General features: G+C 34.9%; 2 protein-coding genes across 2 annotated transcripts in view; both read right to left on the bottom strand.

The window, feature by feature from the left end:
* Positions 1 to 31,013: 31,013 nt before the first annotated feature.
* Positions 31,014 to 32,599, bottom strand: LOC133696921 (S-adenosylmethionine decarboxylase proenzyme 4-like). Its single transcript, XM_062119219.1, has one exon. The coding sequence runs from the start codon at positions 32,452 to 32,454 to the stop codon at positions 31,417 to 31,419; it is 1,038 nt and encodes a 345-aa protein (XP_061975203.1). The 5' UTR covers positions 32,455 to 32,599; the 3' UTR covers positions 31,014 to 31,416.
* Positions 32,600 to 71,414: 38,815 nt separating this feature from the next.
* The window catches only part of LOC133697851 (AP-5 complex subunit mu), a 6,134-nt gene continuing 5,459 nt past the window's right edge, over positions 71,415 to 72,089 (bottom strand). The window contains exons 8-9 of the mRNA XM_062120662.1: positions 71,715 to 71,851; positions 71,415 to 71,624 (exon numbers count right to left, since the gene is read on the bottom strand). Of these exons, the coding sequence (XP_061976646.1) occupies positions 71,780 to 71,851 (72 nt within the window). The 3' untranslated portion in view covers positions 71,415 to 71,624; positions 71,715 to 71,779. The remainder of the gene's footprint in view (positions 71,625 to 71,714; positions 71,852 to 72,089) is intronic.

Below are 72,089 nucleotides of genomic sequence, written 5' to 3'. Positions count from 1 at the left end.
TCTTCCAAGTCAAGGTGGTTGGTGGCTAGTGCTTGGCATTTAGTAAACCAAGGTGGATGATGGCTGATAACTGTAAAAGGTCATCTTTGATAAATTTATAGACTCTCTAATACTTAAGTAAGTATATTTTTTAGAGAAAAGACTGATATTTTAGAGAGAGACTCTGAAAATAAATATGTAGTAGAGAATGAAGATTGAGAACCCTCTTCTTTTAAGAATAGAGTTGGTCTTTATAGCCCATGATTCTTACCTTTTAGTGGAGATGAGGGCTAAAAAGTTATATTTTCCTGATAGCATTAAGTATCTTTTATGTGTCAAAGAGGAAAAATATCTATGATTCATCAAAGGAAAAATATCTCTGACTCATTAAAATCTCGTGATCCAACATAGAGTCTAATAAGATTACCAGAGCCACATGTACTTGAGCTCAGCCCCTGGGTAAGCCCGAGGATGTTGGGTCTACCAACTTGCTAGACCTGTATATTTGCTTGAGCTTAGTGCTTGGCTGAGCCCAAGGATGCTGGGTCTAACAACTTGCCAGACTCATATATTTTTGGGCTCAACGTTTGGCTAAACCCAATGATGCTGAGTCTGACAGCTCGCTAAACCCATATATGTTTGGGTCAACGCTTGGCTAAGCCTAAAATTGCTGGGTTTGACAACTTGCCTGACCCATATATTTTTAGGCTCAGCGAATGCTTGGTCTAGCAACTCACCAAACCCATATATACTTGGCTGAGCCTAAAGTTGATGGGTTTGGCAGCTCGCCCACCCATATACATTTAGGCTTAGTGTTGAATAAGCCCAAGGATGTTGGGTTATCACCTTACCTTTGGTTCTCTTTGAAAAGCCTCAATAAAAAATCAAATTTTAGAAATTAATTATAAGAAAAATGTTTCTAATATTAATTATTTAAATTGGATATCAATGAAAGGATTAAATAATGAGGGAATTGGGTGTGAAATCAAACTTTTAAAGGTAACAAAGGACAAGATAAAGAATGTTAAAAAAATATTATGAGTCAAGTAATAGACAAAATAAAAGGGATCAATTTACAATTAAGCAAAATAAGAGGGTCAAATTATAAATAAACAAAAATGAGGAGTATTAATACCCTTTCCATCTCCTCTTGGCGGATGGTTTGGGGGGAAAGAGAGAGGGTTAAGGTTTTCTTTGAATCTCTTCACCAAAGTTTTTACTAAATCTCTTGTAAAATAGTAGTTTATTAAAAGTAATCAAAGGCTTAGTTAGTGATTAAAGGAAGAAATGGAGTGATTCTAAGTGGTTTAAAAGCTTGGAAGAGGAGTTTTTTAGTGATTAAAGGAAGAAATGGAGTGATTCTAAGTGGTTTAAAAGCTTGGAAGAGGAGTTTTGGCACTAGAGAGAGAAGAAAGCAAAAGTGGAGAGACACTTAAATTTCTTCCAAAATCTTCTTTGATTTCTTGTTGTTTAAAGGTAAGAATAACCCTTATAGCTTTGAAAACTTGACATTTGATGTTTTGGGTATTATGAAAGAAATGGATATCTATGATTAAGATAGCTGAAAGGGTAAATTATTGTTAGAGCTAAGTTTAGAAACATATGTAAAGTGGGGAAAGTGGAAAAGTTGAACAAATGAAAAAGAAAATTCAATCCCTTTCCTTGTAAACCCATTCGGTTAGAGAGAGAAAGTAGGGAGGGAGGATTTTGTTTGAAATATTGACATGATTGGTAAATTTTATGAATATAGTGGAATTAAATAAATAAGAAAGTACATAAATTGAAGAAAAATATATTTTATTACATGCAGGGTTTCGGCCAAGTGAGATTGGGAGAGTGTTTACACCAATGATAATTGCATATAGATTGAGTATATTTATAAATAAATAAACAAACATAGTATAAGAAAGCTTTAGAAGGATGATGCCACCTAGAAATGCAATGCTAATATGAACGAGATTCTTATTGTAAAATATTAAAGATTCATCGGTAAAGAGGAAGGGGTCATATAAGGTCCTTTATTGTATCTATGAAAATGTTGATAATATGATTATGGTGTTTTCAGCGGAATTTATTGTGAGGACACAACTAGAGGGTGTCAGGCGTTCATGTACATCATGTAGGTACTTCAGTGCCTACTAAAATAATAATTTAGCCATGCGTTTTATCTTAATATTTATTGTCTTATTTTAGATTAATGTCAAAGGATTAGATCACATGTAAATTATAGTAAATGAAAAGATTGTAAAAGAAAAAGAAGGAAAATGATTTATGGGAAATAAGGTAGAGACTAAGTTAGTAATTCAAAGTAAGAATGACAAAACAAATAGTAGTATTATGCAAATTGATAGATTGATTAGTCACGAGCAAAAGAAAATGACTAATAATAGTGATAAATATCACTGTCAACATATATTAATTACCAAGTAAGGGTAATTAATCATATCAAAAGTATTGATATCGATACTAATTGACTAGTCACTTGAGAAAAATAGTGACTAGTGATAACTTGAATATCGTTATTAACATTAATTAATTACCAAGTAAGGATAATTAATGATATCAAAGGTATTGATATCGGTATTAATTGATTAGTTACTCAAGAAAGAAAGTGACTAATAATAATTTGAATATCATTATTGGCATTGATTAATTAACAAGTAAGGGTAATTAATAATATTAAAGGAATTGATATCATCACTAATTAATTAGTCCCTCGTAAAAGAAAGTGACTAATGATAACGTTGAATATTGTTATTGGCATTGATTAATTACCAAGCACGAGTAATTAATTATATCGAATGTATTAATATCAGCACTAAATTATTACATGGAATCATCAAGAATATTACGAAGAATGTTATTGATGATTAAAGGATAACAAAATAGTCCTTGTTGTGTTGCAATGATAAATGAGACTTTGATAGATTCTAATTCCTGGGATTACTTATAGAACAAAAAGAAAATACAATCATGATATTAAATATTTTCTAAGGTGAACATTGTACCTTATTAATTATATATGTATGTTTATGTTTTTGTGTTACAAGTTCTTTCCAATCCCGTTCAGAATAGTATGAGTTACGCTTGTAGTTTTCTTTTGTTATAGTTTAGGGAGTAATATAACTTCCTTTTGGATTAATGTATTAGGATTGGAAACTTAGTTTTTAATGCTAATGTAAAATGTTGAATTTATAAATAACTTTCTAGTTTATTTGTTATGATAGGTAAATTAATTAGTTTAATTTGATGGAATGTAATGTTTTTATATTTCCTTTAATTATATAGTTATAATTTCCTTCACTTTATAATGTAATTGGTAATATGCTATAAATATTTGTGTTAATAGGTACAAAGAGTATTTATAAATTAATAGTTAAATGAGTATGAGATGATTATTGACAAGATATCCATGTTGATTTGGATTATGTAATAAAAGAATGTTTGAAGTAGGTATTGATGATGTCGATAACTTGATAGCGTTATCGAATCGGAGAAGTGCTGTTGAAATTTACAAAAAAAAAATTAAAACTAAAAATGTTACACTTTTATATAAGAATTCAGGTAAAATTAAATCATGTTGATTCATCATAAACTTCATAATACCAAGAAAACTACTCATTGGTCAACAACATATCATAGCCAAAGAAGAATGGTATGTTTTGAGAGTGTTTCCACAACTGCCTTTTCAGAAAGGTTTGGATTGGCAACCAAATTTTAGATGTCCGTACTAATAAGTTATTGCAAGGAAATGCCCCTAATGATCATTTCTTGCATTTCTTGATCAACCTATATCGGATAGTGCCATAATATTTGCTTTTGTGTTTATTGCAAGGAAAACAACCTAAGGAAAAGGGGAAAAAAATGAAATCTTACCAATCAAAATGTTGGCGTGATTAAGCAACACCAGCTTCAAATTACAAATAAAATCCCCCCCCCCCTCCCCGCTAAAACATGTGAAATTCACTACTCAAACGTGCAACTAATGTCTTTGCACTCAATCATATAATTAGCACCAAAACTATCGGTTGCATATTTAATCAAAAGTGTGAGTATACCATTTATTAATAACAATAATAATAATAATAATAATAATAATAATAATAAAACACTAAATGGTGCAAGGAAAACATTGTTTTCACACTTTATAAATTGTAACAATAATTTTTTTTTCTCTTTTTTTATTTTATTTTGGTCGTTAAATATTTTTTTTATCATTTTATATTCTATTAAATAGAATTTTGATGTGATAATTTGTTTCAATTTATAATTTATATTGTTATTAAGGTTTTTAAAAAATAATCTCGATATCGGGTTGGTGCTCGATTCATGAAAAATAATTCAATTTTATTGTTTTCAAGTGATTGAAAATGAGGGGATTAAAATTGAAATAGAGAAAATATGACAACTCTTTTGTTTTTGAGAAAGGTGTGGTGTTTAGTCCTATCTTTTTTATATATATTTTTACCTTCAATTAACGAGTTTTTTCTTTTCAATTTCATCCTTTAATGTTGTGTTAAATAGAATTTGAGGTTGATAATTTGTTATTGAATTTACTTTTCATTTGATTATCTCAATCTCAGGAAAATATCTTGGCATTGGATTGGTGCTTGATTTCACAAAAAAAAATCATATTTTATTTTTTGAAAACAATTGAAAATTACAGGACTAAAATTAAAACAAAGAAGAAATGGGAGCCCTTTGTTTTAAAAGAAGAAGAAGAAGAAGAAGAAAATGGTGCAAACCCTTTTGCTTAAATTTGCTTTAGGATTTTTCTAAATATTCTTTTTTGTCCTTTTAGTTTGATAATTAAAGTTCAAAACTTTACTTTATTCACATTTTAGTTCTTTAGTTTGAGAAAGGAAAGAGATTCACTAAAAAACAGTAAAAAAGGATAAGAAAGAGGTGGTTTGGTCCAATTTTGTTGATACAAATAATCAAACTTGGTGTTAAAGTGTTCTTCTTGACGAGATGAGTGTCATTGAAGTGTTTTTGAAATTCTATATTACCTAAAAAAATTGATTAGAGTTGAGAAATGTTATTTTTTCAATTTGATTTTGTGTTTTTTAACCAATTTGGTGGTTTTTAACCAATTTGGTGGTTTTTAACCAATTTGGTGGTTTTTAAGTTGGAGAATTAATTTATTGACATTATAAGAGTGTTTTTAGATGAAAATAAATTAGAATTTGGGTTATTGAGACAAATAAACACATCCTAATTTTTTAGCCACCTTTATAGTAGTAATAAACTTGGTTTGCAAATGAGGTGTCATATGTTTTTTTAAAAAAAAAAACAAAAACAAATAGGTGTCATCCACCCATTTATATATTACAATAAAAAAAAGCTCAAGTACATGGGCCTGTGCAGTCATGCCGTATACTAGGCCTAAACATCTGTAGGGTATGCATGTTGGGGCCTTGGACCTAACTTTTATTTGCATTTTTTTTATTTTATATTTATTTGTTTGAATTTAAATAACTAAACATATATTATATATTTTACTTTATTAATTTATTAAATTAACTAAAAATGTATTTGAGTTATTTTTTTTAAATGCAATTAAAATTTTACTTTCTTTTTAGTAAGATTATTTTTAATTTTAGCAAGAGTTTTTTTTTAGCTTGTTGTATTTTGTTAAAAGAATTCAGTGATAGTGATTTTTTTTTGTGAGCGTCTATCTTAATTATCATATAATTAAATAAAAAGATAATTACAAAAACTCTTCTATAGTTTGATTTAAATTTTACTTTTACTTCATACTTTCATAAATTACATTTTACATAATAGATCAAATAAAAATTTTCAAACAAAATGCATTGTTAAGAATATAAATTATTATTAAATATATGAACTACAAGAAAAATTTAGATCAACCTATAAAAGTATGGAAGTAAAGTGAAATTCAAATCAACCTATTGAAGGTTTTTTGTAATTACCCCTTAAATAAAAGATATATAGTCTTAGAAAAATAAAGTAATTGAACCATTTTAAATTCATGACCAGAGTATATATTTGATGAGTAATCTCGGATTAATTTAATATGTTTTTATTTTAATACATAAAAAACAAAAACGAAAGAGTTTTGGATTTGTTTTCAAATTTTTTATACTACTTGAAAACATATTAACATCACCTATATATTATATATTTATTTTTAATATAAAGAAAACTTATCTTACCCGTTAAAATATAGCTCATGCAAGTAACCTATGTAGTATATTCTAATTTTCAACGCATCGATTAAATTCTTTACTTGAGATGTGATATTTGCCTAATTATACATGATCCTCTATTCACACCATTTGCCCCTGAAGTTTCCTAACCCACTTCAGTAAAACAAAAATTTATCTTTTAGTGAGAAAGACAGAAATCATATTTACTTAAATTGGTTAACTATGAAATTATTTCTTCAATCATATTTAGCATTTTTAAAGCCAATTGTTGAACTACGAGAGGGTTTGGATGTTGGATGCCAAGTAATTAAAACCCACTCGAAGACAAGCATCCTTCTCCATGAGGTTTCCATCGATGAGTCAAGGGGAGATCAAATTAAGTTCAGTTTACTTGGTAAGCTAGCTTGTCCATGATTTAGCCTAGTATTTAACTTACATTAATTTCTCATCGGCTTCATATGAATTGATAAATGAGTTTTGCCATAAAAGATCACATGCTTTTCATGAATACAAGTGGTGGCATTGACAATAAATTAATGGAGTTTTTAAAGCAATTTCAATGGTTACTTGAAGGCATTATAATTATAATGCCCTTCACTTTACAAACTATATATTTAGTATTTTTATTTATTATATCATAATTATTTATTTTATCATTCAGTAATTTAATTAATTTCCTGTAATTATGCTAGTTACAAATATATTGTACAATTACAACTTAAATAGTATATTGTTACCTTTACAAAGGAAAATAAACATTATTCACTATACTATATATAACTGGTAATTACTTAACAAATCCGCTTAATATATCATAAAAAAGTATTTTATCTTTGTATAATTTAGATAATTATTCTATAATTATGATAGTTATGAACAATTAAGTATAATTTTAATAAAAAAAATTTCTTGTTACATTAGATCAGAAAAAAATTATAAGTTATAAAGAAATCATTATTAAATGATTATCAACTAATAAGTATTTATAGTTATTGAATCTTAAATACCATCTTAAAAACATTATAATTGTAATGCCTTTTGAGTAATTATAACGAGCCACAAGTTTTCTAGTTATTCGTTGTTTTTTTTTTTTCCTAGTTGAAGAGAAATATAAGACTTAACTTCTAGTTAGTCAGCCTTTCCTATATATATATATATATATATATATATATATATATATATATATATATATATATATATATATATATATATATATGACAATATACAATACTTAATATAGATATTACAACAGTAGATTGATCCTATAATATTTCTTAGATATATACATTCTATAATATGCTCTCTCAAGCTGAGGATGGCGGATAGACCCGAAACTTGAATCAAAACATAGTAAAAGAAGTTGTAAGAAGTGGCTTGGTAAATACATCTACAAGGGTTCACAGACAAATAAGTATCACCAAGATTATCACGCCAAATAGTAGGAGCAGAACTAGTTGTAATCTGTAGATCTGACAATAAATATTGAAGCCAGATAACCTTAGCAGTGCCGTCTAGTAAGGCTTTATACTCAGCCTCGTAGAAGAGTGAGTAACCGTGCATTGCTTGCTTGATTTCCACGAAATCAGTGTATGATCAAAGAAGACAAGGTAATCACCCGTAGACTTGTGATCATCAGACTTGTGATCATCAATACTACCTGTCTAATCTGCATATGTAAAGCCATATAAAGCAAATGAGGAGTTACGAGTGATATGTGTAAGCCATAAGAGATCGTACCCCGAAGATAATGCATAATGTGTTTAACAGCAGCACAATATGAATCTGTAGAAGCATGCATAAATTGACAGGCTTTGTTAATAACAAAGCAAATGTCTGGTCTTGTATAGGAGAGATATTGATGAGCACCAATGATTTGATGAAAACGTGTAGGATCAAAAAACAAACAATCAGGTAGCACTATAACTTTGAAGGTAGAAATAGGGGTATCAACAGGTTTGTAAGAGGTCATACCAGCTCGAGTAAGGATGTCAAGAATATACTTATTCTATCATAGAATCAGACCCATACTAGTGGATTGAACCTCAATTTTAAAAAATAATGAACGGCTCCTAAGTCTCGAAGCTTAAACTTTGAATTTAGTAACTGTATTAGTTTTTGAAGTATAGTAGAGTCGCTACCTGTAAGTAGGATATCATAAACATAAATTAGAAGGTAAAAGATATCAGCACTTACAGACAAGATATATAAGGAGGTGTCAACCTTCAAAGTGTGAAAGCTAAGAGAAAGCAAGAAATCATTTAGACAAGTGTACCATGCCTACGAAGTCTACTTTAAACCATATAAAGACTTATATAATCAGCACATATAAGAAGAAAGGGTAGAGTCAATAAAACCTGAAGGTTTTTGTATATAGACCTCTTCGACAAGTACTCCATTAAGAAAGGCATTAAGTATATCAGACAGTCGCTTGCTTAATAACAGGACTAAAGGTCTCAGAATAATCAATACCTTCTTGTTGTGTACAACCTCTAGCAAATAAGTGCGCCTTACAACGCTCAATGCTACAACCCACACGATGCTTTATCTTGTACACGCAACAACTACCAATAATATTCATTGAAGGATGAAAAGGAACCAAAGATCAAGTATCGTTAGAGCGCAATGCTTGAATTTCATCTTTTATAGCACCATGACAAACCTCATACCTGTTAGCATCAAAGAATATAATGGGTTCATAAGTGGGAGGAAAGAGTGCCCAAGAGATAAAGCTAGTAGACATGGCTATAGACGCCGTCAAATGTGTTGTTTTTTTGCAGTCATGGGCAAAGGACCATAAGATGTTGATGAACTACGGGACGATATGGAGGAGAACCTAAATATCTAAACTATTGGAGAAGATAAGAGGAGAGATCAACAACAACATTCAGGTTAGCTGGAGAACCAAACCGAGATAGTAAAAGACTTGAAAAAATACAACTCTGAAGGAAGAGAACCTGTACCTAGAGAATGATCATTAGATAAAAAAGTAGATAGTGACATAAGAGCAGGGCTGAGATTCTGTTGGATGGTGGCAGATATGGTTGGGAAATTGGCTATTTTGTTATGTGGTTTGTTGGTATTATGGTCCAGAAGTATAGTGGGGGAGAAAATTGGTGAAACAAGCAAGTTAGGCAAGTAAGTATGAGGTATAGGATAGGAGGAGGTGTGGTGGTGTTGTACTATCTGTTTAGATTTTGCAAAAGGAAATAGATCTTCATGAAAACAGACATGATTGGAGATATAAACACGTTGAGATACTAAATCAAGACAGTGATAACCAAGATGAGAGGAGCTATAACTTAAGCATACACATAGATATGAACGAAAATCCAACTTAGCAAAAAATTGACCACTCCAATCAGTTTGAACAGATTTAATTATTCATGAAAATTGATGCTCAACAAGAACTTGAAAATGAAGAAAAGTAAGAAACACATCATATTTCGCAACAAGACGATAATACCATATATGTTTTATATGCATATTAGCAAAAAATAACAAAGCAACGAAAACCATCAGAAGAAAACATAAGATAAGGGCTCCAAACAAGTCTCAACGATAGACGCGATGACTTGCCTAGTGGATAAACTTGATATTGAACAAGAGAACATCTAGAAGTACAAGCTATTTTTTTTAAGATAAAATATTGAAAACACGGGAAGTAGGATGACGCAATCGACTATGTCAGATATCAACAGTTGTGAAGATGTAAGGAGACCAGTAAGCCTGAGGGATTGACGTGGCAAAAGACTTAGACAAAATATAGAGACCATAGTTACTCTGAATAGAAAGAAGCATTGCTTTGGTGGTGAGATCTTTTACATAAAACACAGATGCATAAAATTCAAAATAGACATTATTATCACAATAAAATTTATGAACAGAAAGTAGTGGCTTGGTAATATGAGGAACATGAAGAAAATTATATAAGGTACAAATGTGTTTTGAGGTATGTAACACGGTATGTCCAATATTTGATATAGAAAGGCCCTTACTGTCACTACAAGATTTCACAGTTTTACCGAAGGACAAATTCCGTCGGTGTGTGATTAGAAGTTCGTCGGTGATTTTTTTACCGACGTACTCACCGACGGATTATGTCCGTCGGCTTTCCCTTCGTCGGTGATTCCCCATTCCGTCGCTATATCGGTAGGAAAAACAAAAAAATCATTTGCCGATGGTTTTACAGACGGAATTTGCGCGCCAAAAAAAAAGATTCCCGCTTGAAATATACCGACGGATGTTTAGTCCGTCGGTATATTGTAATTGACCGACAGAAACTAGCCGTCGGTAAATCTGTCGGTGAATGTATGAAATACCGACATAATATTTCCATCTGTAAATGCGTCGGTGATTGTGGAAGCTACTGTTAAATGCCGACGGATTATATCCGTCGGTAAGTCTGTCGGTGAGTAGTTAAAATACCGACCGAATTCATCCGTCGGTAAAATCCTTAGTAATAGTTTTTTTCTTAATTTGTTTTTAAAAAATTATTTAGGATATATAATATAAAACTATATAAATTAATTGTAATACAAACCAATTATGCAAATAAAATTTATATTAAACATAAAAAAAAACAAAGTTAAATAATATTCATTACAAACTGAATATGTTTCAAGAAAAATAATAAATGAAGTTTTAAAGGTAAATAATGTTGATTACAAATTAATATAAAGATGATGGAGCTTGAGGAGGAGGAGGAGATCCTGGCGGAGGCTGGTGGTTATACGGCCAAAAAGGATTAGGCGCACATGTTCCGCTATTTGACAATTTCATAATCATTTCGTAAAGCTGGTCATAAGCCGCTTTTTGCTGTTCATGAGCCGCTTCATACTCCGCTTTTTATTGTGCTTGAGACGCTTTGAATTGCTCAGACTCCGCTCTTTGTTCCGCTCTTTGTTGTGCATGAGACGCTTTGAGTTGTGCGTACTCCGCTTTTAGGTTATCGTATTTCTCGGTGAGTTGCTGCAAAGCCACGAACTCCTTAGATTGGGAGCTTGATATTGATTAGGAGCTCCCAACGGTTGAAACACTACGGGTCGACCGCAAGTTGTCGGCCGTAGTGTTGGAGAGCCCGTAAACCCCATTTTTATCGGGTCCACCTGACGAGCCAACCTCCATCCACAAATCCGGATCGAATTCCGGATGGGTCAAAGTATCGTTCCCGTATCTCTCCCTCAACCGATTATTATAGGTCTCCTAAAAATAAAATAAAAAAGGTAATCATCATATTCAATACAATAAACATAATAGCTTACATAATAACTTACAAAATAAAATGGTTGAACAAACATACCACGAAATGCTAAGCACGGTTATCAACGAACTGTTGCGCCCCCTTCTGGCGGTCTTGACTCCGCATGTGCGTCTCCACAAACAGCTCCATCGGGATCAGCTCACGTCCAAGAGACGCAGCCTATAATGAAAAAAGATATATTAACAACAACTGAATTTAACGATATATTTCATTTAAATTAATCTTACCATCCGTTTCGCATGTGCAGCAAACGAAACGGAGCCGCTAGTGTGAGTTGTCACCCCGCCATGAATTGGCCGATTCCGGTTGGCAGCACCGGATTGTGAGCGTCGTGTGAACCGCTCAGACGTCACGTGCTCAAGATAGTGCGGCAATATATCTTCCGGGATGTATATCGGTTTGAAATCCCTCCAAACCGCAACATCGTTCCAGCCTTGGAAACCCCTATCCCTCGCGTTTTTTTTTGCCTTTTTCTGTGCTTCGTACCAAAAATCACGCAACCTGTTTCACGCAACCAAAAATTACATTTCGAAACATAAATTTTTGTCTAAAAAAAATCCTGTATTGTTTTCGATCTTACCTAGTTGCCGCGTGATTTTCCCACACCCTCCTCACAACAGTGTTATGCTCAATGTCCCAGCAGAATTTGTGCTTTGTATAAATAAACAAGTTTAAATAAAAATAATAATTTATTTATAATTATATTAATAAGCTGAAAATTATAAATTAATACCAACCTCAAACCTGTTAAACCATGCATTGATTTGAGGCATCCATTCAGGATGCTTGGATATCTGACTCCATTGAAACAATGGAATCTCCATCGACGATTTAAACGCCGATGATATTACTCGGGCGGCTTCAATGTTTGTGAACCTGAAAATAAATGAAATAAATTCAATAGTGATTACTTCATAAATTATGTTGTAATTTAAAAAAAAAAACTAAAACCTTAACAAACTTACATTGAAAGGTCGTCCTTTCACTGTGCCTCATACTTGCGGGTAAATTGATTCCGCTGCGAAGGCACGCCGCCTCTGCGCTGTGAAGTACCGCTGGAAGAGGCAGCATCGGTTGACGGCGCAGGTGGTGTAGGTGCCTCTTATTGAGAGGCACCTAAGGAAATATCATCATCGCTGCTAGACGAACTAACTACGACCGCACCTGAGCGACCAACTCTGGTTTTCGTTCTACGCATCTACACAATTTGATACAAATAATTATATAATTAAATTCAAATGTAAAAAAAAAATTCGACAGCACCTCCCCTATACCGGATACTACCCAAATCCACAAACCTGCACATATTAACAATAGCCATAACCAATTTACCCAATCTATACTAATTATTCCAACATATTCAATTACTAATCCTAAGGTAAATTCAACATTAAGAATTACAATTCAAGTAATTATTCAATAATTATGCCAATACAACAAAACAATAAATAAAAAAAAAACTCTAGAATAACAATCAAAATAAATGGAAAAAATTAAACACAAAGCATGCAATAATAGAGTAAAACTAATAATTATTCCAACATATTCAATTACTATTTCTACGGTAAATTCAACATTAACAATTACAATTCAAGTAATTATTCAATAATTATGCCAATACAACAAAATAATAAATTAAAAAAAAAACTCTAGAATAACAATCAAAATAAATGGAAAAAATTAAACACAAATCATGCAATAATAAAGTAAAATTAATAATTATTTCAACATATTCAATTACTAATTCTATGGTAAATTCAACATTAACAATAAAAATTCAACAAATTAACTAATAATAATTATGCCAATACAACAATAAAAAAATTCAATAAATTCAAAAAAAAAACTATATACTTTAGCAATGAATTATGCAAAAAAACTATAGACTTTATCTACATTACAAAAAATACACCAAAACAAACAAAATACCCAAAAAAATAGCAAAAAATAACTATTAAAGTAAAATGAAATAGAGGAAACACTAACCTTTTAAACTGATGAAGATGATGAAGAAAACTTGCTAGAGATTGGAGGTGAAAGCTTTGAAGAATGGAGAGGATTCACCGAAGGAGAGAAATGAAGGAGAAGAAAAAATGAACTGAACGGGCGGTCACTTGAACTTATATGGCAGTTTTACCGACGGATTCACCGACGGATATAAAATTAATTATTATTTTAATTTATTCCGTCGGTGATGTGTTAAAAATCCGTCAGTAAATTTTGAATTTCGCACCAAAATTTTTAATGACCCTCCATATTTTTTGTGGTCCGTCGGTAATTCCGTCGGCAAGATTACGCGATCAGAGGCGCATTTAATGCGCAATCCTTTGAAATTCGCGCGGTCCGTCAGTAATTTTATCGGTAAAATTGACCCGCCGACAACTTACCGACGGATTTAAATTCTTCGGTGTGGCCGTCGGTGATTGGGTGGCATTTCAAGTAATTATTTTCGAACTCTCTGTGAAATGCTGACGGACTTAAGGCCGTCGGTGTGGCCGTCGGTGATTGGGTGGCATTTCAAGTAATTATTTTCGAACTCTCTCTGAAATGCCGACGAACTTAAGGCCGTCGGTGATTAGGTGGCATTTCAAGTAATTATTTTCGAACTCTCTGTGAAATGCCGACGGACTTAAATTCGTCGGTGTGGCCGTCGGTGATTGGATGGCATTTCAAGTAATTATTTTCGAACTCTCTGTGAAATGCCGATGGAATTAAGGCCGTCGGTGTTGCCGTCGGTGATTGGGTGACATTTCAAGTAATTATTTTCGAACTCTCTGTGAAATGCCGACGGAATTAAGGCCGTCGGTGTTGCCGTCGGTGATTTGGTGGCATTTCAAGTAATTATTTTCAAACTCTCTGTGAAATGCCGACGGACTAAGTCCGTCGGTTTGGTCGTCGGTGATTGGGTGGCATTTCAAGTAATTATTTCATGTCACAAAATATATCATCCATTATCAATAATTATTTCAAGTAATTATCTCATAATTGTGGCATTTCAACTAATTATTTCAAGTAATAAATATTTTGTGTTTCAAAATATATATATCATTCATAATCTAAATTACATGAAAAAAAGGGTATTACATAGGGCTTCATTTTGGTAGTTAGTCAGAATTTTCTTCTCCTTCGTCATCAATTGAATTGTCATCACCTTCATCGCAATCTTCAATATGAATCTCATCTTCTTCATCGATATTTAGTTGTCCGCTAGAGCTCAAAACAAAATTTAACTCCTCTGCATCAACATCAACAAGACTATCATCGAAAACACAAAAATTTGAATTTTCTTCCAATTCAATCGAAGGAGCAACTCGATATGGTTCAATCAACTCACTAACTTGAAAGACTTCATCTCGCACACTTGTGTCTTCGTTCTCATCCTGAACAACCTCGACACGACCCCGGGGTTTCGTTTTTAAAACGAACAACCAATCCACTCTTGATCGATCCTTTCTAAATGAAGGGGTGTATGTGTAATAAACTTGTTGACATTGCTTTGCGAAAACAAAGACATCGTTTATGTTGCGGAGTCTAGCTTTTGAGTTGATTTCGACCAGACCATAGTGCGGATCAACTCTGATTCCTCTGTCAGTCGTGTCATACCAATAGCATTTGAATAAAAACACTATATTCTGCTCGTTATGATATTGCAGTTCGACGACCTCTTCTAATCTACCATAGTAGTCAACTTCTAATTCACTACTAGTGGATCCCTTAACACAAACACCGCTGTTGTATGTCTTTCTTCCTTGCCCGTATTCTTCAGTATGGAAAACATATCCATTGACAAAATACCCGTTGTAGCACTTACATTTTCTTTCAGGCCCCAGGCTTAGTGAAGACAATGACATAGGTGCACTCCTTCCCATTTGATAAACCTTGCATGTAATGTACATCAATAAACAGTAAATGAACGAGAATCTCGTAATGACATGCATACGTACAGTAATTTTGCAAGTTAGAATGAGTTTGTGATAGTGCTTACATGTGTTCTGAACCACGTGGCAAACTGCTCATCTTGTAATTGAAAGATCTGGGATTCGGTCAGCTATGAGTTATTGGAGAGCAAATATTGACGATGTTGCCTGCAAGTGATAATGAGTGTATGATATTACAATATATAATTAACAGTATATTACTAACAAAGTTTAATTAGTATAAACTTACTGAATAAAAGGTCTCAGCTCATCACAGTTAAATAGAATATAGTTGTGTGCTTGTTTGAACTCTATTTCCGACAAATATCTTCCTCTTACGACATTTTTAGGTGTGGGTCGTCCAGTATTTGAGAATATTGACAAGTTCCCACCGGAAGGCACTTCACCGCCATCATCATGCCGTGGAATGCGATTGATTCTCGTTCTCAGATGAGGTTCGAAATAGTACAAGATAAATGTTGAGATCTCCTCGACAATATAAGCCTCACATATCGAAGCCTCAACATGCGCCTTGTTCTTAACCTTTTTCTTGAGATTAAACAAGTACCTGTATTGAATTAATTAAGTATTTTCAATTAAGAAAAACATAGAAAATACTTTTATTTATGAATTACATTACAACTGTAATATCTAACCGTTCGAATGGGTACATCCATTTATATTGGACTGGTCCTCCAGCTTTTGCCTCGAACGATAGATGTATAGAGAGATGCTCCATTGAGTCAAAAAATAATGGAGGGAATATCATCTTGAGTTTGCATAGTGTCTCGATGATATTCGTTTGAAGCCTCTCAATGTGATCAACATTCAACTTGCTGGAGCATATATCTCTGAAGAAATGACTTATCTCCGTGAGTGCATCCCATATTCCTTTTAGCAACAAATCACGAAAAGCTAATGGGATGAGTGTTTCCATAAACACGTGGCAGTCATGATTCTTCATTCCATACAATCTGCAGTCCTCTATATTAACCAGCCTTGATATGTTCGATGCATGTCCATCCGGAAAACGCAGACTCTTAAGCCATTTGTAGACTAGCAGTTGTGCATTTTTCTCTAACATGAAGCTTGCTCTTAGTTTTGCGACCCGTGACTCATCATAAACCAACTCCATATTTTTACGGTTACAGTATAAAGCTATATCCAATCTAGCCTTGATGTTGTCCTTTGTCTTCCCCTTCACATCCATGACGGTGTTAAAAATATTCTCAAACATGTTCTTTTCAATGTGCATGACGTCAAGGTTATGGCGGAGCAGATTGGTCTTTCAATAAGGAAGCTCAAAAAAGATACTTCGCTTTACCCAATTATGGGTCAAACCAAAACCAGGAAACTTTTGCTTACCTGATTGAAGGCCAAACACAATGTCACCGTACTCTGAGACAACATCATGCAATTCTTCACCAGAAAGACGCGGGGATGCAACATCTTTTTCAACTCTGCCAACAAAGAAATCTTTTCTGTTCTTTCTGTACCTGTGATGAAGTGGCAAGAAGCGACGGTGACAGTCAAAAAAAGAAGCTTTACCTCCATTTGCTAGCGTGAATGCCTTGTTGTTTTCCATGCAGTATAGACATGCGAGTTTCCCATGCGTGCTCCAACCAGAAAGCATTCCATAAGCTAGAAAATCATTGATAGTCCACATCAATGCCGCCCTCATAAGGAAATTTTGTTTCCTCGATATATCATAAGTCAGAGCTCTGGAGGACCACAACTGCGCCAACTCATCAATCAACGGTCGAAGACAAACATCTATATTCCGCCCCAGGCTTCTTGGACCGGGTATGACAGTAGATAAAAACATGAACTTCGGCCTCATACACATTCCCGGTGGCAAGTTATAAACTGTGAGTATGACCGGCCAACAAGAACAAGGAGCAGCAAATGACCCAAATGGGTTGAATCCGTCTGTACACAACCCAAGATGCACATTCCTTGATTCAGCTGAAAAGTGAGGATGAACACTGTTAAAGCGTTTCCACGCTTCGCCGTCAGAAGGATGAACCATCACTCCATCAACCGCATGGTGTGCTTGGTGCCATGTCATGTGCGCAGCAGTCCTTGGTGACATGAATAACCTCTGCAATCTAGGTATGATCGGGAAGTATCTAAGTTTTTTATATGCCACTAGAGTCTTTCCCCTGCCAGTTCTAGGTTTGTAACAGGAATGCCCGCATGTCATGCACTCGGTCATCTCAGCATTTAAGGTAGTATAACATGCAGAAGTTAGGGCACATGTCAATTTTCTAGTATCCTAAACCGAGGGGTTTCATCATGGACTTCGCAGCATAGAAGTTCTCTTTCAGCCTGTTCCCTTCAGGTAAAATGCTTCTTGCCCATTCAATAATCTTGTCATACCCGACCTCACTCAACCCGTGATCTGACTTGATGGTGAACACCTGTGCTACGGCCGATAATTTACTGTGGTTCGTGCAGCCATCCCATAATGGTTCGTCAGAATCTTTCAACAAATCAAAAAACCTAGCTGCATCTACATTAGGTTCTTCTTCTATGATTGGACATTTTCCGTCGGTAGTTACCGACTGAATTACGGACGGAAAAGTTTCCGTCCGTAATTACAGACAGAATTACAGACGGAAAGTGGCCGTCGGTAATTTCGACCTCAAAATACCGACAGAAATATTCCGTCGGTAAATCCGTTGGTATTTAGCGAATTTCTGGTAGTGTGTCACCAACATGTAAATGATCATTACTATGATAGGGTATAGACTCGGTCATAGTCCCAAGATCAGGTGTAACGTGTTGATTTGCACCAGTGTCGAGGAACCAATCTACAGGATTAGGAGCAGAAACATTACCAAGAGCAAGATTGGCAGTCGACTATTGTTCATGGCTGTGAAGTTAAGAGCATTGAGGGGCTGTGTGGCCGAAGGAGACACAGAGCTGACACTTGACATTCTGCTCAAAGGATCGGTGAGGAGAACACTATGAAAAGCCATAATTCCTTCTATTTTGTATCCAGTTGCCCTGCTTCCAATCAATGTTAGCAGATCCCTGGAAACTATAAAAATTAAACTTGTGTTGGTGGCTGTTATGATTGTTGTTGGGACACTAGTTGTCACGAAACCGTCCTTTGTTACGACTGAAATTGGGGCTATTGTTATAAGTGGCAGAGAAATGATATTAGGCAATATTTGCTAAGGGAAACAGAGGTGTTGTGGGCAGTAGAGAAGGATTGACAGTCATGGATTGACATGAGGTCTTGTGAAGAAACTCATGGGTAAAGAGATGGTTATGAAGATCTACAAATGAAAGAGGTTCTGCCTTGGTCGCGAGGCTGATTACCAAGTCTTTGAACTCACCAGAAGGCAATGAAACGCATAAAGATTAAAATCTTCAAGAGAGATTGGCCAGCCGGCAACGACCAATTCATCATATAAGGATTTTGCTTTCTGCATATGCATATCAACCGAAGCATTACCTTACCAAAGATTTTGAAAGAACCCATGAAGTTGTATAATGTGAGAATTAGATGGAGAGACGAGAGCTTACTCAAGAGTATGCCAAACACAATAAGAAGTCTAACAATTACAACAAGATGCAGTACATCCATTAAAAGAGAAGAGATAATGCACTTGCACTCAAAATAAGTTGATCATGTTGCTTCTAACAAAGAAATAAAGGATTAATGTGTAAAGATGAATTGACAGAACCATCAGCTTTAGCTATATGAAAAGAAGAACATGGCAAGAAACCATCAACAAAGTGGAAGATACCCTGACCAATAAGATGTGGCTTCATCTGTATTCACCAACAGAAATAATTGTTGTTTGTAAGCTTAAACAAAATAACTTGCTAAGTATTGGATAAGAAAACTATGATGGGAGTTAAAGCCCCCATACTATAAAGAGGAATGGTAGAAACATGAGAAGAGGAACCATTGTTTTGCTCTGCAAGAGAGGCAGTTTGCTATTGTAGGAAAGGAAGCAACAACAGCAGATTATGTGTGGTCGGCCGGTAGAGCTGGAACGAGCTGCAACATAGGTCTGGTAGTGGGGGGAGTCTATAGCTATAGAGTCCATTAATAAGTGGGAGAAAGGAGTTTTAATATGTTAAGGCTCTGATATCAAATTGAAGAGAAATACGAGGCTTAACCTATTAGTTAGCTAATCTTTCCTATTTACACATGTAGGGCAATATATAATAGTTAATGTAGAGATTACAACAATAGATTAATCCTATAATATTTCCTAGATATATACATTCTATAATATTTTCTGTTAAAATTGATTCATGTCATGAAATTTATCATTGATAAATTGCTACCTCCTCTTACCAAAATAGAAGAATGTTGTTTATTCCTTTTATTTTATAACAAAAAATAAAAGGAGATAAAGGAAGGAGAGGTAGTTATTTTGATTATAACATTGTATGGACACTACAACATTATCCAGTGTTACCGACGGACTCATTCCGTCGGTGACAGCAATGAAATCCGTCGGTGAAAATAATACTGACGGACTCACCGACGGAACACGTCCATCAGTAAAACATTCGTCGGTAAATCCCATTTCCGTCGCTAATTCTGTCGCAAATAAAAAAAACCACCCACCGACGGAAACACCGATGGTTTACAGACGGATACGCGCGCGCCAAAAAAAAAGTTTCTCGCGGTAACATTACCGACGGAATAAATCCGTCGGTAATTTCAAGGGTAATTACCGACGGCATTACCGACAGATTTTTCGTCGGTAAGTATGGCATGGCTGGTAATTTTGTTGCAACTCTCTGTGTAATACCGATGGATATTATCCGTCGGTAATGCCGTCGGAATTTAATGCCCGACGGATTATATCCGTCGGTGATGCCGTCGGTAATGATGGCATGGATGGTAATTGTTCGGCAACTCTCTGTTAAATACCGACGGATACTATCTGTCGGTATATCCGTCGGTAGGTATTTAAAATATATATAAAAAAATAATTTATTAATTGTAAAAAACCTTAATAAACAAATAGAAATGCATTAAACATTAATAATGTAAAAGTAATGTTAAATAATATTCATTACAAATTTAATGTGTTTAAAAAGCAAAATTAAATAGAATAGCGGCGGAGCTGGAGGAGGAGGCGGAGGAGGAGGAGGAGGCTGGTTGTTCCCGGGACCATACGGCTAAAAAGAAGCTGCACAAGTATCATCACCCATCTTTGATCTCATCTCCATGACTATTTGACGGAGCTCATCATAATTCGTCGAGAGTTGTTGATATTGTTGTTTCAATGCAATGAACTCCTCAGACTGGGTGTTCGATACTGATGGAGAGCTTCCAACAGTTGAGACACTACGAGTCGAACGCAAGTTGTCAGCCGTAGTGTTAGAGAGCCCGTAGACCCTATTTTTATCGGGTCCACCAGACGATCCCGCCTCCATCCACAAATCTGGATTGAAATCTGGATGGGTCGACGGATTGTCCCCATATCTCTCCCTCAACCGGCTATTATAGGTCTCCTGAAAATTCCATCGGTAAAAAAATCATCAAATGCAATTCAAGATGCAATTCAAGAAAATAATAACTTACAAAATAAAATGAATGAACGAACATACCACGAAGTGCTGAGCACGGTTGTCCACGAACTACTATACCCCCTTTTGGCGGTCTTGATTTCGCACATGCATCTCTACAAACAGCTCCATTGGACTCGGTTCACGTCCAAAAGACGCAGCCTGTAAGGAAAAAATAGGTTGAAAGTTAAATATATTATAATGAACGAAAAATTAATTAACGATATATTTCATCAAAATTAATCTTACCATCCGCTTTGCATGTGCGCTGAATGGGACGGATCCGCCAGTGTGCGTGGTCACCGAACCATAAATTTGCCGGTTCCGGTTGTCGGCGCCAGACTGTGAGCGCCGTGAGAACCGCTCTGAGGTCACGTGCTCAATATATGCCGTCCATATTTCCCCCGAGATGAATGGCGGTTTGAATTCCTGCCAAACCGCCACCTCATTCCATCCTTCAAGACCGTTATCCCTCGCATGTCTTTTTGATTTTTTTTGGGTGTCATACCAAAAATCACGCAACCTACTTCTATAGTAACAAATTAGAATTTAAAACATAAAATTATAAAACAAAAATAAATATTATTTTCGATGTTACCTAGTTGCCGCGTGATTCTCCCATACCCTCCTCACAACATTGTTGTTCACCCTATCCCACTCAAATTTGTTCTGTGTATATAAATAATTCATATAAAATAAAAATAGTACAAGATATAAAATTATAAAAATCATTTATTAAAAATTAACACCGACTTGAAATCGCTTAAACCATGCATCGATATTAGGTTTCCACTCAGGATGTTTGGAAACCTGGCTCCATTGAAACAATGGAATCTCCATCGACGATTTAAACGCCAATGTTATAGTCCTTGCAGCCTCAATGTTTGTGAACCTGAAATTAAATAAAAGTAGTAATTAATATTAATTGTGATTTCTTGTCTGATTTCTTGTCACAAAATAAGTATATAAAAAAAAAAACTAAAACCTAAACAAACTTACATTGAGAGGTCATCCTTCCATTATGCCTGGTACTTGCAGGTGAATTGACCCCGCTGTGAAGGCACACCGCTTCTGCGCTGTGAAACCGCGCTAGAAGAGGCAGCATCACAAGTTGGCATAGATTCCTCGTCGTGATCAGCACCTAAGGATACGTCCTCCTCGCTGCTAGAAGAACTAGCTGCAACCGTCTTCTGACGACGTGCTGTATATTTCATTCTACGCATCTACACAAATGTATACGAATAATTACATAATTAACTTTGATTATTTAAAAAAAAATTCGACAGAGTCTCCCCTGTACTGGGGGGTCCCAAGTTGTCGACAAAATCATATTACACTTTCAATTTTATTTCACATCCCGATCCAATCATCCTGGATCTCAACTCAACTCATCATCATCAACACAACATTTTATTCAATAACATCATATAGAATTACAACTATGAACATTCATTGTTAAATTGGTACTAACATTAGATTTAAGTCATACAAATATCCTAAATTAAGATAAACTAATTAAATGCAATTCTATATATATAAATTAACATTTTTAAAACAAATCAACAATAACAATTATATTTATAAATTAACATTTTTAACATAAATTCAACAATAACAATTATAGCAATACAAACAATAATATCCTAAATTAAGATAAACTAATTAAATGCAATTCTATATATATAAATTAACATTTTTAAAACAAATCAACAATAACAATTATATTTATAAATTAACATTTTTAACATAAATTCAACAATAACAATTATAGCAATACAAACAATAATATCCTAAATTAAGATAAACTAATTAAATGCAATTCTATATATATAAATTAACATTTTTAAAATAAATCAACAATAACAATTATATTTATAAATTAATATTTTTAACATAAAATTCAACAATAACAATTATAGCAATACAAACAATAATATCAAAACTAAAAAACTAAAATTAATAAATAAAATTAAAAAACACTACACAACACACAACATAAACACAAAACAAACAAATTAAAAAACTAAAAAACATTATATCAATTCAAAATAAATTTGGGAATAAAAAATGCTTACCTTAATAATTTGTCGAATTTAAGATTTTATCTACAAACAATATACAAAACGAAAAACACCAAAAAAAATAATCATAATTAAAATAAAAATAAAAATAAAAAGATAAAGAAAAAGGGATACATACCTTTTAAAACTACCACCAAAACAATAAAATCCTTCTAAAAGCTAAATATAAATGAGAGAAGAAGAGCAAGGGAGAAGAGAAAGGGAGAAAGGGAGAAGAGGAGAAGAGAAAGGGAGAAAGGGAGAAGAGGAGAAGAGAAAGGGAGAAGAGGAGAAGATGAACAAAGTGAGGGGATGGGCGGTATATATAGCAATATTTCCGACGGAAATTATTTGCTGTCGGTGCAATTAATTTTCGTCGGTAATTCCGTCGGAAATTAATTGAAATGCGCACCAAAAAGTTTGGAAATCCCGCCAAACTTTTCGATCCGTCGGCAAATCCGTCGGCAAGTCTGTCGGTACTGGTGCAGATGGACACGTGTCAGACATGCATGATCCGTCGGTAATGCCGTCGGTATTGGAGGTCGGAAATTCCGTCGGTACATGTGCAGACGAACACGTGTCACGCATGCGTTATCCGTCGGTAATCCGTCGGAAATGTCGTCGGAAATCCGTCGGTGAATGTGGCAAAATCCCGTAATTTGTTTTGCAACTCTCTGTGGAATACCGACGGTTTATATTCCGTCGGTGAATGTGGCAAAATCCTGTAATTTGTTTTTCAACTCTCTGTGGAATACCGACGGAATATATTCCGTCGGTAAATCCGTCGGTGAATGTGGCAAAATCCTGTAATTTGTTTTGCAACTCTCTGTGAAATACCGATGGTTTATATTCCGCCGGTAAATCCGTCGGTGAAAAGGTAAATTTTTCTTATTTTTTTAATGTAACCCTCTCAAAAAATCTTGAATTGCAATCTTACAACACACACAACACAATAACAAAGGCTGACCCTTAAAGAAGAATAAATATTTCATGTTTCAAATTATTACATTATAAAAATAAGGCTTTATAACATGTTTAGTTAGTCGGAATTTTCATCTTCGTCCTCTATTGAATTATTATCATCAGCTTCATCGCACTCTTCAATTTCGTTATCATCTTCTTCAACAACATTCTTTTTTCCACTAGTAGAGCTCAGAACAACATTCAACTCCTCTGCGTCAACATCAACAAGACTATCGTTGAAAACATGAAAATTCGAATTTTCTTCTAAGTCAATCAACGGAGCAACTCGGTATGGTTCAACCAACTCACTTGCTTGAAAGACTTCATCTATCACACTTGTGTCTTCGTTCTCATCCTGAACAACCTCGACACGACCCTTGGGTTTTGTTTTTAAAACGGATAGCCAATCAACTCTTGATCGGTCCTTTCTAAAGGAAGGGGTGTATGTGTAATAAACTTGTTGGCATTGCTTTGCGAAAACAAAGACGTCGTTTACGTTGCGGTGTCTAGCTTTTGAATTGATTTCAACGAGACCATAGTGAGGATCTACTCTGATTCCTCTGTCAGTTGTGTCATACCAATAGCATTTGAATAAAAACACTATTTTGCTCGCTATGATATTGCACTTCGATGACCTCTTCCAATCTACCGTAGTAGTCAACTTCAAACTCACTAGAAGTCGATCCCTTAATACAAACACCGCTGTTGTATGTCTTTCTTCCATGCCCGTATTCTTCAGTATGAAAGACATATCCATTGACAAAATATCCATTATAGCACTTGACTTTTCTTTCAGGGCCCAGACACAGTAAAGACAGTGAAATAGCAGCACTACCTCCCATTTGATAAACCTAGCTTGTAAATTAAATACAACAATAATCAATAAACGGATATTATGTAACAACAATAACAATTAATTACATTGCAAGAGATAATGAGTTTGTGATAGGACTTACATGTGTTCTAAACCATGTGGCAAATTGTTCATCTTGTAATTGAAAGATCTGGGATTCGGTCAGCTGTGAGTTATTGGACAGTAAGTATCGTCGATGTTGCCTGCAAGGTTGTTCCAAAGTATATGAGTGTATGGTATCACAAAACATAAATAGTACACTCTTGACAAAGTTTAAGTCGAACATCCACTTACTTAATAAAAGGTCTAAGCTCATCACAGTTAAATAGGACATAATTGTGTGCTTGTCTGAACTCTATTTCAGACAAATATCTTCCCCTCACGGCATTTTTAGGTGTGGGTCGTCTAGGATTGGAGAATATTGACAAGTTCCCACTTGAATGCACTTCACCACCATCATCATACCGTGGAACATGGTTTATCCTCGTTCTCAAATGAGGTTCGAAATAGTATGAGATAAATGTTGAGATCTTCTCAACAATATACGCCTCACATATTGACGCCTCAACATGCGCCTTGTTCTTAACCTTTTTTTTAAGATTGAACAAGTACCTGCATATATATATATATATATTAATAAAAAATTATCAATTAAAAACATTAAAATAAAAATAAAAACATTTGATTATAAATGTCATAGCAACTGTAATATCTAACCTCTCGAATGGATACATCCATCTGTACTGGACCGGTCCTCCAACTTTTACCTCAAACGGTAAATGTACGGGTAGATGCTCCATTGAGTCAAAAAATGATGGAGGGAATATCATCTCAAGTTTGCATATTGTCTCGACGATATTCTTTTCAAGCCTTTCAATGTGATCAACATTCAACTTGCTGGAGCATATGTTTCTGAAGAAATGACTAATCTCCGTTAGTGCATCCCATATCCCCTTTGGCAACAAATCACGAAAAGCTAATGGGATGAGTGTTTGCATAAACACATGGCAGTCATGACTCTTCATTCCATATAATCTGCATTCCTCCGTATTAACCAGCCTTGATATGTTCGAGGCATGTCCATCGGGGAAACGCAGACTCTTAAGCCATTTGTAGACTAGTAGTTGTGCGTTTTTCTCTAGCACGAAGCTTGCTTTTGGTTTTGCGACCCGTGACCCATCACAAACCAACTCCATATTTTTATGGTTACAGAACAGCGCTACATCCAATCTAGCCTTGATGTTGTCCTTTGTCTTCCCCTTCACATCTATGACGGTGTTGAAAATGTTCTCAAACACGTTCTTTTCAATGTGCATGACGTCAAGGTTATGGCGGAGAAGATTGGTCTTCCAATAAGGAAGCTCCCAAAATATACTTCGCTTCACCCAATTATGGGTCAAACCAAAACCAGGAAACTTCTGCTTACCTGATTGGAGACCAAACACAATTTCACCGTACTCTGACACAACATCAAACAATTCTTCACCGGCAAGACGCGGGGGTGCAACATCATTTTCAACTCTGCCAACAAAGAAATCCTTTCTGTTCTTTCTGTACCTGTGGTTATGTGGCAAGAAACGACGGTGACAGTCAAAAAAAGAAGCTTTACCCCCGTTTGTTAGCATGAATGCCTTGTTGTTCTCCATACAATATGGACATGCTAGCTTTCCATGCGTGCTCCAACCAGAAACCATTCCATAAGCTGGGAAATCATTGATAGTCCACATCAAAGCCGCTCTCATAACAAAATTTTGTTTCCTCGAGATGTCATAAGTCAAAGCTCCAGAGGACCACAACTGCGTCAACTCATCAATCAACGGACGAAGAAAAACATCTATATTCCGCCCCTGACTGCTCGGACCTGGTATGACCATAGATAAAAACATGAACTCCGGCCTCATACACATCCCCGGTGGCAAGTTATAAACCGTCAGTATGACCGGCCAACAAGAATAAGGAGCAGCAAATGACCCGAATGGGTTGAATCCGTCTGTACACAACCCAAGACGCACGTTTCTTGATTCAACTGAAAAGGGAGGATGCATACTGTTAAAGTGTTTCCAGGCTTCACCGTTAGAAGGATGAACCATCACTCCATCAACCGCATGGTGTGATTGGTGCCATGTCATGTGCTCAGCAGTCCTTGGTGACATGAATAACCTCTGCAGTCTAGGTGTGATTGGGAAGTATCCAAGTTTTTTATATGCCACGAGAGTCTTCCCTCTACCAGTTCTGGGTTTGTAACGGGAATGCCCGCATGTCATGCACTCGGTCATCTCAGCATTTTCAAGGTAGTATAACATGCAGAAGTTAGGCCATATATCAATTTTCTGGTATCCTAAACCGAGGGGTTTCATCATGGACTTGGCAGCATAGAAGTTCTCTTTCAGCCTGTTCCCTTCAGGTAAAATGCTTCTCGTCCATTCAATAATCTTGTCATAACCGGCCTCACTCAACCCGTGATCTGAATTGATGGTGAACACCTGTGCTACGGCTGATAATTTACTGTGGTTTGTGCAGCCATCCCATAATGGTTCGTCAGAATCTCTCAACAGATCAAAAAACCTTGCTGCATCTACATTAGGTTCTTCTTCTACAATTGGACATTCCCTGACATTACCTTCACTCATTCTCATTGCATCCATAACCATATTCCTGTAAGGATTACTGTTCTCATTTCCAACTTCATGCATGTTGCTAGCACTAGAAGTTGACTTAACCACTTGTTCTTCCATGCTCTCATCAGGAACAAATAGTTCTCCGTGAGCATACCAACACAGGTAATCTTCCATGAACCCTTTGGTTAGAAGATGCATCGTTACAACATCTTGATGCAGAAACTTTAAATTTTTACACTTCCTGCATGGACACCTAATACCGCCATCAATAAAATTCCTCGGAATAGATGTTGTGAAATTAATAAAACCCTGGACACCGTTACAATAATCCATCCTCTGCAATCCTTGGGGTGAGTCCCGATACATCCATGAACGATCATCCATGACTTCTATTGAACCTCTATAAAACATAACAAAAATATTGGTTTTCCCCGACATTATCCAACAAACTAAAACAACACTTATGTTAAATATTCATTATCAATTATCAACTATCAACGTTCATACATACAAATTTATACATATATAAATTTACAGAAATCACAACTTCGAAATATAATTGATAACAATTAAACAAGACACTTAAACAAGCTATTAATTATTTATTTCATAACAACGACACATTTAATTCGGTGTAATTCAAACAAAATTTCAACAATTTACAAACAAATATAATTTGACAAAATCTAAAACAAACTATAACAACTACAAAATTATACATTCATACTACAAGTTTCTTTGACAAATAACAATTAAACAAGTACAAACATTAACAAAATACATATACTAAAACAATAAAATTCACAATTAAATATTAAAACTAAAAAGGATAGATTTACTTACAAAAAAATGATAAAATTCACAATTAAATATTAAAACTAAAAAGGATAGATTTACTTATAAAAAAATGATAAAATCTATAAGAAACGGATATTGTGACCACGTACAAGATATAAGAAACTTGAGTGCTCGTGTTGAGAATAGTGGAGAGTTTGAGATGGGTGTTTGGCTGCAGTTTGGGAGGGGAGCTGTAGTTTGAGAGGGGAGAGGTGGGATGGGAAAGAAGAAGAAGGAGAAACAGAGGAAGAGAGTGTCGGCAGATGGGTGCATATAATGGTTTTTTCCGACGGAATCACCGACGGGTTACTTCCGTCGGTGATTCCGTCGGTGATGCCGTCGGTGACAGCGCCACGTCACTGTACAGCTATCTCAGTTTGAATCCCTCGGTACTTTCCGTCGGTAAAATTGCCTGACGTCACCACGCCGTTGCATATTTCCAGATGAACTGTATACCCCATCGGCGAAACCGTCGGTATATACCGACAGTTTTTGAGACGGAATTATTTTCGTCGGTATAAATTACCGACGGAATAATTCCGTTGCTTTTCTCCTGTTTTCTGGTAGTGGGATACCTTCGCACATAAAGCAAGCACACGTACCGATTAATGTAAAATGATTAGATTAAGACCAGTCTTATTTGATGAAGAAATTATTTCAACTACTTGTCATGAAATTTTTTAGTGTCATTCTAGTCAATAGTGGGATTTTAGATGATAAGTCTAAACTCTACTTACATGGAACAAACCATTCAAACAATGGGCATAAATCATTCGAGATATCAACTTTAGCTCATCTATCATTAAACTTTCATGTATTGAAAAAAATATTGGGTAACTTGTAGAATTATATGGATTGATCAAGTGCATCAACAATTTAATACATTTGACATTAAAATGGAAATTAGAACAAAGAATGTTCCAAAAGGAGTGAGTGACACAACCCTTATTGTCATATCATTAGGGCTACTGAACAGCCACTAGGAGTACATAATTGGATTGGGTATTACTAGAACCAAGACTGAATATCTAACATACAATCAACCCCAATTCAATGAAGTGATCTAGATCCTTGACATTTTTCATCGACATTGTCTCTCTCTCTCTCACACACACACACACCCCCCAAATAATAACTTCATTTAGCCACGGAATGCATTTATGGCCTTGCGCATGTCATTACCAGTGTCAATGCTATATTTCTATTGGGTATATACCCAATTCATGAAAAACTTCAGATAGTATCTAGGCTTTTCTTGGTACTTATATCATGAGATGGTGTTTGACTAGCAAATAAGTCTTTTATCAAGATAAGAAACTCTTTAATATTTAAGTTAATAAACAAAGAATAGATGAATAATGTATAGGACTAGAAAATATAATGAAGTTGTAGGAAGTGTTTCTATGTGTAGCTTGTTGAATTATGTTGAAATGATGGCTAAATGTGTTGCTTGGTTCTTTACCTTGTGACTTGTGATATTTATAAATACTAGAGGTTATATAAGTTTACCTAATGAAGGGAGAAAAATGATGAGGATTATTTGACTTTTTAGAAAGTTGAGTAATTGGTTATCAAATCACTTGCTATTGAAAAATATGTCGGTGCATGAAATTAAACCATTAATACATTAATAAAAAGTTTGTTAGGCCAAGAGAGTTGGTAAAAAGTAAGGTTCAGGAATAGTCATTGATAGAAAACTTGGCCTAAACAATTTTAGAGTGATAATTACTGGCGAGATAGGATGGTCATTAAAAGCTAGGAGTAGGGTTTCATTGGGACAAAGGAGGAGAGAGTTCGGTTAAAGATGAGAAGATGAGGTTAGATCAAAGGGAAGAGGGTTAGGTTGGGCTTAGCCAACCTCGATTGATCGGTTGGGGCCTGCTAGGTGTCAACAAGCTAGCCAAGCATATATGATAAGATAAGCCGATTCTAGTAGAACATCACTTCATGCATGTTGTCTAAAGGGTGCATATATGTTCCATGCATTTTGATCACGGCTTGTCTTTAAGCATTAAACAGTTCCCTCATTTTCTATGAAATGGATCGCTAGATCATGTAAACCAACCTACCAATTTATGTTTGCTCAGTGGCTGGGATTCACTCTCATTTTTACGTACGTTGATTAATTTAAGGATAACCTCAATATTATTTACAAGGAGAAGAGAAGCAACAAAACCTTTTTGTTTTTTGAAGCAACAAAACTCGATCGATGGCATGATGAAGTGAGGTATTGGCGTATTGCAATGCAATAGTCTATACATGATCTCCACGCTTTTTGTGGCAAATGATTCATGGACAAGTAATGCACATTTGGCCAGTACTTTAAGCTGATTATATATGGTCACGTGCAGATTCTGTATTATAATGAGACAAAGAGCTGTTAGATTGCATCATATTGAGGTATGGTGACTTCCACGCCAGACGCAACTCATCGACATAATCATAGTAGCTAAACCTAAATTCCTTCACAATACTTTCATGTTCCCATGCAAATCACAATTAATGGAGTTCATCTCCTCAAAACCAAGTTATACATATAACTCTTTCCCAGCTTCTTCTTCGGTTTTGTTCTTTCATTTGGATTTTAATTTCTTTGTTTTAGTTTCTTGCCCAACACCAATCACTTGCTCTTGTTAGTTAAACAATTACGTACGTACATCAAAAGTCCGACCGAGTTAACAGCATGTATCAATTGATGGGAATATATAAGAGCACTTAACTCATACAATACAAGAGTGTTAATTTGTTCTTTAGTAAAGAGAAATACTTGAAGAAAATAAATAAATCAATAAATAAATACTTGAAGAAATTAAGAGAAAGAGAAATTTCCATATATAAACCTGAAAACACTTTTCTTTTCACCCCCCACTACACAACGCAAGCTCAAAAACCTTAGGCGTGACAAGCCTAAGTGGGGTGCATTATCATGATAGAACCCAAATTCTCACCCCTCTTCTTCATGCCTCCACATCATCCTCTCATCTCTGATTAAATCCTCCATCCCCACTCTTGTCTATCTTTCTCTACACAAGTCAAAGCCCACAAACCCTCCATCAACCAATCACATCTCTCCATGTCATCACCATGCATCCATAACCAACCCTAAGATTTTCAACTAAAACCCTCCTTCTAAACCCTAGATCTCCCCTTTAACCGACCCCTTACCCCAATATATCTTATCTACGTGACACAAGCACCATTTCTTGGAGGAGCTATTTCCGGCGGGCTGTGTACGTTTGAAACACGATGCTTCCGGCGGCTGGAAACTCATCGGCAGCGCAACTCCGGCATTTCAAACCAAGTGGCTCGAGGGCATGGGTGACACGCGGCCATACCTCGTGGCTTGCGCAAGTAGTCGACACCGAAAGGGTAGCTGGCCGGAAAACTTGCACTGCCTTCCTCAAAGTCCCGACAAGATGTTCAATATGATCATCATCGAAGATGGAGCCCACACACTCAAAGCTTGCATAGCTAAAGCCATCTTCTGGGGTGACATGAATGGTAGAGTAGCGATCATTATGAATCCCATTCATGGAGTATCCACAAGGGTCAAACGCAAAATCACAAATCATAGCTCTTGGATTGATATCACCTATGCCAGTAATTTTTGTCATTTCTTTGCCAGCTATGTCACCACTTTTGTTGCCCCCACCAGGAGGTAGAAAAAATTTACGAGCCAAAACACGGTCAAGATCAGTCATGCATACCTCAACAGTGTAAATATCATGATCATTGGGGATTATGTGAGATTCATCACTAGCAGTGAAGACATGCCAAGAATTAGTGGTGGTTTTAGAAGGCATGACAGAGGCTTTTCTATAGCAAAGATTGTTAGGGAGGGCGTCTTCAAGGCAGATAACTTCTTCTTTGAAGCTGGTGTGAGGGGAAGGTTGTGCTTTAGGGAAGATAAACGTACCTCTTGTGTACCTACAAGAGCACAAAGATAGGCCAAGATTGCAAGCATAGTGTATTAATGGACGGATAGATTTGAGGAGCTGGGTGGTCCCACATGTCTTGATGATGATCTTGGTGGGGTACACAAAGAGGCTTGATTCTGATAACACGTAGGCATCAAAATATTGGTTAGCCACAGCAGATACTACAGTGCATTGCACGGCATTTAACACTTGTTCTAATGACTCAAAATCAAGAAGCCTTAGACCCAGATTGTTGTCCAACATCGCAGGGTCATCACCAAAGAAATGAAGCTCCAACCTCTTCTCATACCCTTCAAATCCAGACATAGCCATTGATATTATGAAATATTGAAACAACACAGACGAATAATATCAAAAAGAAGGTAGCTAGCTAGAAGGAGAGGGAATTGATGAAAGGAAGAGGTGTATACTGCAATAGCTAAAGAGAAAGAGAGAGTTTTGGGTGGTGTGAGGGAGTACAGGGTGAGAGAGAGAAGAGGGGTGAGTATGGGATTTATAGGTGGGTGAAAAGGAAATAGAGAGAGTGGGGTTAGCTAGAGGAAGATGATAGTGAGTGAAGGAGAGAAGGGGGGCATGCGGGTGAGGCAACCAAGAATCATGATTGCAGGCATAATGAAGTGAATAAGATGATGATATGGTTTCCTAAAAATATTAATAGTATGCAAAAAAAATTTTATATATATATATACTAATATTATTCCAAAGAAATAAATCTTTCTAATAATTTGATTTTGATTTTATCATCACAGACGACAAGAACAGGGGAATGGATTTTATGCCCACGCGCATGCATTTTATTTCCTTTCTTTGCTTCTTTGTCAATTGTCACTACTCAACTCATCAGGCTCTGTTGTCTGTCTCTGCCTTGCTCTCTCCAGTGTCATCAGTTCGAGCAAGAAGTCACTATTTACATAATATATTCTCTCGGTCCTCTTTTTCTTTTTCTTTTTTTCTGTTTTCTAGCTCAACCAAACCTTTTTTCTTTTTCTTTTTCTTTTTCTTTTTCTTTTTCCTAATGAACACCATTAAGATCCTGATCCAAGCTCATAGATATTGCTCAAATTATGAAATTATCTACATCAAACAAGCAACGCCGATGATCGAATCCGGATTAGGCCAACTTATTAGCAGGCCTATCCGATTGGTTTTCTTGTGTAGGGCGTTAGGAGAATATTGCTTATTATGCTCATTCAAGGATGTTGGGGAACTCGGTAGCTGGAGGGACGACAGGAGTAGCAGTGCTTATGATCATGCAAACAATCCTTCCATGTTCATGATTCGTTTCTCTGGCAAGAGGAGGGACCATTCAATAGTCTTAGCCCCATTGATTGAAATCATATAGGACTAATATAGGACTGAATAATTGGAGTCTTTTTTTGTTAATTTTTATAATTATTGTAATTTTGAGAGGCATTAAATTTACAAGCATTGGTTCAAATTACTGGGAAATGGGAATAGTGCATCATCAAATCAAATGGATTGGTCATGCATTCAAAAGAATTTTTGGATTAATGGGACCAGGTCAAAATGCAACATTCACAATGAAAAATCACTGTGTCCTAAGTCATTCAAGATCAAGACACTTTTATAGAACATAACAGACATAATTATAGACAGGACTACATGTTTTTTTATTGCATGACAACAATTATTAGCATCTTGCAAATTAAAAAGTTAAAACTTGTAAGCTCTGTACTGCTACTGAGCTTAAGTATTTTGCAATGAAAAAAGTTTCCAAGTATTTTGCGGTTTTGGGCCAGTCTCAACTCTCCACTCTCAGGTAGTGAAAGACAACTGACCAAAACAGAGAAAAACAAATACAAACAAGAACACAAGAAAACACAAACTAGGTGTCAAGCAATAACTTGAGAGCTGTTGTTCTTTGAGCTCTAGTACAGTACGTCACTCCAACATTTTGTTGATTTTTAGCAACATGATCTTGATATGAAAACAACCTTGCTTCCTTGCTAGTCGTTGCAGAGACCACTGTCTTTGAAAGAGATATATTAATTAATCAATTGTTATTGTCATTAAAACATGGATTAACAGTTAAGAGAGTACAAAAAAAAACTCAGAAAAATGAGAAAATTTAATGGCAAAACTAAATACATAATCAAAATCAAGTATAAAAAAACTGAATAAAAGTAACTATATATAAACAAGCAATTAAGTTAACTTTCTAAGAACTCCTTGCTTGGCAAAATATTCCACAACATAATTCTTCTCTTTAAAAACATGATCAAAACACGAAAAGAAAACTTATTGTATGAATTTAAAATATCATTAAATTCAATTTGTAAGCGTCAAGATCGTATAACATTTTTTTCCTTTAATCCAAGTGATGGCATTGTAAATAACCCATTGATTTATAAAAACATAGCAACAATCAATAATAAAAAGCTTTTTGAATTGTCAAGATCTCAACTCCATGTTACCTGTGAACAAGGAAAAAAACAAAGGAATTTCCTCGTAATTCTAAGAATACCACCAACTCCTGGAGGACAAAGGGCTGTTAATTAACAAAAAGAAAATGAAAAGGAGGAGGAGGAGGAGGAGAAGCAATAGACGTGCCAAATATCATCAATATTTTACGGTAAAAATAATAATTATGCACAACACAAAAAGTTTGCAAAATGAAAGATAAAAAGAAGGAAAAAACAAAGAGGAATCAGGCGTGGCAAATAAATAATGAGAATACCCTTGAATTGGGGGAGGCCCCTGTACGTGAATTTGAAAGGCACTGACCTTGCATCATTTTTATTCTCCATGCAATTCCATCTTAGGCATCATTTCTCAATGCACATTTAACCTTTCACATTTCAAACCGAAGGAGTTCCCTCCCTTTTATTTTATAATTAGAAGGTAATTAGATATATTTTTGTGCCATCTTATCGGTCAATATATTATTTTCTCAAATAATTCTAGATATGCATCTTTTATATTAATTTAGTATATTAAGAACTATTTGTTTTTATGTTTCAAAAGCATTTTTGAAAAAAGTTGAATTATTTTTCTTTACTTTAAATTAATATTTTTTTGGTGTTTTCAAATTATTTTGATGTGCTAATATCAAAAATAATTTTTAAAAAATAAAAAAATATAGTATTTTAATATATTTCCAGTGAAAAGCACTTTAAAAAGCAACCACAACCACAACCACACTCTTAAACACGCTGTAAAGGAATGGATTTTTCTAGATATGTTGGCTTTGAATTTAAAATCTTATGAAGTAAAGAAAGTAAAAATACACCTCTTTAATCATAAAAGGGTTAAAAAGTTTTCTCCTCGAAAACTAAGAACCTGATTGAAAATATAGTCAACCGCACAATTAGAGACAAACCTAAAAAGACTCATTAACTTAAGAGTCTTTAACTTTTGAGTTTGGAAAGTTAATTAATTAAAGCCAAAACCATCATTTATATGTCAAGATTTTTCACAACATTTCTTTCTTTACCTTTATATTTCATATAATCTGTTCTTTACATAAAATTAATGATCACGCCCACATATATGTGTGAGTTTTAATTTTATACATTTTAGGATGACTTTTACCTTTAGCATTCGTCCTTGAATTCTTCAAATTCTTCTAATAATTGTGTCCCTCTACTATTTATAAAAGAAAATAATAATAATAATAATAATAATAATAATAATAATAATAAGAATAAGAATAAGAAGAAGAAGAAGAAGAAGGATTCCAAAGGGGACATTTTCCTAACCAAATAATTTTCAAAGTGAGATTGGGGCACACCAATCCAGATTACAATATCAAAGGGGCATTGTTATTATTTTTCCAATGAAAAATTCCTATGATTATCTTATAGTTTAATCTGTTTTGTATTTATTTTATGTTTTTAAAAATTATAGTTTATATTCTTAATCAGTATAAAATAAACTAAATCTTAGGATGATTTAGGATGCAAATTATTATGCTTTGGAAAAGTTAATTTAAAATGTAAATTGTAATTTTTAAAAACCATAAAAATAACTAAATTATAAGATGATTTGGATAATTTTCACTTTTTTCAATGTATGAATTTAATCAAAAGTTGGTTGAATAGAATAAACCCAGCTGAAAAACAGATTGTGGGAATCGAAGTAATTAGTGCTCCATCGGTAGGCTTCGGGAGGGTTATTAATTGACTTTAGCAACCTTCCTCAACAATTTTTTAGTCTTCTTGGCTTATAATTTAAGACTTTGCATACAAAATTAATTAATACTATAATAATACATTATAATAAACTCCACATAAGGAAGGAAGGGAGCTTCCTCTAAAACAAGTAGGGGATGGATAGGTAGATAAGCACATAATTAGTAGAATATGTGTGGTGTAGCCATAGGAATCATCATGAATACTTGTACAAAAGGTTGATGACATGAGTTAGCAGCTGGTACATGTCAAGGGAAATGGGAAATGGGAAATCGATAGGTAGAGCTAGCTGTATACAAGAAAGAGTGGAAGGCAATGATGCAAAATGGTGAGTTTAGAATCAAATTTTGCAGTTTTAAGGGCAGGGAATGATTCATAAGGTATGCGTCGGGAATAATCTTATTATGGGAGGTGTGGCTGGCAGCCTCCATTATGACACAATCCCACATCTTGTGCTGCACGCGCACCCACCAAACCCAAACACCATCTTCTACATCACAAATATACTACTACACAAACATGTTATAAATCTCTCTTTTCATGTTTTTCAATGCCTCTCTCTCTCTCTCTCTCTCTCTCTCTCTCTCTCTCTCTACAAAAATGGTCAGCCACTTCCATCTATAATATCGTATGTTGAATCAAATCTTACTTAAAAAGTCTCAACCATAACTCTTCTTCAACAAAATCCCACCTTTTTACATCAAAAGGTGTCACCAAAATCTTCCTTCTTTCTTAGGATGAATTTTGTTTTTTTTGAGAGCTAGCTAGCCAAAAGGATTTGGAGATTTTCTCTTTTCAAAGACTAACACTAAAATTTGGACCCCACTCATGTCTAACATTTTATCCCTAGCATCCTCCCCACCCAAATCATGCAACCCTAACCCATGAAGGGTCCCACTCATCAGTTCTATGTGCCCCGACAACCACCGTGGCTGGACCCACACAACTACACATCATCTATTGTGTGCCCTAACTTCTTGCTCGCAATGTCCATCGTAGATCTAGGGCTCCATTCATTTTTCTGGACACGGAGTCCCCACGGGGTCCAAGATTGGGCGACAATTCAATTTGCTGGGGCTGGAAATAAGTTGCCTTTAGCCGCCATACATTGTTTGCATGCGCATATTTAGCACACATGTGGCAATTTGATGCCAAGGATTTTTGGGCTGGTTTCAGTGGTGTGCGTTCTTTTGTTTCCTGAGCACTAATAAGCTAGCCTGTGAGTGCTACTGTACCATGCGTACAAATATTTTTTTTTATAAAAGTGTGCTAAGCCCCACCACCAATTCTTAATTGGACGTTAGTGCCCAAGAGGCTTGAGAGCTCTGCAATCGTTTTCATGGGATGTCACTCTCAAACAAGCTATATATGCATCAAGGCCTTTTTCGATTGATGGATGCTTGAGGTCATGCCAGGATTGAATGGTGTCATATGATATGTCAGGGTCATTTCCAATTGATTAATATTTCTGAAATCTTTGCTACTTAACTCAAACCAAAATAGCGGACATTTTAAATCTTATATCCTAAATATATAGTGGAAGATTTCGTCTTGCTTGGTGTCGCGTGAACGTTAAATTATACACTGTCAAAAAATTAAGAGAAAAATAACACAAACGCTGCATAAAAGATATTTCATTGCGGTTTACTGACAGAAAATAAGATGAAAATTTTTTATTAGTTTTAGATTAAAAAAAATAGTGACAAAATAAAAAAATTCTATCGATATTCACTATAAAAAAATCTACAAATACAAATGAAATCATCGACGGATTTTTTTCATCGGTATTTTATAGTGATCTTTGCCGACTGACATTTTTCAATTGCTAAATTCATCAGTATTTACCGACATAAGTATGGCTTCGGTATACACCAAGGGAATCCCAGTCAGAATAGAAAGAATTAAAAAAAACAACTAAACAGTACGATGACGTGTAAGCTTTTACGGATATCGTTACCGACGGAATTACAGTTGAATTCAAACATGCAAGTCATATAGTGACGTATCACTTATACTGACAGAATTGTTGATGGATTGATAGATGGAATAATTCTGTCGATAATATTTAATATATGACCTAACCCTCTCCCCTAATTTTCCTTCTTCCTTCAAAAACCTCTCTGCAACAGCTCCTAGCACCCCCACCCCCTACATCCCCCCTTATCTCAGCACAACTCATCCTTGCACAACTTTTCCAGTCACAACAACACTTTATTTGACAACATCCGTGTTCCGATTGAAATTTTATTGTGGATTTTCCATTTTAAGTAAGCAAATCTACCATTTTTTTAATTTGAAAACAATTTTAATGTTAATTTTTTTATTGTATATTTTTGTAGTATATGTATTTTATTTGGATGTTTACTTGTTTTATTGTTTTTTCTCAAACAAACTTGTTGTATGGATTTATGATTTTATACATGTTATGGTTTGTTTTAGATTTTGTAAAATTATATTTGTTTGTGAATTGTTGAAACTTATGTTGAATTACCGACTTAAATGTGTTGTGAAGAAATAAATAATTTTTGTTTAACGGGTCCATTTTATATTTTGTCAATATTATTGCCGAGTTGTAATTTCCGTAAATGTGTACAAATTTGTATGTACGTAGATAATTGATAATGAATTAAGAGAAGTATTAAAGTAGGCTGGATAATCTTGAGCTAAACCAATATTTTAGCAAATTTATTTAGTTAACATAGTTAATTAATACATGTTGTCATCATTATTTGATATAGGCTCGATAGAAGTTATGCATGATCGTTCATGGATGCATCGAGATTCACCCCAAGAATTGCAAACGATTGATTATTGTAATGGGGTTCAGGGTTTTATTAATTATGCAACATCTAATTCGATAAATATTAGTGGAGGCGGTATTAGGTGTCCATGCAAGAGATCTAAAAATAAAAAGTCTCTTGATATGGATGTTGTAACGATGTATCTTCTACACAAAGGGTTCATGAAGGAATACCTGTGTTGGTATGCATACGGAGAACAATTTGTTACTCACGAGACCATGATAGAAAGGATGATTGGGTTAACTTTTAGTGTTAGCAACGTGCATGGAGTTGTAAATGACAACATTAATCCTTATAGGACTATGGTTATCGATGCGATGAGAATGAATCAGGGTCATGTCGGTCAATGTCCAATCATAGATAAAGAACCTAATGCAGGCACAACCAGTTTTTTTTTATCTTTTGAAAGATTCTGATGAACCATTAAAGGATGGTTGCACAAATCATAGTAAATTATCGACAGTTGCACAAGTGTTTACCATCATGTTGGATTATAGGTTGAGTGAGGCCTGTTATGACAGAATTGTCAAATGGATGAGAAGCATTTTACCTGAGGGAACAAACTGAACTTCTATACTGTGAAGTTCATGATGAACCCCTCGGTCTAGGATACTAAAAAATTGACATGTGTCCAAAGTTCTACAAGCTATACTACCTTAAAAATGATGAGCTGACCGAGTTCAAGACATGTGGGCATTCCTGTTATAAACCCAGAACTGGCAGGGGAAAGACTCTTGTAGCTGCACATAAAAACTTAGATACATCTCAATCACACTTAGACTGCAAAGGTTATTCATGCCACCAAAGACTACTGAGCACATGACATGGCACCAATCACATGATACGGTGGATGGAGTGATGATGTATCCTTCCGATGATAAAGCATGGAAACGCTTTAATAGTGTGCATCCTCACTTTTCAGCTGAATCAAGGAACGTGCATCTTGGGTTATGTACAGACGGAGTCAATCCATTCGATTCATTTGTTACTCCTTATTCTTGTTGGCTGATTATATTCACGGTTTATAACTTGCCACCAAGGATGTGTATGAGGCTGGAGTTCATGTTTTTATCTACAGTCATGCCTGATCCTAATAGTCCGGGCCTAAATATAGATGTTTAGGTTATTCATGCCACCAAAGACTACTGAGCACATGACATGGCACCAATCACATGATACGGTGGATGGAGTGATGATGTATCCTTCCGACGATAAAGCATGGAAACGCTTTAATAGTGTGCATCCTCACTTTTCAGCTGAATCAAGGAACGTGCATCTTGGGTTATGTACAGACGGAGTCAATCCATTCGATTCATTTGTTGCTCCTTATTCTTGTTGGCTGATTATATTCACGGTTTATAACTTGCCACCAAGGATGTGTATGAGGCTGGAGTTCATGTTTTTATCTACAGTCATGCCTGATCCTAATAGTCCGGGCCTAAATATAGATGTTTGTCTTCAACCCTTGATTGATGAGTTGATGCAATTGTGGTCCTCTAGGGTTTTGACTTATGATGTATCGAAAAAACAAAATTTTCTTATGAAAGCAACTTTGATGTGGACTATCAATGATTTTGCAGCTTATGGAATGATTTCTGGTTGAAGCACATATGAAAAACTAGCATGTCCATATTGCATGGAAAATAACAAGGCATTCACGCTAACGAACATAAAACATCTTTTTTTTACTGTCGCCAGCATTTCTTGCCAACGAATCACAGGTACAGAAAGAAAATAAAGGATTTTTTTTGTTGGCATAATTGAAAAGAATGTTGCACCCCCGTGTCATTGTGGTGAAGAATTGAATGACGTCGTGTTAAAATACGCTGACATTGTGTTTGGTTTCCAAATTTGGTAAGCAGAAGTTTCCTGGTTTTAGTTTGACTCATAATTGGGTAAAGCGAAGTATTTTCTGAGAGCTTCCTTATTGGAAGATCAATCTCCTCTGTCATAACCTTAACGTCATGCACATAAAAAAGAACGTGTTTGAGAATATTTTCAACACGGTCATGAACGTGAAGGGGAAGACAAAGGCCAACATCAAGACTATAATGGATATAACATTGTTTTGTCATCATAAAAATATAGATTTGGTTTATGCTGGGTCATGGGTCGCAAAGCCCAAAGCAAGCTTCGCCTTAGACAAGAATGCACAACTATTAGTCTACCAATGGCTTAAGAGTTTGTGTTTTCCTAATGGACACGCCTCGAACATATCAAGATTGGTTAATTTAGAGGATTGCAAATTGTATGGAATAAAGAGCCATGACTGCCACATATTTATGCAAACACTCATTCCATTAGCTTATCGTGATTTATTGTCAAAGATGATATAGGATGCACTCATAGAGATCAATCATTTCTTTAGAGATATATGCTCCAACAAGTTGCAAATACACCACATTGAGAGGCTTGAAAAAAATATCGTCCAGACAATAAACAAACTTGTGATGATATTCCCTTCATCATTTTCTTACTTGATGGAGAATCTGCCCATACATTTACCGTGTGAGGCAAAAGTTAGAAGCCTAATCCAGTATAGATGGATGTATTCATTCGAGAGGTTAAAGATTACAAATGCAATGTAATTAAAAATGTATTTTTATTGTTTATGTTAATTGAAAACATTTGTTTAATTCCATGCTGGTATTTGTTCAACCTTAAGAAAAAATGTTAAAAATAAGACGCATGTTGAGGTTTTGATATTTGAGGCCTATATTGCTGAGGAGATCTCAACATTTATCTCTTACTATTTCAAGTCTTATTTGAGAACAAGAATCAATCGTGTTCCAAGGCATGACGACGGTGGTGAAGTGTCTTCGAGTGGAAACTTGTCAATATTCTTCAATCCTGGATAACCTGCACCAAAAAAATATTGTCAGGAGAAGATATTTGTTTGAAATAGAATTCAGACAAGCACATAATTATATGTTATTTAACTGCGATGAACTAAGACCTTTTATTCAGTAGTATATATACTACTTAAACTTTGTTATAAATATTGGACTATTTATCTCTTGTAATATCACAAACTCATATATTGTTGTATACCTCATAGGCAACATTGTCAATATTTACTATCTAATAACTCACAGCTAACCGAATCTTAAATCTTTTGATTACAAGATGAAAAATTTGCCACGTAGTTTAGAACACATGTATATACTATCATAAACTCATTATCTATCGGGATACTTAATTTCGTTACAGAATTCTCGTTCATTGTTCATTGTTGTACTTGATGTACCAAGTTTATAAACTGGAAAGGAATGTTAGTGCTACATTGTCTTTACTAAGTCTGGGTCTTGAAAGAAAGGTGAAGTGCTACAACGGGTATTTTGTTAATGGATATGTGTTTTATACTAAAGAATATGAGTAGGGTAGAAAGACATATAACAGTGGGGTTTGTGTTAAGAGATCGACTTCTAGTAAGTTTGAAGTTGACTATTATAAGAAATTAGAAGAGGTAATTAAATTACAATATCATAGCGAGCATAATAGAGTCTTTTTATTCAAATGTTATTGGTATGACACCACTGACAGAGGAATCAGAGTAGATCCACATCATGGTTTGATCAAAATTAACTCAAATGCTAGACTCTTCAATGTCAACGATGTCTTTATTTTTTCAAGCAATGTCAGCAAGTTTATTATACATACACCCCTTCTTTTAGAAAGGATCATTCAAAAGTTGATTGGTTACCCGTATTGAAAACCAAAACTAGGGGTAGTGTTGAGGTTGTTTAGGATGAGAACGATGACTTAAATATGGGAGATGATGTCTTTCAAGTTAGTGAGTTGGTTGAATTATATCGAGTTGCTCCATTGATTGACTTAGAAGAAAATTCAAATTTTTACGTCTTTGATAATATGTTTATTGATGTTGACGCTGAGGAGTTGAATGTTGTTCTGAGTTCTAACAGACAAACACAAGTCGATGAAGATGATGATGACAATGATATCAACATAGAAGATTGTGATGGAGCTGTGACGAGTCAATTGAAGAACAAGAAGACAATTCTGACTAATTATCAAAACACGAAAGTATAATGCCATAAACTATAATATAATAGTTATTGATCAAATTATGTGAACTTGTGTTATTGTGTTGTGCATGCAACTTTCAATTTAAGTATTTGCAGGATTGATAGATAAAAAATACAGATACAATCTGGTATCAGACATTGCATCAAGCCGATGGAACTACCGACGGACTGCAGTTCGTCTATGTATTCTAGAGGTAAAGGGAACTATTCCCCTCCTCCTGGAACTATTCATTATGCATCACGCCGATGGAACTACCAATGGATTGCAGTTTTTAGGTGTATTCCAGAGGCGAAAGGGAACTGTTCCCCTCCTCCTGACACTATTCATTGTGCATCATGCTAATGAAAATACTGATGGTTCTTGTCCGTCAAAGAGGTGAAGGAAACTATTCTCCTTGACATGTAGGTGACGACAATTAAAGTTCACTAACTGAGTGGCAGGTTTCCAGAGGGAATCACCAACGAACTGAATTTCAACGTGCTAGTAATTAATGCATCTCTGACTGTTTATTATTTATAGTTTTACCGACGGAATTACGGACGGACCAAAAAACAACTAGAGGGTTTTTTGAAATTTTTTGTGCGAAATGAAAATTTCAAGAGGAAGTTACCAAGGGAATCACCGACAGACTAATTTAAAATAATAATATTTAATAGTTCATTGGTGATCCCATTAGTAAAATGTAGTACAAAACCCAACGAGCGCATCGAAACTTCTTTTTTTGCTCTCAATCTCAAAATCACTCACTTTCTCAAATCCTCTCCTTAATCCTCTCAAAATCACTTTCAAATTAAGTTTTCTTTCTCTCAACAAAATTAAAAGGTATATGTGGTGAACTTTTGACGTATTTTCTTTTTATTTTTCTTCTTTTCTTCGGTTTACTAACAATTTATTTTCATTTTTTTTATTTTTTTATCACACATAGATAAACTCTGAAATTAAGCACACCATTTAAGTAATAATATTTCATTCCTTAAGCCTATATTTGTTTTTGTTTTATTTTTTTTTTCTATATTGCAATAATATTTTATTATTTTGTTGAATTTTAATTGTCATTGTTAAATTTGTTGTTCAATGTCAATTGAATATATAGAATTAAATTTAATTACAAAAAATTCTTGTCAATTTAGGATAAAAAAAATTATCACATTGAAAATGAGACAAAATTGTATTATTCAAAATTCTTGGTAGAAATAAAATAAAATCAATTGGTTTGTGGTATATATGTTGTATATTTTCAGGATTGAAAATTTTGGATAGTTTCCAGTATGGGGGAGGTATTGCTGAATTTGTTTTTAAAAATCAAAATTGTTTATCTAAATATTCATCAAAATTGTATTATTCAAAATTGTTGGTAGAAATAAAATAAAATCAATTGGTTTGTGGTATATATGTAGTATATTTGTAGGACTGAAAATTTTGGATAGTTTCCAGTATGGGGGAAGTATTGCTGAATTTGTTTTTAAAAATCAAAATTGTTTATCTAAATATTCATCAAATTTGTGTAGATGCATAGGAGAAAATCAATAGCATGTCGTGAGCATATGATCGCAGTTAATTCTTCTAGCAGCGATGATGACAACAATGTGTCATTAGGTGTCGAAATTATTGATTTATTTTTTATAAATTTTTAATGCAAGGCTAAATTTGAGTGGGATAGAGCAAATGATAATGTTACGAGGATGGTTTGAAAGAATCACTATGCAAATAGGTAACATTGAAAACAATACGATAATTTTTTAAAATTTTAAATATTAAAATTTCATTTGTCATTAACTCGTATAGAATATGTTTATATCATGTAGGTTGCGTAATTTTTTGTATGAGACACAAAACAAATTTAAAAAATATGTCAGAGAAAACGCTTTATCAGGCTGGAATGATGTGGCAGTTTGGAAGGATTTCAGACCACTATACACCCTGGAGAATCTATGGGCAAAATATATTCAACATGTGATGTCCAAGCATTTCACATGATGCTCATAGTTCGGTGCGAGGAACCGGAGCCGACAACTTCACGGTTTGGTTACCACGCACACCGGCGGCTCTGTTTTGTTCATTTTGTATGCGAAATGGATGGTAAGATTAATTTTAATCACATATATATTTAATTAATTATTTGTTATTTATAAATATATTTAACTAGCAACATTTTTTTCTTACAAGCTACGGCTCTTAGACATAAGCCAAGCCCAATGGAGCTTTTTGTGGAGACGCACGTGCAGAGTGAAGACTGCCAAAAACGGGTGCAACAGTTCGTCGACAACTACGCTCAACACTTTGTGGTATGTTCGTTCAACCATTTTCTTTTGTAAGTTATTATTTTTTTGAATTGAATTTGATGATTTTATTTTTTTTATTTCTAGGAGACATATAACAGCCGATTGAAGAAGAGATATGGGGATGATACTTTTACAATTTGTTAATTTAATTAGTTTATTAATATTAATGAACTAATTCTTGTCATAACCCAATTTTTGACCACTTTATTTTAATTATTATTATTATTTTATTTCCTGAAAAGGATAAAAAAATGATGAAATAAATAATGATAATGAAAAAAAAACAAGTAAAATGAAATAAATGAAGAATAAATTAAAATTTGGGTTAAGGGCAACAAAATTGAAAGTTTTGGGGTTTAATTAAACTTTGGAATTAATCTAATTTAGCTTGGAATTAATTTAATTAATCCAATTAATGGTTTAATTGGAGAATTGATAAATTTTTAGACTTAATTAAGCTTTGAATTAATTTAATTAATCCAATCAAGGGTTTAATTGGAGGATTGATTAAGTTTTGAGACTTAATTAAGCTTGAAATTAATTTAATTCATGCAATCAAAGGTTTTAATTGGAGAATTGATAAGTTTTGAGACTTAATTAAGCTTGGAATTAATTTAATTAATCCAATCAGGGGCTTAATTGAAGAATTGATAAGTTTTAGACTTAAGTGGACTTTGGATTAAATTAAATTAATGAAATCATGGACTTAATTGAAGAAATAGCAAAGTTTGGGGTTTAATTGGGGGCACGATTGCAACAGATTAAAGTCCAAGGACTAACTTGTAAAAGGCGTCGAAATGCAGGGGAAATTATGGTTTAAACCAGGGGATTAATTATAACATTTTCAAAACTTCACGGGTCAAAACGAAAATGGCCACTGTTTATCTCCAAATGATGTCGTTTTGAAGACACTGTTCATCTTCTTCTTCTTTAAGCCAGCGACCGTTTTCTACAGTAAAGGCAGAGAGACGCTACAGCAGTAATCGACCGTTGATTTCAGTTATGGGCGCCTTAATGGTGGTCGACCCTCAGCCTACCGCCCGTTACCAACCTGCCGGGCTCTATATAAACTGAGGCGCACCGAAGAACAGAGGTTGGAGAGAGAGAGAGAGGGAGACGAAAAAAACCGAAAAGAGAAGAGACACAAAGATACCAGACGAACTTTTTAAGTGTTTTTTAGAACCCCATACTAGAAACGAGCTTCCCCTCACCAGTACTGGCCTAAAACAATGAAGGCAGAAACAGACCAAGAGAGAGTAGAGAGAGTTTGAAAAATAGAGCACGGGGAGAATTTCACAGACGAGAAAAGAAGAAATAGAGGGCAAGAAAGCAGAGGTAGAAGGAGGATTTCTAGTTTTCTATGAACGGACACCACCACTGATCTTCGCCTAACATGCTAACACTCCGGCAAAGCAACCTGCAGCAAGGTAAGCTTTCTCTTCCTCTTCGTTTTTGTTTCGAAACTTCAGTGCATTTAGCACTGTGCGAAGGTAATTAATTACCTTCGCACAGTGCCATGCACGCATGAAACTAGTTCATACGTGTTGTGGCCCAGCTGGGTCACTGGCTTGGGCCAGTGACCGGGCTGGGCTGGCTGGGTCTAGCCTAGCCCATGTGGGCTGAGCTGGGCCCAACCCAAAAAAATAAAAAAATATGAAATAAAAAAAATAAAAAAATATGCATGCATATATTTAAATTTATTTTTATTGGTTTATTTAAAGAGCTAGAGTCAGCAACACCATTCATTTTTGTTTTGGGTTATGTAATACTTACCAACGCCAGAGTTTGAAGTATCCGTAGTCGAATATTTACTGGCGCCAGAGTTAGGAATATTATAAACAAATCATCATAGCATAAGCAAATAAATTTTTAGCAATTTAAGACAAAGCCAGCAATGCAGTCTGTCTCAGGCAGAACGTTTAAGGGGTGATAATATCTTCCATTTTACGTAACCAGTTCCGTACCATAGAATCTCTGTTGACCAGTTAGGGTTCCTAGTGACCATAATACTAGGTGGCGACTCCATAAACAAGACATTTTCCCCTAAAAGAACAAGATGTCAGATATCTATTCTTTTTCCATAATTCGATCAATGATTTTTAGGGCCGCCGCAATGTCGGGTGCGACAATTCTTTTACAATTTGAACTGCAAAGAAAAATTTTACTGGGATAGGGTTGACAACGTTGTTGCTAAGAGTGTTTGGGAGAATCACACTTCAACTAGGTAAGATTGAAATAAAAATAAATATTTTTTTATCCAAATGTTAAAATTTTATTTTTCATTTATTAACCAAAAATTCATTTTTATCATATAAGTTGCATGATTTTTGGTATGAGACTAAAAAAAGCCAAAAAATATGCTAAATAAAGAGAGCTTCCAAACTAGAAAGACATGGCGGTTTAGAAGGATTTCAGACCTCTGTACATCTCGAAGGCTATATGGGTAGAATATATTCAGCTCGTGACATCTAGACATTTCTTTGACGGATATAACCAGTTATGGAGAACCAAAACATGCAGATTCTCGATTCCATTACCACATAAACTGGTGGATCCATGTTGTTTGTTTCATATGCGAAGCAGATAGTAAGATTATTTATATTACATCTATTTTTTAAAAAAATATATATGAATATATTTAACTCACAATAATTTTCTCTTGTAAGCTATGGTCCTTGGACGCGAACCAAAACCGATGGAGCTTTTTGTAGAAATGCTTGTGCAAAATGATGACCGACAGAAAAGGGTGCAGTAACTCGTGGATAGCCAAGCTCTTCACGATATGTTGGGTTTCAAAAATTTATTTTCTTAAGTTATTTTTTTAATTTGCTGAATTTTTTTCCAAGAAACATATAACACTTGGTTGCAAGCAAGATACGGAGATGATCCTTCGACGCATTAAGAACTTGTTCTAGAATTGTGGTTAGAGGTAGGATCGTCCAGTGAATCTAATATTAATCAGGTTTACAGTATATTAAACACTATGGTCGAGGACTTGCAGACGACCCAGAGAGTTTCAATTGTTGGATGCTTATAAGTGGTTCCGAGCACTCAAACATCAGAGTTCAAGGTGATTTTAAATTAATAAGTTGAAGCTCAAACGACCCATCGAGCTACTGAGACAGAACGACTTAGTACTAAGACAGCTGAACTCCAGTGATTGTACATGGAGCTGTAATCATAGAAGGGTGGTATATGTGTTTCTCCTTATTGTTCCCGCGGTCCAAACTAAGACCATCCTCCTCCTCCTTTAACCCCTCTATTCTAGATGAATTGTATTTGAACTGATAAATTTTTAAATCTATAATAAATATTTGATTTTTAATTTAATTTCTTTTAATTATTTTCTTCTTAGTTTATTAGATATTTGTTTTTAGAAAATATTTTACAAAAATTACTAACGTTCTTACCACTGGAATAAGTTTGTCGTTATGTTCCAAAAAGTTGGAAATAATTACTGGAAATGTCACTACCATTATTTAATCACCGAAAAAATTAAAACGTCAATAATATTGAAAAAATCATCGATGGAATTACAAACGATCTTTTTTTTGTGTGAAATGTCATATGCACTGATGGAAATAATGACAAAATAAAATGGGTAAATGTTTTTTGTTTAATGTGCTTTTTCTATCTGTAAATCCATCAGTAATTACATTATCGATGGAATGATCAACAAAACAAAAATCATCGAGAAAAGTTTTTTCGACAAACAATAACCATTTATAAGTCCATTGGTAAAAATTGTGCCAACATAATCATTATCTAACTATCGACTGAATATTCCATTGGTAAAATGTAATATTCTGGTAGTATGTGTTTGGTCTGACTTGGATTGGATTTCATTTCAAAATGATTTGGAGGTTAATCTGGTCGAATTCAAATTGACTTTATCAAGCCTGGCCAGCATGATTAACCCAACAAAAACCAAGTAAGACCTAGCTGGGTCAACTTCAAGGATTTTTTAATTTTTATCCAAAATAAAGTTATTTAATTAAAAACTAAATCAACATTGTTTCCAAGTTGAACTTGTAATTTCACGATTTGTGTTTTGAGTCAAATCAGGTCCCAAACCGAGTCTAATAACTACGTGACTAAAACCTCAAACGCATCAAATGTAATAATCAGTGTTTGTAATTAAATTTTCTAGCATGAATCCCACTCATATAAAAGCTTTGGAGTTTACAATTTTCAAATTTTTAAGAAGCTTTTTTTTATAATGGCATGGAATGTTCTTAAGATCTATGTAAAGACAAGTGTGGTTGTTGTTTTTTGATGGTATAATTTAGTCCATTTAAAATGCCCATAACAATTTGATTTTTAATGAAATAGTCCTTAATTGGGATGGTATTTTATCACTCCATTTTCCATATATTTGCTTGCAAAACAACATAATAAGAGCTTTTGGTACATTAGAACGGATTTGCTATAATCATTAAACAATCTTCTTTTATGGACCAACAAGGCAAGAATGCAAAGTGAATCCCCCCCCCCCCAATAAGTTATTTAAAGTGGAATGTAGATGACTCTAAAAATGGAAAACCAAGGCCTTTAGGAATTGATGGTGTATTAAGATATATATATATATATATATATATATATATATATATATATATATATATATATATATATATCTTTTCATGTTCTATAGGTACTAAGGAGTATGAGATTTTGGAAAAAAAATATATTCAATTGAGTGTTAATTGTTGTTATACTTCTTTTAAGAACTGGATTGTGGTGTCCGATTCACACAATACCATTACTTGAATTAAAGACAATAATATCATGCAGGAATGACGCTTATAAGGTGACTTCAATGACATTTTAAATGCTTGTAGTATATGTCTTTTTCTATGAATTTTACATATGTTCATAGAGAGAGGAATCATGAAGCAGATCACTTGGCTATACATGGAGTTAATAGGAAAGTTGATTTAGTTCCATGGTTATAGTTTTGTTACATCAAAATTATCAAAAACATCTAAAAACATAATTTTATTTTTTTCCAGGCGAAAAGTAGTTTGAAAAATATTTTTTAAAGGCAGGTTGAATCGCAAAAACAAACACACCTTTAATATGAGACACCATGAGCTCCACGTTTAAAACATTGTGAGGAAAATTCAAGGAATAATGTATGAATAATTTATAGCTACCTCACAATCGAAAAATTTATAGCTATATAAGTATGAATAATGTTCTTCAAGAGCACTTTGGTGCCGGCCAAAGAAGAACAAAAAGAAGAGAGAAACATTGTGAGGAAAACCAAATAAATACATCCTAAAAACACAAAAGAGAGACAAATTAAGTAATCAAAGTATGTTAGAAAGATATTAGTACAAGAAAAAATAGTAAATTCAAGGTCTATACCCTTGAATATTTAGGTTAAGGGATTATTGAAGAGGAGAAGGAAGTGCGGGTAACGATGTTTTTCCAAGCTTTCAACCTTTCTTTTTTCTTTTTTTTTTTGAGTTGGGAGGTAAGAAACTTTTCCAAAACAATTGATTGCAAAAGTTTTGTGCTAGTGTTAAATTGAAAATTTTAATGTGTAAGAATATTTGAAATTTTATGTTAGGGTGTTAAATTATATGTTTTGATTGTTAAATTATGTTAATTTTATGTGAAAAATGATTGGGTAACAACTCAATTTGAAGGAATTGAAGAAAAATTTATTCTTCCTCATAAACAAGGATTTCGGGCAAATAGAAGAAAAATGGTGTTTGAGTTATTTCATACAATTGACATATTAATTGTGTAGAATTGTGTTAATTGAAAGAATAAGGTATGGTAAAGTGATTGGATCAATTGAAAGAAAAAAGAATACCCATGCTTAAGGAAGGAGAAATTTCAGCTAAGACATAAATTGTTTTTTATTGGAATGGTTAATTTACTATGGAATGTGGTTATTAACACGTTAAATAAATGATTAATTTCAAGGAAATTAAAAATGAAATATTATTCCCATGTTTATGCATAATTTTGTAAAAACAAAGAAGATTTATAATATTTGAATTGAAAATTTAGTTATGATGGTGAAATGGAAATTTTGAATACGTATGGAGGAGGATTAGAAATTTATGCAATGTATGTGTTGATACAGGTGAGACTACAGGTACCATTCAACAACTTGGATCTTCCCCACAGATCAGCCCCCACGAATCAGTCGCCTTCCAAACACTAGCAATACCACCAACAAACTCGTCATCGGCCCGACTCCCCTTCCCCGGTTCTACCCCCACAGTGATAGATCTGACCGAGACCCAACCAGAAATTGCAAAGCCATATTGAACCTTACAATCCGGCCACTCCATTTGAACAGCAACCAACGATGAACCCGAAAGGAAGAAAACAAAAAGGATTTAAAACATTTAAAATCTATGTGATTTCTTTGCTTTTGCAGGTGACGGTGAGAGCCACTGCCGGCATAAGAGCGAAGAGAAGAAGGAGACGTTCTCAATCCACCGGCTTGCTTGTCTTCATCGGCGATAGCGCGTGAATTCACGCGCCGCTAGTGGCGACAGGGCGTGGGATCCACGCTCTGTCACTGTTCCTATAATTCCAGAAGTCTTCTCAACACTATTCCTAAACTTTGGGGAGGTTTAATTTTTAATTTTTAAAGTGTATTATGTGTTGTTTGGGTTTCTTTTGAATTTTGGGTTGAGTTTGTAAACATATGGATGTGTGAGTAAAATATAGTAAAAAGAGATGTGTTTGTGTTTGTATTTTTTTTTATGTTTTTGAATGTTAAAACCAAAAAGACAAAAAGAATTAAATACTTTAATTGAATACGGCCAATTATCTTCAAAATACAAAATCATATTGCGTGTATTTTCACATGAAAAATCAAAATATGTATTCGCATGTATTTTAGGGTTTAATAACTGGTTTATTAAATTCATGAGAATTTAGGCAATATTTTGATAAACTACCATTTTTTTATTCATGAGAATTAATGGTAAACGATTCTGGTATTTACTGACGCCAAAGTCAGAAATATCAACTCTGATATTTATTGACACTAGAGTCAAAAATATCAACCCCAATATTCACTAACGCTAGATTCAAGAATATCATACCTTTTAGGTTGCACAATATTTACTAACGCTAGAGTTAGAAATATTTGTATGTGAATATTCACTGGCGCCAGAGTTGGGAATATTATAAGCAGACCATCGGTAGCATGATACGACAAATTTATAGCAATTTAAGACAAAACTAGCAGTGCAGCTTACCTCAGGTAGGACGCCTAAAGGGTGATAGTATCTTTCCTTTTGCGTAAGCAGTCTCGTGCCAAAGAATCTTTGTTGACCAATTAGAGTTCCTAGTGACTATAACACTAGGTGGCGACTCCTTAAATAAAATCGTTTCCCTAGAGGACAAGATGCCAAATATTGGTTCTTTTCCTTTTTTTCCAAGTAAATAGGGTTCCTAGTGATCATAACACTAGGTGACGACTCCTTAAATAAGACTGTTTCCCTCGAGAACAAGAGGCCATGTATTTGTTCATTTCCTTTTTTCCAAGTAAATATTTTTAATCAGTCGTCGCGATGTCTTGGGTGTGACATCTCAGAAGGCAATGAACAAGGCCTTAGGGTAATCTAGATTTTCTAGAAGAATCTCGTATAACCGCGACAGTTAGAAATAAAGCATGTCGATATAGAACTCCTTAGTATCACAATGTCAGTGTAAAGACAAAAAAAAAACAACTCCACCGTCGTTGTCGATTTCTGAATTGGCAACAACACAATTTTATTAAAAGTTACGGAAACAAATCGGATTGTCTTAAGGAGTTGGGAGGGAGGGATAAAACCGGTTTTGGTGAGACCAAAACAAGGATAAGAACACATTGAAATCAACCCCAAACACCCCACCTCATTTAAAGGGGAGTATAAATACAAGGAGGAGAGAGAAGGTGACCCTTCCTCTTCCCAAAGTTGTCTGCAGCAGCTGCATGTTACTCTTCTCTTTCTCCTTCCCAGCGGAAACCTAAACCAAACCAATAGAGAGTGCCTTGTGAACATGTGAGGAAGAGTTGAGATCTTGAGAGAAGATTGGACAGCTGCCTAGAGAGAAGCGAAAGGGGGCTAGAAAACATGAAAGGAAGAAGGAGGAGGAGAACCAGCAGGAGAAGAGAAAGAATATTGTCAAACCTTCCCCAAACTTACTTATATTCAAAAGGTATGGGTCATGAAACTCCCTTCCTCTTATTCTTAAGACCTAGAACTGAAAATGAAGAAGACCGTAAGAAAATTGACCTAAAACTTAGCTAGCTATGAAGGAAATTTAAATTAACTAAGAGGACTAGGAAACAAAAACGAAATAAGGTCAATTTCAAGAACATCTAACAAAGAAAAATGAATAAAATGGAAAGAACAAATCATGGTACAGGATCGGCCTTAGTTATGGGGTTGGACAGCATGCATGTATATGTTCTGCTGGGATTTGATGAAAGATTATATATTGGAATCGATGGTTTCAATGTGCATGTTCTACTGGAATTTGATGAAAGATTATGTGCTGGAATTGATTATTACATGTGTGTATTCTGCTGCAATTTAGTGACAGTTTATGTGTTGGGATTGATTATTGCATGTGTATGTGTGTATTCAAGCTGAAATCAAGTGACTTTGCTGGAACCTAATGACAAATTGTGTGTTCTGCAGCAAAATTTTGATTCGCTGTCGAAACTCAATTGTTTGCAGCGAATTTGTGATTCGCTGCCCAAGTTGTATTGTCTGCGGTGAAATTGTGATTCGCTGCTGAAAATCAGTTGTCTGCAGCGAATTAGCATTCGCTGTCAAATTGTGTTTTCTGCAGCGAACTTGTGATTCGTTACTGAAGTTGTATTGTCTGCAGTGAAATTGTGATTCACTGCCGAAACAGCGTTGTCTGCAGCGAATTAGCATTCGCTACTGAATTGTGTATTCTGCAGCGAATTTGTGATTCACTGCCAAAGTTGCCGAGGTTGTATTGTCTACAGCAAAATTTTGATTCGCTGCCGAAAGTGAATTGTCTGCAGGGAATTAGCATTCGCTGCCGAAAGTGAGTTGTCTGCAACGAATTAGTATTCCCTGTCGAATTGTGTGTTCTGCAATAAATTTGTAATTCACTGCCGAAGTTGTATTGTATGCAATGAAATTATGATTCGCTGTTGAAACTGAGTTGTCTGCAGCAAATTTGTGATTCGTTGCTGAAGTTGAGTTGTCTGCAGCGAATTTGTGATTCGCTACCGAAAACTGAGTTGTCTGTAGTGAATTAGCAGTCGCTGCCAAAACTGAGTTGTCAGCAGCAAATTTGTGATTCGCTGTCGAAGTTGTATTGTCTATAGTGAAATTCTGATTCGCTGCCGAAACTGAGTTCTCTACAGCGAATTTGTGATTCGCTGTCGAAGTTGTATTGTCTGCAGCGAAATTATGTTTCGCTGTCGAAATTCAATTGTCTGCAACGAATTAGCATTCGTTGTTGAATTGTGTGTTCTACAGCGAACTTGTGATTCGCTGCTGAAGTTGTATTGTCTACAGCGAAATTATGATTCACTTCTGAAACTGAGTTGCCTGCAACGAATTAGCATTCGTTGCCGAATTATGTGTTCTGCAGCGAATTTGTGATTCGTTGCCGAAGTTGTATTGTCTGCAGCGAAATTGTGATTCGCTACCAAAACTGAGTTGTCTCTAGCGAATTAGCATTCGCTGTCGAATTGTGTGTTCTGTAGCGAATTTGTGATTCGCTGTCGAAGTTGTATTGTCTGCGGTGAAATTGTGATTCCTGTTGAATTGTGTGTTTTGCAACAAATTTGTGATTCGCTGCTGAAATTGTATTGTCTGCAGTGACATTGTGATTTGCTGCCAAAACTGAGTTGTCTGCAGGGAATTAGCATTCTCTGCTGAATTGTGTATTCTGCAGCGAATTTGTGATTCACTGCCAAAGTTGTATTCTCTACATCGAAATTGCGATTCGCTACCGAAACTGAGTTCTCTGCAGCGAATTAGCATTCACTACCAAATTATATGTTCTGCAACAAATTTATGATTCAATGTTGAAGTTGTATTGTCTGCAATGAAATTCTGATTCGCTATTGAAACTGATTAGTACTTAAAAGTGTATTTTTATCAAGGTTTTATATCATCATTTTGCACTTGAAGTATCAATAACTCCTTAACTAAAGCATGTTTTATAATGACAAGTCTGATACCATAAGATACCTTTAATTTATGGTAAATGTTCATCTTAAATGCAAGCCTATCACATAAATGAAAGGATTGATTGATGAGTTTAAGTACGGAAATTGAAAGGACAAAGAGAGGGCCAAACTTAGAAAAGAGATGTCGGTTCACTCCAAACTGGAACACTGTTCGGTCATTAGGTCATATCTGGAGCTGTAGATCTTGGATTTAGGTCTGCCTTATATGGATGGAAAGCTAAGACATAGGCCTAAAACTTTCATGAGAGTCCAAGATTTAAAAAGGCTGTTTTCAAGTCCAAATTATAGCAACAACGGAGAAGTCTGAATCTGTCCTGCAGCCCAGACACTGTTCAGCGTTCAGCCTATATCTCGAGTTCTAGAAGTCCAAATGACCTCAACTGTTTTTTCCTGGAAAGCTGAGATAATTTCCTAGAACTTTCATGATTTAAGTATGTTCAAATTATGACGTTATCAATGACCTTTTTGGCAGACAAGAAGATAAGGATTGTCACCAAGTCAAGATGTGGCCACCCACTCAACAATTAGTCAACAAATCAATAGTTCCGAATTTTGGCCTATAAAAGGAGGCATTTGCCATGTATTTAGGCATCTTGGTTTTCAGATCAAGATCATGCTCTTACTCTCTCTTTATATTTTGTAATGCTTAAGTTTTGCTTATATTAATCTCTTGCTTATGCTTGTCATTTCCTTACCTTGTTTATTTATGTTTCTCTCTATCATTATGTTTAGCTAAGTTTATCATGTCAAGGTGAAAAGGGTACACTAAAGGTGTAAGAATAAATATAATATAAACTCAACATGGACTTTAATGTTTGATACTAACATGTTTTATATTTGTTATCTTGTTCACTTTTATTACTTTGCTTGTTAAATGGTTAATCTACATTTATGTTGTATAACCCTTGGTACAACAAATACTTGGCACTTTCATAGCCCAACCGTATGGTATAACCGACACTTGTGCTATGAAAGAAACTTGATTTGTTGTTAACATAAGTTATAATCAGGAATGCCTGACAACATTTACAAGTATTAGCATTATTCGAATAAGATAACTAATGTAATCATGTTAACAATTTATAATCTGATTGGAACCTCCTTTGTGTGTGGTTTCCAGTTGAGTAATAAAAAGAGTTTATACCATACTTGTTTGAAATATCATTAGTCGATCCTCTAACCTTGATAATTATTTTATCCTTTTTTAATCCTTACATCAATATCACATCTCAAAGCTCTCTTTAACTTATTATTATTGTTGTTGTTGTTGTTGTTGTTGTTATTTATAATTTATACAATTAACCTCCCTGTGATTCGACCCCTGTCTTGCTGGGTTATTTATTACTTTGACACTCCTGCACTTGGGAGAAGACATCAATCTTTTGGTCGTGTCAGAAACTGAGTTGTCTGCAGCGAATTTGTGATTCACTGCCGAAGTTGAGTTGTCTGCAGCAAATTTGTGATTCGCTGCCAAAAACTGAATTGTTTGCAGTGAATTAGCAGTCGCTACCGAAACTGAGTTGTCAGCAGCAAATTTGTGATTCGCTGCCGAAGTTGTATTGTCTACAGTGAAATTCTGATTTGCTGCTGAAACTGAGTTGTCTGCAGCGAATTAGCATTTGCTATCGAATCTGAGTTGTCTGCAGCGAATTTGTGATTCGCTGCCGAAGTTGTATTGTCTGCAATGAAATTATGATTCGCTGTCGAAATTCAGTTGTCTGCACTGAATTAGCATTCGCTGCTGAATTGTGAGTTTTGCAGCGAACTTGTGATTCGCTGTTGAAGTTGTATTGTCTGCAGTGAAATTGTGATTCGCTGTCGAAACTGAGTTGTCCGCAACAAATTAACATTCTTGTCGAATTGTGTGTTCTGCAGCGAAATTGTGATTCGCTGCCAAAATTGAATTGACTGCAACGAATTAGCATTCGTTGTTGAATTGTGTGTTCTGCAGCGAAATTGTGATTCGCTACCAAAACTGAGTTGTCTCTAGCGAATTAGCATTCGCTGTCAAATTGTGTGTTCTGTAGCGAATTTGTGATTCGCTGTCGAAGTTGTATTGTCTGCGGTGAAATTGTGATTCCTGTCGAATTGTGTGTTTTGCAGCGAATTTGTGATTTGCTGCCGAAAGTGTATTGTCTGCAGTGACATTGTGATTTGCTGCCAAAACTGAGTTGTCTGCAGGGAATTAGCATTCTCTGCTGAATTGTGTATTCTGCAGCGAATTTGTGATTCACTGCCAAAGTTGTATTCTCTGCATCGAAATTGTGATTCGCTACCGAAATTGAGTTGTCTGCAGTGAATTAGCATTCGCTGCCGAATTGTGTGTTATGCAACAAATTTGTGATTCGCTGCCAAATTATATTGTCTGCAGCAAAATTGTGATTCGCTATTAAAACTGAGTTGTCTGCAGCGAATTTGTGATTCGCTGTCGAAGTTTAGTTTGAAAACTGAGTTGTCTGTAGTGAATTAGCAGTCACTGTCGAAATTGATTTGTTTGCAACAAATTTGTGATTCACTGCCGAAGTTGTATTGTCTACAATGAAATTATGATTCGCTGTTGAAACTGAGTTGTCTGCAGCGAAATTGTGATTCGCTGCCAAATTGTGTATTCTGCAGCGAAGTTGTGATTCGCTGCCGAAATTGTATTGTCTGTATCAAATTTGTTATTCGCTGCTGAAACTGAGTTATCTACAGTGAATTAGCATTCACTATCAACTTGTGTATTCTGCAACGAATTTATGATTCGCTGTCGAAGTTTTATTTTCTGCAGTGAAATAGTGATTCGCTGCCAAAACTGAGTTTTTCAGCGAATTAGCATTCGCTTCCGAATTGTATGTTCTGCAATGAATTAGCGTTTGCTACCAAAGTTGGGTAGTCTTTAGCAAAATTAGGCTTTGCTACTGAAATTGAGTTGTTTACAACCTGCAGCAAACCAGTTTTCGCTGCCGATTTGTACAATAGGTCTCCTAGGCAGAAATGATTCAAATGCTTGTAAAAATTTCATCGTATGATGGTGTAAAATATGGAACACTTGAGTGTGAACCTATGGACTCTTGAAATAGGTATGGTGATGAATGTGATTCAAAGATACACATGTACTGATTTGCAACCATTGATGTCTTAGGTGGTGCGGCTGAGATCAGACCGTCGTCAGGACAAGGGCAACCCGCAGGTGGAACAGGTAGGTGACTTTCACCTTCTTTTTTCATAACATTGAATTATGAAATACTTTATCATGAATGTTACCGTATTGTGTTAGTACAGATATCAGACTGCTAAATGAGTAAATGTTGACAAATGATTGATTAGCTTCGAATGGATGGCCGAGAAAAACGATTGATTAGCTTCGCCTAATGGCATCCGAATGGATGGCCGGGACAAATGGTTGATTAAGCTTCGGCTAATGGCATCTGAATGGATGGCCGAGACAAATGGTTGATTAGCTTCAGCTAATAGCATCCGAATGGATGACCATGATAAATGGTTGATTAGTTTCGGCTAATGGCATCCGAACAGATGACCGGGACAAACAGTTGATTAGATTCGGTTGATGGCATCTGAAGTGGATGGTCGGGGCGAGTGAACGATTAACCTTGGCAAATGATGTCTTGAGAGGATAGCCGGATTTAAGATTATGGTTGATTGCAAGAATTGGTGCATTTATATGTACTACAAGTTGTTCATACCAAGTACATAAAGGAACTACTAATGTCACGCTTCAAACATGGGATAATGTTAATGCTTCATTAAACTGCCAGACTGCTTATTATTATTATTATTAAGTAATCGCATTCTTATAAATGTTTTGTACTGCAGTAGGGACGTCACACCAACGAGGTGCCTAGGAAACCCAATACACGAGAACCAGCTTTTGCAAGGAATCATGTAGTTGCATTTTAAATCACGATGTATTTTGTATGAATCAATGTACTGAACGTATAACTATTATTAGATCATGTTTGTTTAAATTCGTGATGAGTATTAGTAGGATAGGAATGCAAACTCACGTATATGTATGTATATTTTTAATGTGAACTTCTAATCATGCAAACATAATAATATGTGTTTATGTAAGATTTACTTTTAAATGAAATGTTGATTGTTGTTGGTGTACGGATTGTATCTTGATGATGTGAGGGAACAGGTTCACCGATTACCGACACGATGTGTGTCAAGTACATAAAAAAAATTACCATTGTTTTGGGCTTGAAAAACCGGGTTGTTTCAGTCAGGGTCTAGAATAGAAGATTCAAGTTTAGGGATTTGGTCTTAAGAAAGTTAGACGCTACAAGCAACAGAGAAACTGGGATGGTCCTTTTGAGGTCATAAAAGTGGTAAAGGCAAACACTTACCATCTACAAGATATGAAAGGAAAGAATCTCTTTCATGCTTGGAACTTTAATTATTTAAAAATGTATCATAATCAATAAGAAAATGAAAGTTTCTAATCTATGAATGTCTTATTCAAAATGATGGTATGTTTTTATATTTTTAGATGATGCCTAAAGGTCTCCCAACACTCTCCAAGGGATTAACTTGGTCCTCCTAGGAAAATACCGCCACATTCTCCAATGGATAGGTATGAGATCTCTCTAAGGCAATAGCCCCACAGTCTTCAATTGATGGGTATGAGATATCCCTAGGAAAATAGCCCCACACTCTTCAATTGATAGGTATGAGATATCCCTAAACAAATAGCCCCACACTCTCCAAGGACTAGGTCTAAAGCCTTTTTAGTGCGCAATAGCACCATTCTTCAGGTGACATTAAGGACCTCTCACCAACTCTCCAGGGGTTTACCTTGACTCTCATATTCTCCAATATAGACCTAACTTAGAACATTCTCCTAGCAATGCCCAATGACATCTCCCTAATTTGTTAGGTGTACCTGCAACCAAGATTTTCTCTCTATTCTGGGTAAGGGGCGAGTTCCACCTATTAGGTGAGTTCTATCTATTAAACGAGTTCCACCTACTAGATAAGTTCCACCTATAAAGGATAGGCAACAATCAAACTCTCCAAAATTTAAAACTTTAAAAAACATTTCTAAGTATAAGCGTTAGACCCACACAGGATGCCTAAAGAAGGCCCTTCTATATATTTTTCTAAGTATAGGGCGTTGGACCCATCTAGGCTGCCTAAAAACACATTGGTACAAACTACCTAGAGGAGTCTTAAATCTATCAGAAGACCTTACATCCATACTTAGAAAAGAATATGATAATACACAATGTAACTCAACATATATAAAAATAAATATTTAAGGCCTTGGGGTGAAATTCAAGGCTTAAATCTATAATATTCATTACACAATGAAAGCCCTACAAGACTAGGGAAAATAAAGAAATACAAATTATTGTTGCTCAAAAGAGACTTCTACATGTCCAGTTTTGGCTCTTAGGCAAGATAAATACCATATTTGGTCGTTGCAACTTTTGTAGGGAATACATCCTTGAAGTTAGGGACCTAACCATCAAGGAAGGACTCATTGAAGTCCACCTGCATTCCTTTAGAGATGTTGAAGAAGTACAGTTTGGACATGGAGAGAAAGAGTGTCCCTGATGGTCTTTGTTAAAGAGATAAACTCTACATACTCAGTATAAAACTCTTGATAAAAATTCTATAATGTCTTCATCCTTTAACAAGAGTTATGTGCCTTTTTACTTGCGCCCTTCAGCTCTTTCTTTAAGGCTTCTTTAGGTTCCTTAAGTTCAACTACCTCTTTTTCTAATAAGTCTATTCGGTTATTTACCTCTCTAAGTTTCTCTTCAGTAGAGCTCAGAATATAGGCTTATCCCCTCAATTCCCCCTGCAATTGATAATGGGTAGCCTTGTTGGCTTTTAGCTCTGCATCTTCAGCAGCCTTCTCCTCTCTTAATCTACACACCTCAATTCTATCAACACGACACTGCTCAAAGGCCTCCTTCATAGCCCTTTTCTCCTCAACCCATCAACTTCTCAAATGTATAAGTTCTTATAACAAATGAAAAAATGAGATAAGTTCTTATTATCAAAGACTAGTTCACAAAAAATAAAATTGTATTAAAAAGATTCTTCATGCTTGAAAGGCCATCTACCTAGTTATAGCCAAGTGGTGCTAGTAGATAGGGTTTGTTAGAGCGCTGACATCATAGGGAAGGATGAATAGCCTATCTAGGGTATTCATTACCTCAAATCCACTAAGACCTAATGTAGACCTTTATTGCAGGATGGACTTCATCCTTATTAAGGTTGGGAAAACAATGGGGAGCATAATCCAAGTTTAGCCTAGAGAAAAAGTCCTCCACCCTTTTTATATAAGATGTTTGGCTGGAAGACCCAGCGAGTTTAGGAACTGGGTTGGGTAGAGCTAGAGTGCTGGTGAAAGGTGTAATCACTTCCATATCAGAGTTAGAAGTGACTAAGACCCTTCACCTATTTTAGCAAGAGGCAGCATCAAAGATGATCGAGGTAGGAGTATGTGTCTTGGGACGCCTTAATATTGGAGATCGACTCCCCTCTATAGTTTGACTCCCTCTATAGTAACTTGAGGCCCCGCTTCTATTAAAGGAGTGTCCTTTAAATGAGAAGACCCAGCCATTAAGAGCCCCTCAACATCCATAAGAGTTTTTTTTATATATATTTTCCTAGATGCAAGGAATTCCTCTAAGAGGGAGGTAGAAAAAGCTTCGGACAAAGAGGCACGGTTTCACGTTGGAGTGGTCACGTGGTTGGGCATAAATGGTGTGGACTCATTGAACTCTAAGTCAATTGTTTTTGCAAAAGATCTTGTACAAGGAAAAAGACAATGACGAATAACATGCTAAATTAAGATAAAAGATTGAGAAAATGGTATAATGGTATCAGAAAGGCAATGGAGTCTTTAAGCCATGTAGTTGATGTCGTACTTGGTCTGAAGCTGATGTAGCCTATTGTATGGTCTCTTCTCCATCTTTTTAAGGTTAGGCTTTTCGTTCACACCCACGGAGGGCAATCTTTAAAAGTAAGAGCAACCCTAGATAGTAGTGTAGCCCAAGTGAGGTCGATCCACACCATCAAATTTCACTAGTACCCATTTCCTCATCCACCTCTTTACATGAGCAGACTTGGCTTAGAAAGTACCTTTCATATGCCTTTTTAGCCTAGTAGAAAAGGTAAAGAACCATGAGATGGAATGCCCCCATCAAAAATGTTGACTAACATGTAGCAATGTCTAAATATGTTAATCGTTGGCTCTAATTTAAGGATCCCCAATAGCTTATCAAAAGTAGACAAGGTGGTCCACTCGTTGGGGTAGAGATAAGTCGGACTCAAATTGTAATAACGAAATACATCCCTTATAAACCCTTATATCAAAAACAATTATTCAAACTCATACAAGCACATAGAGGCAATAATGATAAAATTGCCCCCAAAAGGTTTGCTAATGACCTGGGTAACTTGGTAATCCGTCTCGGGCAATAGTACCATAAAGTCCATTAGTTTCCTAGAGTTGGCAAATAACAATTACTCGTACGATATTGCGCTTTGCTTCTCGTCTAGAGAAGCCTTAGGTGACCTTAGTTGTCCCCTAAGGTCTAAAGCCTCATTAGGGACAGTTTTGTCCCCTCGCTCAATGGAGGAGGGTTAAGCATAATCATTTTCTGGTCTAAGGCCTATTTTAACGGAAATTGACCCCTAACGAGCGATTTCAATTTCAAGTTTAAAACTAAAATCTCCCTCAAAGGATACAACCTTCTTGCCTTTTCTACAAGTCATTTTTGACAAAAATTAGATGTAAAAGAAAGAAAGAAACAAATCAAGTTATGTGTTTACCTAAAAGAAGACTCTTCTTTATAAGATAAAAAAAAAAAAAAAACTTGATCTTCTCGTTTAGGACTCCTATTGCAGAAAGTTTAAATAGAGCTTCTAACAAAAGTTTAAAAAAAAAGGATTGAGAGAGAAAAGGGTTTATATAGGTCACCGGTTCTCACTCCCACAAATAAATGAAGGACATGTGGCACCATACCATAACTCTAGGAAGGTTAAACGCATACTGCATTGATCACACGTCGTCAAATGGTCTTTTCAAAAAGATTATGCAGCCACCTCTAACAGCATTTGCAATCAATGTGGGGAGGCACCATATTTCAAGGGAAGACAAAACAAATTTGATCAATTGTCTCCTAAAAGGTTTTTCAAATCTTTTCACATAGAATGCTTAAAGACTTAGGGGGCAACTGATGAAATAATATTTTTTACGCTTTGTGAAAAAGCCTAAACCCTTGTCAAAAAATGTTCAATAACATAGTGGTAACCCACTGACATGTGGGTCTGACAAGCTACCAACCCCAAATTGGGTTTAGCCACGTGTTAAGCCTAAGCAAACATGGGTTTGGCAAGCTGTCATACCTAACATACTTGGTTTCAGCCGCATGTTCAACTTAAGTAAACATGGGTCTGGTGAGCTATCAGACCAAATATACTTAGATTCAACCATGTGTTAAGCCAAGTGAACATCGGTCTGGCGAGCTACCAGACCAAATATACTTAGATTCAACCATGTGTTAAGCCAAGTGAACATGGGTGTGTTAAGCCAAGTGAACATGGGTCTGGCGAGCTACCAGACCCAAAATACTTGGGCTCGCCCACGTGCTAAGTCTAAGCAAACATGGGTCTAGCGAGTTGACAAGCCCACCGCCCTTGAGCTTGATTACATGCCAAGCCCAATTGATCTGGAGGTCATTATAGACTCATGTTAAGGTCATAAGGCTCTGTTTATTTATTCTTAAAACTGTTAACATTAAATATTCGTGTCAGGAATATTCATCTTCCTACATCTATAAGTGTATAAAAACTCTCTCAATGGCCTACCACATTTCTATCTCATTAATAATGTAAGGGATGTTTGTCTCTCATTAATGATATGTAATGGATATTTATCCCTAATTAGTGTCATTGGGAGAAAATAACTCTCTAATCCTTTCTCTTCATAAAATGACAAGACTAATGAGCTCACCAAGTTCAAGATTCACAATTTCTATTCTTCAAGCGTTCATACTTTAATTCTCAGAGCATTTATCATACCAAAAATAAGAACAAACACTATTACTCTTGGAATTTAAAGCTTTTTCTTTCATTTATTACAATTCTTTACTTAAATGCCACTAACTATATCATCTGAAAGTCCCTAAACCCCCATCAAAAAGGACTATTTTGTAGGTGTTCAAACTTCTACTATCAATCATATACTTCTTGAGCTTTAGAGAATGAAATATTGATATGATTGTGTAATTATCCATTGTCCAAATACTTGTAAAACTCCATTCTTAATCGTATTGGATTCTTAAACATCATCTCATTCCAAACCAATTAATTTTATCATTTTAACTCAAACCTAACCTAAAATAGATATTAGTAGTTGGATGTCCGCGCTACGCAGCGAGCTCACTTTTTTATTTTCATAAAAACTATTGTAAAAATTTATAATATAAAAAATAATTTTTTTTAATATTAATAATAATTTTTTTTCAAATTTATTAATTATTTTATTAATAATATTAATTATAATAAAAATAAAAATATTTATAACACAAATAATACTATTTTTTATATGAATATTTAGAATTATAATAAAAATAATAATATTTATAACACACATTATTATATTAACACATGTGGGTGGGCGCGGACGCGTCCAAACCCAACTTGAAGTTGGGCGAGCACGCGTCTAGACCCAACAAGTTTGTTCAAGGGCCACAAGTATTGAGACCAAAGCATCTTTCTTGTGCATTATCGACGTGCATGTGTTTGTGACCCTCATGTTTGCTTGGTCTATAAGATCCTATCGTTCTCACCAGAATGATATCTACTTTCCATGTTAATTTGCAGTTTATGGTTCTTTTGGTTTTACGCCATACGCTTCCTATCATAATTAGTGGAGCCGGAGATTACTCCATGACATTGTTCATGGTAAGGCGAGGTTCTCTTGCCTGCTCTTCTTGTTAAAAAAAAATACAATTTGCTCTTACCCAATGGCGTGGGTTAAAAAAAAACAAACTAAATCCTATGTTCATAGTTTTGAAACCCGGACCAGCCTGGCGGGTCGACCCGGGCATGGGACCAGTCCGGGTCTAAGCAAAAACCCGCCTAGGAATTGGCCCGGTGAAACCCGGTCGACCCGACGGGTCAACCCGGGACCCGGCCGACCCGGGTAAACTCGGCCTCCTTTTTTTTAATATGTATAAAGATCACACGACGTCGTTTTGGCTAAAAGGCCAAAACAACGAGATGAACGATGCACTGAATCAGTTAGGTATCATAATTTAGCTAATTCACTTATTTTTAAAGCAAGATGTTCATTCAGTTCCGGATTCCCCTATGTTGGAGACTACGTCGTCGTTTGGTTCGACTTCTTCTTCGCCTTCGCTTGCGAATTTGCCTCCGATAAGGGTTCACGTGGAGGATGGTGGTGGGGATAGAGATCAGAAAGTGGTGGGGATTGAGGATCAACTTGCTCAAATGACTGTTGGTGGTGGCCGTGTCGGGCAGAGGCAGGAAGAGGGATTTGCGGCTCTGTCATCGCCGTCGTCGATGCCTGTTTCAATTGCGATGTCGAATGTGCCTGTTGGCGGTCAAATGGTTGTTGAAGAGTATCAGAATCGGGTTTTCTCTGATGATGAAAGATCCAACCACGGGGTTCCTGTTTGTTATAGAAAGCTGCCTCAGACGCAGATGCAGACTTTGACTCCTTAAAATCAACAGAGGTCAGGCAGTGGTGGCGGTGCTGCTATTGATTTACCTTCTCCATATTCAGTTTCAAGGTACTTAATTTGCTACTCCTTTTTATATTATTTTGAGCTAATAAATAAATCTGAATGATCCGATTAGATTGTTAGTTTAAATGGGAAGAAAATATTAGATTTTGAATTGGGTTTTGCTGGTATTTGTTGATCGAGAATGTTTCCATTCTTCAAATGATACGCCTGTATTTTTTTTTGCTGATCTGGGTCAACCCATCTGACCCGTGACCCGGTCACTAGACCGAGTCGATGACCGGGTCGGGTTTCAAAACTATACCTATGTTATTATGCAGTTACTGATATTGAGAACAGTTGGGATTCTTCTGCCTATTTATGTCATGGTCAGAGCATTTACCGCTATCCAACATTGGCGCCGCCAGCAGCAGGTTAGTGAAAATTAACGCATTTTTTAAAAAACTTATTAATTATTTTATTAATAATATCAATTATGATAAAAATAATAATATTTATAACACAAATAATAATGTTTTTAATATTCCCACTATTAATTATAATAAAAATAATAATATTTATAACATAAACATTATATTAAGAATTCAAGGATGATTCCAACACAAATAATAATATTTTTTATATCAATACTTCGAGTTATAATAAAAATAATAATATTTATAACACAAATAATAATATTTTTTATATGAACACTTTGAATAATAATTTCAATGACCCAACTTGGGGTTGGGTGCGGATGCGTCCGGACCCAACTTGGGGTTGTCATAGGCAATCAAGCCTTTTGCCAAGACCCAAGCGCCAGGTGGCGCATGGGTCTGCCCCTCGCATTGTAGCCACCACCCAAGCGCCAGGTGGCGCTCATGTGTGTCCAAGCGTCACGTGGCGCATGGGTCATGGCAAAGGGCCTGATTATCTTGGGTCTGAGGCAGGACCCGATTGTCTTGGGTTCGGCGTCATATACCCAACTCAGTGGGTCTGGCGTGACCCAATTCTATTGGGTCTTGATGAAAGATTTTAAATATTTTAATTTTTATTATAATTAAAAGTATTACTATCAAAAATAGTATTATTTTTGTCATAAATATTTAATTTTTATTATAATTAAAAGTATTAATGTTAAAAATAGTTTTATTTATATAATGAATAGTATTTGCGCTAAAAATATTATTATTGTTATTAAAATTTAAAATATTCATATAGAAAATAGTATTATTTGTGCTATAAATATATTATTTTATTTATAATTAATAGTATGAATACTAAAAATATTATATGTTGTGGTATAAATAATACTATTTTTATTATAAGTAATAATATTATAATAACAATGGGAAGCACCACGTGGCACTTGGACTGCCCTTGCGCCACGTGGCGGTTGGGTTGTCATAGCCAATCGGGCCTTTGCCAAGACCCATGTGCCAGATGGCGCTTGGGTCTGCCCCTCGCAAGTCGCAATGGAGCCGCCCAAGCGCCAGGTGGCGCTCGGGTTTTCCCAAGCATCACGTGGTGCTGGGGCTGCTATAGCTAATCGGGCCTTTTGCCAAGACCCAAGCGTCAGGTGGCGCTGGGTCTGCCCCGCGTACTGGAGCCGCCCAAGCGTCAGGTAGCGCTCGGGTCTGCTCCGTGCAAGGGCAAGGCCGCCCATCCGCCATGTGGTGCTTGGTCTGCCCCGCACAAGGGCCGGGCAGCCAAAGCGCCAGCTGTTTTTGCATGTGCAGCGCCAACGCCAGTTGCCCGCTCCCCATGGCCTGCAGCCCCACCAAAACTTGTGCTGACAATTTTTTCCCCAACCATCCCTTCAATGCTAAATGCACCCCAGTGAAAAGATAATCTCACCCTTTCCCTGCTGTGATTGCAACTCTTTGTGTTAAAAGCTGGGTTGTCATTACACTGCTTCAATCCACAGTGCTTTGTGTCTATGTAAACAGTAACATGGACACTAAGCCCTTTTAATATATTACGTAATTTGTGAGATAAAAAAATATATATATAAATGGTTTTGGTAAAAAGAAAAAAAGTTCAAACAATGGATTAAAAATAAATGGATGCCACCTAAGGATTGTGGTGAATAGGAAAGTTTTGTATGTCAAAGGCTAAGTGAAAATCACAGTGGGTTTAATTAGTTAGGGTGAAACAACTTTGATAGGGGGGTGATTTTGTCGTGGATGCTTGAGAGGTCCAAACAGTCCCTTAAGAAACCCACCTGCTGGTTTCATTTTAGGTTGTCGTGGGAGTAGAGAGACAAGAATCTATTACTCTATAGTATTAGGGATAATGAGATCAAAGTTGAGAGAAACAAGTGAAAATGGTACATAATCAATCTTCATATGCTATGAGTAGATTGTATGCATAACGTGACATGAGTGAAATAATTTATTTGTATATTATTGGCAAGCTTCCTACTTTATGAATTAACTAAATAATTGATGAACTAGCTAGTATTGTAGTCTATGAATAATTTATTTACATTTATATTTAAATCTTTTCACATGCAAATAAAGAATTAGAAATTTAGGATCCTATAATTTAATTAATAGTAATGGACTTCTTTTTGTTTCTAAAACAAAACCACGTATTCATCAGAAATATTTAACGTCATGACCCAAAGCAAAAGCTATGGAGACTCGTGAAGAAAAAATAGTTGGCACGTGCTTAATAGATGGTAGGCATTAACCTTTAATAACAGCATCCGAAGTGACGTGCCATTCTTTACAGAGTGGGCTAGCGTGTGTCTATTGCAAGGCCACAGTGGAGCTCCGGTAACAATTTTTCTCATTCCCCCTCTTTTTTGTCTTTCACCTCAATAAGTGTGTTGATCTTGCAAAATTGTAAAGTAATCTTCAATCTTTCAATTATATTGAATTTGATTTAATTGTTTTTTAATTTCATCTCTTAACATTTGGTTTTTTATGTTTTTTTTTATCAAATTTAATCATTATTTTTTTTATTTCTATTTATTTTGCTTTTAATTTTTTTCTAATTAGATTTTATTTTTTGATTTCATCCTTAATCATTTGATTTTAATTCTTTTTTTTTGTTGAATTTGACCACATTCTTATGATTGTAATTCCTTTTATTTTCAGTTCTTTCTTGATTGATTGTTTTTTTGACAATTTCATCCCTCATTATTTAATTTTTTTGAATTTTCATATCATATTTGGTGTTTTTTTAGCATGCCTTTAAAACCTGGCCCGAGAGTCGACCCCTGTAATGTCTTAGGTCACGGGTTGGGTCAAATTATTGGGGTTACCAAGGTCGATCAGATTTTTTTATTGTGCAGAAAGTAAAAATGACATTATTTTGATTAAAAAAAAATCAACGAGTGTTGACATTATTTTCCCCTTGCTAATCGCTTAATTTTTAATTCAACTAAAAGTAAAAATGATATTATTTTGATAAAAAATAATAATAGAGAAAAAAATTCAATTATAATCCTCTTTCTTTTGATTGATCTTTCTTTGTTTTAGATTCTTTTCTTTTCTTTTTTCATCTCTTTCCATTTGATTTTGTTTTGTTTATATATCAAATATGGTGCACGTTCTGTTGATTTTTATTTTTTTATCCTTTTCTTGGGTTTTTTCTTTCAATTTTGTCCCTAAACATTTTATTTCATTTTTTTCTAGATTTAGTCTTCATTTTTTTAATTGCTTTTTTTAATCCTTTTCTTAATATGTTTTTTTTCTTTCAATTTTATTTATCGAAATTTTATTTCATTTGTTTTTTAATTCAATTTTGGTTCTCTTTCTTTTAATTGTTCTTTTTTATCCTTTTTTTTCTTTTATTTTTTTTATTTCATCCTTTGACATTAGGCTATTAGATCTTGAACTTTATATTTTTTTCCCTTTCTTTCCTCTAGGGTTATCCTGGATCATTGATTGGTCAAGTTAATTCGGATTAACTCATGGTATCACCTTTTAATTATTTTTTATGTTAGAAAAAAATTGATCCATCCCGCAACATAGCGCATGCAAAAACATCTAGCATCTTTCTACATACTAGATGTTTTTGTAATTAGGACCTACACATGTTAACAGTAATTTAATAATTTACTAGATATACTGATCTAATTTTCAATTTTTAAAGCAAAAACGAGCTTAGAAAAATTAAATTTCATTTTTTAAAAGAAAATTAAAAATTAAAAATAAATTTATTCTTGATAATTAGACAATAAAGGACGTTAAAATTACTAGTATAGGAATTTATTTGTATGTTTTAATATTTTTAGTTAATGTATTTATTTGAAAAAAAAATGGATACAATAAAAATTACTGACTCGCTAAATATGAAATACATGTACATATTGATTCAATTTGGTATGATTTTCAATATATAAAAGCAAAAAATAAAATACTTGAAAAATAAAATTCTGTTCTTAAAACGTTTCAGAAACTGGAAAAAAATATTATTCTTGCACTTGAGAAAAATCCGAGCTAATTACTAACCTTAATTAACTAGTAGGTGCCAAACGGAAAATCAAATGTAAGAAGCAAAAGTAGTAGAAAATAAATGAATATCTAACAAATATATATAAATTCATTTTTAAAATACAAATTACAAATAAGTTCTATCCAAATATTTTAAGACAATTAATTTCATATTTAATTGTGCTTCCTATATTACTCAATTCATATACTTAAAAAAAAATTATCCATTAATTGATTTTTTTAATTTCTTTAAAAACCTTTCATAATAATGTTTTTGAATGTTCAATTTATCTTACTAGTAAAATAGTTTATAATTATAATCTATTTTTTTTATATCACCATTATTGTAAATATTGGTTGTATTCAAATCATCAAATTATGATAGTAAAATAATAAATATCATTCTTCATATTTGTATATCTTCTTTTTTTTACAAAGTGTACTAATCGTTAGAACAATGGGATGCCTTGAACCTTTTTCAAAGATCTATAGCAATTAACAATAAGAAAAATGTATTACAATAAATCTTTAATTTGAAATTTATTTCGGAAACAAATCCAAAAAATATAAATTAAAAAATTCATATAATAAGAATTTCAAATTTATTTTAATGTTTTTGTATTAAAATAGAAGAACTTGTTGGAAAGAAAAACTTCAAAATTAAACTTACTGGTTATTTGTCTTTTCCAAATATTTTTTCGATCAAATCCTTTTAGCGCCTACGGTTTGTATCTTATCATTGAATATCCCACACAAAGTTTACTATCTTAAAGGTGCATAATAAATACATCGTAGAAGGATCATAATTTATGCTTGTGCATACCGAGTATGCTTAGCATCAAATCCCTGCACATGCAACAGTTAATTAGTACTAATTACCCACCAGCATACGTAATATTTTAAACTATTTGAGCAGGGTACGATCAATTAACTAACCACAAGTATCTTTCTCGCAAGTTTTTTTTCTAATACTTTCATATTTCCTTGGTTGCAGCCGAATTCTACACCTGAGCCACTGCTGCAGATGGACACTTCCCCAGTGTATTCCACAATATATAATCCCCAGAAGTAACCTGTTAAAATAAAACAAATCATAATTTTAATAACGGGCAAAGATAAAATGAAAAAAAAAAAAAAACACGGGAGATGGATTTATAATATACTTCCATTCAATGTCAGCTCAAAAGAAAAGGCACTGTCAATACAGAGTCGAGGAAAATGAGAGACAGGATGAATTCATCTATTATGAGCATGTAATTAATTTTAGCTTCCAGGGGTGTATGTGAGACTTGTATGAATCAAATGAGTGTC

This window comes from Populus nigra, chromosome 6 (genome assembly GCF_951802175.1).
Source record: "Populus nigra chromosome 6, ddPopNigr1.1, whole genome shotgun sequence".
Taxonomy (NCBI): domain Eukaryota; kingdom Viridiplantae; phylum Streptophyta; class Magnoliopsida; order Malpighiales; family Salicaceae; genus Populus; species Populus nigra.
The sequence above is the reverse complement of the archived record's forward strand: the minus strand, read 5'-3'. Positions and strand labels throughout refer to the sequence as shown.

Bases quoted from the DNA above. Each gene is read 5' to 3' on its own strand.
- LOC133696921 (XM_062119219.1), bottom strand. From the start codon at position 32,454: ATGGCTATGTCTGGATTTGAAGGGTATGAGAAGAGGTTGGAGCTTCAT.